The 52,068-nt window shown below is 40.1% G+C and overlaps 1 protein-coding gene and 1 long non-coding RNA gene across 2 annotated transcripts; both read left to right on the top strand.

Annotated features, from left to right (window-relative positions):
* Positions 1–6,687: 6,687 nt before the first annotated feature.
* Positions 6,688–41,777, top strand: N4BP2 (NEDD4 binding protein 2). The gene is made up of 18 exons (XM_088524766.1): positions 6,688–6,714; positions 16,443–16,777; positions 18,324–19,563; positions 20,430–20,554; positions 21,770–21,858; positions 24,095–24,171; positions 25,865–26,020; positions 27,199–27,605; positions 27,750–29,672; positions 30,777–30,862; positions 31,620–31,665; positions 32,610–32,854; positions 34,166–34,284; positions 35,609–35,747; positions 35,848–36,036; positions 38,903–39,071; positions 40,678–40,801; positions 41,571–41,777. The coding sequence occupies exons 2-18, from the start codon at positions 16,558–16,560 to the stop codon at positions 41,614–41,616; spliced, it is 5,400 nt and encodes a 1,799-aa protein (XP_088380892.1). The 5' UTR covers positions 6,688–6,714; positions 16,443–16,557; the 3' UTR covers positions 41,617–41,777.
* Positions 11,822–13,146, top strand: LOC148594707 (uncharacterized). Its single transcript, XR_015913377.1, has 3 exons — positions 11,822–11,928; positions 12,211–12,384; positions 13,054–13,146. It is a non-coding gene; the product is annotated as an uncharacterized LOC148594707 (long non-coding RNA).
* Positions 41,778–52,068: the final 10,291 nt, after the last annotated feature.

Raw genomic sequence — 52,068 nt, 5'->3', positions numbered from 1 at the left:
TTATCTGTATGCGTATCTGTTTGCTGTTTTAATGCTGCCATGGTTAGTAAAGGTCTTGCTGAGCCTGGCGAACAATATATATGTGATGGTGGCTACAGTCATATGCAGGAGTGATGCAATCTGCCAGCCACAAGAATCTATTTGGAGTGGGGACAGATACATTAAAGAAGCTTAAGCGTGTGGAAATGTTGTTTCTCACATATTCCAGTTCTAATAATAGATTTCATTATAATCCAGATAGGGATTTACTGCATGTGCCTGTGATCACTTCTGACTTTGGGAAGTAGAAGTACAACCACTACAGTTGTGAGAGTCCAAAACCATTCACCTGCAGGAGCCATCAGAGGCACCAACTGCTTAATGTTATTCAGGGAAGCTCAGTGTTCGACCGACTGCTTGAAGAAAGCTCAAACTTGTCTTCATGACTGTTGTATAAACTATTTTTTATGTAAGCTGTCTATTAAAGATGGGCCCAGATCCAAATTACAGCACCTCTCCTCTATCCTGAGTTGTGTGTGAGAGCTAAATGTGGTTACAGATATAAATCTGAATATCATCAGTAGGGTGGAGCAGAGCTTATCTGAGGATCTTACTCCCACTGTCCTCTTGACTTGGATTCGGATCTGAATTTGGCATGTCCAAGGTAACTAATTTTTACCTGCTCCTCAAACAAAGTGGAATCTATAGATTTCCTTATTGCTATGAGTAACTATCCATCATGTTTCTGCATCCATGAGGAGGTCTCTGGTGGCCTGCAGGGGTCTAAGTAAGTATTTCTTTTATTGCTCATGTTATTCATCGGGGAAGAATGTGGCCCCATTCCCAATCACAGAGAGGTGCATACTGTTAAAAAGTAAAAGCGATGGGTGGATTTTAAGGAAAAAGAAACAAACAAAAGAAAAAAAAAGAATTAACAGGAAAGCAAAGATGGCCCACATGCCTTTTCAGCAGTGTCCAAATAACTATAGAGCCAGTTTCATATTTAAATAATCCTATTCAAGTAAGGTTCCATCATGCGACAGTTGCAAAAAATCACATGCTGAACAAAGGATTTCTTTAAGAAAAGAAAAGTTGTAGTCTATGCAGCTGTTTTATGAAATGCACAGCATTCCCTGATCCCTTCTCCCCCACCTCATTCTGCTTGGCTTCTTGTTTCAGTGCAAGAAATACAGTGTACAAGTTATTCAAGTTTAGAAACTAGTTAGGAAAACTGAATTCATAAATGAGTGCTTGTGGTTTTAGGCCATAATAAGTTTCTTAATTTACTTTTATGAGGAGTTGGAATACTTCTTAGATGTTTGTGATACAGGTTAAGCTTTGCTATAGAGAGCCAGTTTTCACCTAAGAACCGCGAATTAAGGAGAACTGACATTACCCAGTGTTTCTATAGGGTAGCTATGCTTATATATTGTTTGTTTTCAGGTGTTTAGTTCTGCATCTCAGCATGACTGGTCTTAATCAGGTGAACTTGGGAGCTAATGCATTTGAGGAAATGAACCTGTTTTGCTCTAAGGAAAACAGTTATTTTGGGTGCTATGTAATACCTAAATACCATATTATACTACTGCTGGCAGAACATTCTTTGATTTTTAACATGCTATCAGAGCGAAAGTAAACAGGTAGGTACATAAGATTATTTTAAGTCTCTAATATGTATCATATTACATTGTTCCCACTAAAAGAAACAAGAATTTTTCCCTTTCTGCCTCCACCCCATTTTCTCCTTAATGAAGACAAGGTCCAAGCTAGGACAATTGGGATCACTCCTGTTAGCGGCCTGACCGTGAAGAAGATACCCCAGGTGCTCAGCTGGCCGCAGCTGCCTAAGGACACTTCCCTACATGCTGCAGACCTGAAGATTTTCCCTCCTGAGGCAGTTTTGTTCCTATGGCTCTGACTTCCCCCATGAATGGAGGCCATTAATGCCGTGTTGTTGCAAACTGGCCTCTTACTTGCTCAGCATAGGACAGAATTGTTTTCTAAGAACTGTAAGTAAACTTTCATATCCTGGTCAAATTCCACTTTGGATAACAGCATGCTACTTACGGAATTGCTGTGTTTTCATCTGGGGATTTATTCAACTTAACCTACCCTCTGGTACTGTACAGTGCAGTTAAACAGCTGTTGCACTTTAAGTGGTGGCCTTAGATGATTGATTCATGAATGGATCCCCGAGATGTATTCAGTTGCTTTTGGGATGATACATGTTATAGAAATGCCAAACAATACTCTTTTTTTTAAAACAAACAAACTGACTAACTAACTTTTGCCTAATTATTGCAGTAACATAAATGAAATGTTTTTTTTTCTAATATGCAAATATACTATTTTACTCCTAGATTTAACTTTCAGATAGCGATCCTTAAATACAGTGATTTCTAAGATCCCTAATATCAGTTTTTCTATGGGATAGGTCAAATGCCTTTTTTAAAAAATAAAAACAGTGATAATCAACAGATAAAAAACATATGGTAGTTACAATGAAAGTCTGCTTATTACTTTTGCCATGTGCAAGACAGAAATATTAAGCATATTTTGTTTTTTTCCTTTTCTGGACTCAACAGAGCAAGATGGATTTTTGATATCTATGAAATTTAACATATCGGATTGATAAAAACAGCTGAGCAGAGAACATCCAATACATGAATGAGATTCACCACAAATCAAAACTGAAGTGCAAACTTATTTCAAATTCAGTGCTTGTGGCAGTAGGACTTCTGTTACACATATATGCATGATCTCATTCCCTGCCTGCAGAGAAGACACAATTAAGTATAATTATTTACTACCTGCATTACATCATTTGTTGTCATCATCTCTCCTCTCTCCCCAACCTCTTTCCAAAAATCTGAGAATATACATATGTATATATGTGTATGTGTATATATATATATATGTATATATTGTATATATCCTCCCTTCTATCCCTCCTTTTCTGCATTCCGTTTTCACTTCTTTGCCTAAATAATGAAAGAATTTCTACTTCAAAAAGCAAATCCAGGCTGAGAGGAGAGTTATTTTTGTAGGAACACAAAGAACAATATCCTGGACAAAATAATGATGACTGGAGATACAGAGATTTCAACAAGCCAAGTAAGGTATCTTAAAACAGAATTTGGGTAAGCCTTTTTTTTCTTTTTCTTTTTTTTTTTTCCTAGATTGGATCAGTTAGCATACATTTATTTTCCATGAAAATAATAAATAAGTAAATAATAAAATAAAATAATAAATAAAAGCTAAGGTGGAGGAGGGAAATAAAAGCTCCATAGGAAGAGGAAGGGCTATGAGATGAAGGGGCTGAATCAACATTTTATTACCAAGTTTATTGTAGAAACTAGATGTGAGCACTTTTCACTTCTCATCTAGGGGGCTGGAAAATATCACTATAATTTAGAGCTCTGATTAGTTGCCCAAAGTCCAATTCTCAATAATGGTGAAAATTATGCATCAATTTTGCTGAAAAAAAAAAAATCTGTTTTAGATTTACTGAAGACAGATACGAATTTTTGAGGTGCGACAAATTTGTCAGGTAGCATTATTAATATTTTAATGCACCCTAATTTCTCAGAAATTTTCCTATGCTTTATATGCTTGCACATTCAATATGTTACTGCAGGTAGAAATAAAATTGTCTTTGAACATGACATAGTTATACCTATATAGACTATATCTATATACATAGATATATATATACATAGATATAGTCTACCTTACTACCATAACTTTAAGCTGCAAATTGTTTTTGCATAGAAAGAAAGCGGGCACAAATTTGCTGAGTAGACTTAGTAGGCTGTGTCCAACCAGAAACAAAAAACATTATTGTTATTCCCTTGCTTTTTATGGACCATCTTTGGTAATAATATTTTAATGTGAATTATAACATAAGCAAGAACATAGTGCGGTGTTTTTACTTTGAAGAGGCAGCATTGCAGAAACTGAAATGGAAAATCTGTCGTGAAAGCACTTGCTGAAGGCCAGACTAAATGCTTGTGCCAAGCAGCACAGATTACATGCTGTATGGTCAAGCCACTCCAAGTGAAAACAAGCCAACTGTAGGCATAAGGAGACACAAAGGAAAGAAAAAAAAAACATAATAGGTGATTACTATTTTGTTTGAAAAACAGTTGTATAAAAATTCAAAAAAAAAACCCACAGATAATTATAATCGCTGTACTAGAGGTTCTTTCAACTATCTAGATGCCAATATCCCTCCTGTTTAAAGTGTTAACTGTAGTAGTGAGAAATCTGCCAGTACCCAAATTAGTCTGGCATTTTCGTGGTGTCAAATACTGATATGTGTACAACTGGCAAAGAACAACATAGCTTCATGCATGAAGTGCCAGCAGCAACACCCCACTAGCAAAGCAGTTTAATGGAGGCTATCAGATTCAAGCATGCTGAAAACCTTTCTCTTCCTCTTTTTTTTTGGCAACCATAAAAATATAAAGACACAGTCATTAGAGTGGAATTTACATGACCTATTTTTTCCAAACGTATGATTACCACATTACTAGCATCACAGCCTTAAGGAGAAAAGATTTTGTTTCTGATACTTGTCCAGACACACAAAAAAAGCAAACCGTCCCTTGTACACGCATGAAACAACTACTTGGCATCACACACACACAGAGAGATGATTTTTTTTCCTTCATATATTTGGATATTTGCAATATAAGTATTTTGAAGATTTTCTTATTTTACTTCAGTGAGTCATAGCAGTCTTTAAAAAAAAAAAAAAAAAAAAAAAAAAAAAACTACCAGGACATTCTGTGGACTGAATGCTTTCACTATTGTATTAGAAATGTAAATGTTTAAATGTTTGGCCTTATTTATTTAAATATTGCATACCCTATAGCTACAAGATAAGCACCGAAATACCAATGCGACAGGCAAATTAACAATGCCGAAATCCATTTAGTTCTCCAGACATATTAAATGCTTTTAATACCATTTTCAGAGTTTAAACATTATTTGCATTGCAAGAATACACTCAGTCCTACACACACACACAAAATTACTAGCTTTTCACTTACTCTGCTATCAGACAGAGGGCACTTGGGGACTGCGATCCCCAAGAGCTACAGACCTTCCTGCAGCTCCCCAAAACAGCTACGGGGAGCTACCCCATAATTAGCTCATCAGAAAACTACACATTATTTTTTGGACTTTCTTGTTCTTTATTTGCATTAAAATTGTCGCATCTCCAGCGCAAACAGGGGAGGAGGGAAACCATAGCTTAGGCTGCAAAAGGAAGCAGCTGTGGGACTGCGACGGGCAGCGACTTTTCTTCATCTTTCTTGTGATGAAGGCTGTAAGACGAGGTGCTAAATAAGCAGTGCTTCAGCCTAAGTAGCCTGTGAAAGGCCACTTCTTGTTTCCCTCTTTGAAGGGAAATGAAAGAGAAACGAGGCCGGGGGAGTTCGCCGCCTTGTTCTCCGAACTGGATGAATCACAAAGCGGGCGAGGATGGTGCGGGGAGACAGCGGGGCTCCCTTCGGGGCAGGAACGCTGCGGGCACCGGAGATGGCGGCTGCGGATGGCGGGGAGGCCTCTCCTGGGCGCGGGCGGCCGGGGGCGAGTGGGAAGCAGGGGGATAAGGAGATGAGCCCCTGCCCCGCTATCCTGCGGGCACAGGCCACGGGACGGAGCTTACAAGGAAGCCTATGGCTGTACGTTTAAGTGCAGTTCTTGGAAACAAGGCATGGATAAACTTGATCAGGATTGTTTTAAAATTATATATTATGCATATATATATACACACACTACACACAGACATAAATAAAAGTGTATTTGCTCTGAGAGGTACTCAGAGCAGGGAATTTATATCCAAACACACGAATTTCCCTGTAGAGTCTGAGCTTCCAGGCCAGCTCTCCCACCGCAGGGGCACTAAAGCTCCAAGGCTTTTCCATCCCCCTTCCTCCATCCCCAAATTCAGATTATCGGGAAGCTTATATTTATATAAATGCTTATGTTCGCCTCAGAGTCCATAGTTTTGACTGTTTGTAGGATTTTTGCCCCTACGTGCTGGTGGAGCACCCAACTCTCGCTCAGGCGCTCAGCCTTCTTCGTAGTGGCTTCACAGCCCTTGCAGTTTCGGGCTCTTTATCACGCTGTTTATCACCACCACCTCCTCATCAGGAGCCCGTTTTTCCTCCTTTCTTCCCCCACCATCGTCCATCTCTGTCAAATGCTCCTTGCATAACCCGACCTCTTACCGACGACAGCCTGCCCTGACAAGTCCTCCCACCAGCCTCTGCTTCACGGATACTTTAGATCTCACCACAGCCTCTTACACACCGTTTTCTCCCCAGAACCAGCCCGCAGAACCACTCTCACGGGACAGCGGCACTACAATTCACACCGCCCTCCCTTTCACCGCTCGTTTACAGCCTGCCAGGGCCCTCGCGCAGCCTCCCGGCCGGGCGCCCCCCCGCCGGCCCAGCCTTCACGCGGCTCCTGCTGCGCGCAGGGCTGACCCGCCCCGTCGCAAGCCCTCTGCTCCGCCGAGCACTTCTGCCGTGGGGGCCGGCGGCGGCGCGGAGGCTCCTCGCGGGCTGCTCTTCCGCGGCCGGGCGGAGAGCGGCACTGTGTCCCCGCGGCGCACGCTCCGCCCGAGCCGCCCCCTCCGCAGCGCCCCGCGCCGGCCCTGCCTCTCGCCGAGCGGAGCCGGGGCAGCAGCGAGCGCGCCGCGGGCCTGTGGCACGGCGAGAGGTAACGGCCGTCCGCGCCCGGCGGGACGCGGCACGAGCCGGGGAGCAGCCTCCCCCGCGCCCCTTCCCCGTACGGCCGGGAGCGAGGCCGGGCCGGGCTGCCCGCCTGCGGCCTCCGCCATTGCTGCCGCGGCGGCCTCCCCGCTCCGCCCGCCGCGGCGGCGGGGCGCGGGCGGCCCGTAATGGCGGCGGCCGCTGCAGCTCGGCCGGCCGCGCCGCTGCCCTGCGCTCTCCCCGCAGCCCGGCCTGCTCTCCCCGCGCCTTCCCTGCCCTGGCGCGGCGCCCTCTGGCCTCCTCTTCCCCCTCCCCGGCTGCTTCCCGGCGGCGGCAACAGCCGCCCCGGGGCCACGGCTCCACTGCCTCTCCCAAAGAGCAGGGCCCAAAACGAGCGGCCCCTGAAGTGCTGCTCAAACAGAAGCCGGGACATAGGGAGCGCCCCAGAGTTTTTATTTTGAGCGCCCCAGAGCTGCTGGAAAACGACCACTTCTGCAGAGCGCTGGTCGAGCCCGCCTTTTGCGTAGCGTAGTAGTCGCGTACGCTTTGGGATGGGTCCTGCACTTGTGCTGGTGTCCAGTGCCGTGAGGCTGCCTGAGCTCCAGAGGGTCCTGGTTAAAATGACTATAACGACGTTCCCTGTCTTCCTTAGCGCCAGTCTGGGCTGGAGCCCAGGTAGAGCGGCTGGAATGCAGGCTCCTGGTTGTAGAGTCCTCACAGTTTCACATGTGCTTCTCCAATCTTGGGAGGCTTTCGCCGGGATCTTGTGATTAATCAACAAGAGTAATTCCTGCAGAAGTTGAGCACAAATCCTGCCCAGGCTGTTTGTTGAGAAGGTGTTGTGTGGAGCAGACGAACATAAATGATGGCAAAGCTGCTCTCATCCATTTCACTTAGCATCAGGATCTGCTGAAGTGAAAGCAAGTAAAACGACTTGGGGTGTGTTTTGAGAGCACAGGCTTAAAATATAAACCAGAAGTAAATTAAAGAATAGCCGAGAAGGCTAGTGTATCTGAAACAGTGGCAGTGTTGGTCCGTAGTGTGCTTGGGGCGCAGTCACCATTGCTACGGCAGGGTTGGTTTGTGTCACATGCTCCAAGTCCTGAGACTTGGAAACTGCAGTAGTCACTCTGTTGTATTAACACTAGTATTTTCACCTAAGGAAGGCACCAAGGTGGGAGAGAAGCCAATTTGTTGTGTTACAAAGTAGGTGACAAAAAATATTCGCCTTGGTACGGTTTTAGGGAACATCCATGGCATATTTATAGCTGTTCCACTGTGTGGTGTGGGTGAATCATTAGCTGTGACCTTGTCCACTTTACGAAAGAGAATTATGTTGTCTTGGGTGACTGCAGAAAGATGTCGAAATAGGGATGTAGGATTATTGTTGTTATGAGGTGGGTTGTGACCTGTTGTCTTTGGCTGTTGCCTGTGTGCTGATCTGGAGTCTGTTCTAGATGGCTGAAACAGTCATATTCCCATTTTAAATAGACTTCTGTATGTATTTATTTTTCGTAAAAATACTAGATTATTAGTCCTGAGTTGTAGAAACTTGCTGCCTTTGTCTAAGCAAGTAGGCCTTGCTACTGTGTTGTTACACACTGCCTCTCAAGTAAGGCCACATTTTCTCCTGAATCCAGCTGTACTTGAGAGAGAAGTCAAATTCTCCATCTGTTTCTTCTCATGACACCACTGGGGATTTGATCTACCAGCAGGATGGTTTCTATAACTTATCCATGTTCCACCTCAAAAAATCTGTTAGTTCAAACTTCCATTTACAGCTTTTTAACTTGACCTGACTGATCTTTTTTTCTTTCTTTTCAGTCCTGTGGGGTGAAGTCATGTTTAGAGGTAACTTGATAGGATTAAGTCTTATCAAGTCTTTATCGAGTATGTGTTTGCAGTGATTTGGAGGCAGTGCCCTTTTTCATTGATATACCTGGGTCTGGATGAGATCAATTACTTGTAGTTTGTATGCCTTTTTTTTTTTTTTTTTCATTTATTCATTTTTAACTAGCTAGTCTAGTGACCTCAGAAATTAGAGTGAATTTAAACATATGAAGCAATGTTAGACACATTTTCCAGCCTAGAATCCGGTCAAGTGGATTTATTTTTTTCCTTAAATATTGAGGATTATTTTGGGGCCGGTCTACATGAATAAGTTATCACTCCTGTTTTGGTTCCCCAATACAGCTGCATTCTTGTTTTGTTTGTTTTTTGTTTTGTTTCTTTAAGTTGCTTTGGTACGATGCAGCTTGAGTTAATGTAAGGTGGTAAGAGTATTAGGTTTCACTGTTGCATATTTTTGTTTAAGAAATTACTTCAGAGTAGTGTTGTGTGTTTGGACTATCAGGACAACTTACAAACTGTTTTATGTCCTTTTCCAAACTGGATCCTTGGCTTTCTGTTGTGTCTTCTATTGTAGGTCACTGATAAGTAGATATCACCTTGGTGAAAAAAACGGGTTTACATTGCAGCACATATTGTGCTCTGATGCTCTAGCAGTCATTTTCTTCTCGCCCGTGACTTATTCTAGCTTTCTGCAAACCTGAATATATCTTCTTTCTGTTTCTGTATTTGTCTCTGTGTAAAGGTTTCTCATGCTTCAGCTTTGTCCTAGTGTGCAACAAACCTTTATCTGTGGTTACCAGACCTGGGAATTAGCAGAGACTTGTCATGAAAGATATGGCAGCTGGGGATCTCCAGATTGCAGCCCTGTTGGCATAAAAGACTTCTGAAGGACAGGTAGGAAATGAGTATACAGCAAAAAGGTGTCTGGACAGTGCTAGCTTTGAATCGTTCTGTGGAGCAGAGAAGGCTTATGTAGAAGAGCCTGAACCAGGCCCTGGTCACATAGCAGAAGCCCTGCTGGGTGTGTGCCTACGTCTCTTGGCTCCTCTGATGCTGGAAAAAAATACTGCAGATACTGTGTCGTCATTTTTTCCTCTTTATTTTTTTTCCTTCTTCCTCTTTATTTTTTTTCCTTCTTCCTCTTTATTTTTTTCCTTCTTCCTCTTTATTTTTTTTCCTTCTTCCTCTCTATTTTTTTTCCTTCTTTCTTTTGGCTAAGCAAGTTTCTCTGGCTAAACATAACCAGATTAAAGCAGAGTGGAAGAATGAGGAAGGGCAGAGTACACCCACCAACAGGTAGCACATTCGATGGCCACAGGCTCTGCTTGTTAAGAACTGCTGCTCTTGAGCTGCTCTTTCACTCTTCTTGCTCCCATTGCTGGATTTCTTTAGGTGGTCCTAGATCTATAGCTGAGCATTCAGGGAGCCATATAAGTTTCTATGGGCTATCCCTATCCTTAAGGTATTCCCACCATGCATCTCTATGCCTCCCATGGCTTTCTAAATGCCTCCACAAAGACTCCAAACACCTTCCTTTTTGCTGTGTGCAGAAGGTGGGAGCTTGGGAGGTAGCAAGCACGGGTGGCCTTGGTGTTCTGGAGGCTGCAGATCTGTGGCCTGATAGGCTAGGAGGAACGCAGAGGCAGCTGGTTTGTTTAGATGGAGCAGCTCTTCTGCCGGTTGCATTTACTTTGTAATCTCCTGCTGCAGACCTGTTTGCGTTGGTTTTGCACTCTTGACCTTGTAGTTGATGGACAAAGCTTTTGTTTCCTACTTAAAGCATATATATTTTTTTCTTGTTATCACAAAGAATCCATTTATGGTTCAGGCCATGCACAAAGCTAAAAAAAAATCACAAAAGTTGAATCAGGAGAAAAAAACAAACAGAATAGATTTCATAAAACAAGTGTACTGAAATGAGTCAATGTCTTGCACTCTAAAATAATTTTATTTTAAAAACCCTAGGACCTTAGTTAAAACTGTTGAAATAGAAAAAGCCATCTGCACAATCAGCGAAAGTAACACTGAGTGGGAGAAGGAGAAGAGCAGAGAAATTGCTTTAGGTGTTTTTTAGAAGTGCTTTGTCTCTAGCTGGGTATAGGTTTTCACATTAAATAAGTAATTCTGTAAGTAACTTCTTCTGTTACTACTGCAAACAAATGGAAGAATGCCAAAGGGACCCACACTGTCGCCATTGCTACTCTTAGGCTTACTTTGAAAAACTGCTGGTAGACATTTCCTTTTTCTTCTTCCTTTCTCTACCTTGTGGCTTTTAGAGAAGGGGCTTGAACCAAGTGCAAACCTCCTTGTACGGCTGGAACTAGGCAATATCATGGTTGTGCCTGCATTTAGTTTTGTTAGCTGCTACTGTGTCTGTGCTTCTACTTAAGTACTTGCTTGTTTTGCTCCATTTGTAAGACTTACAAAATCAGGGGAGCAAATCTGGAAATAGCCTTTGTATTTTCATGCATTTGTTACACGGTTTGAGGCAGTAAACAGAAATTTAAGGAGAGGAAAGCATGTAGTGTTACACTGCTATCAGTTACACTTCTGCCTCATCTTCCCATCCTGGACTGAATTTATATTTCAGAGTTAAAACACTGTAAAATTGCTGAGTGGCTCTTCAGTCTCTCCTTTTGTGCAGCTTGGTGAAGGCCCGTGTTTGAGAGTGGGGTGAGCAGTGTTCTCTGCTGGCAGCCTTCCCTTCATTTTGTAAATTCACATCCTCTTTTTGAAGTTCCTGCGTGCCTTAAGCATTCTGCATGTTTTTATCACCATTATTTATGCTTTGGAGATTTGCAGTGTGATTAGATGCAGCACTGGAGATGGGCTTCTCTGTCTTGGGAAGATTCCTTAAAAAAAACACTGCGTCCTTAGCCAGCTGCTTTAGGAGCATGTCAGAATATTTGTTTAAATTCCCATTTCTTGCATGAATGTTATCTTGAACCTTCCTTTTCCCTCCTTCCTTTCCCCCCTTTCCCTTCCCTTCACGCCCCCCCGCCTCCCTTTTTTTCTTTCTCTTTAATTGATTTTAATGTGTTTCCAAGCATCAGTCTGCTATCAGGAAACTGAGCTCTAAGTTAGTATGTATGTGCACTGGCATGAAGTCAGTCTTGCAGTGGATCTCTAACTTATCTCCAGTGTGGACACAGTACTTTAGGACTTTTCAGCTGCTTTAATGAACATAAGTGCACTTTTCTAGAATAATTAGAACATTAAAAATTAATGATTTATCAATAAGTAATATATTTAATTCCAGGATTTCGTCTCTTCCCCATATGATGGAATGAATCTTTTTGTGACCAGTATGGATATGAGAACATTGTCAAGATGGTTAAGAATTGCAACAAGGAGCAAAGTGAAAGGACAAGTGAGAAAACTTATATTTACTACCAATTCATTCTATTTTATTTGTTTCTTTGGTTAGTATAAGTTAACTTTTTAACATAAGAAATCCATAGCTGAAATCAAGTAGCTATCCTTAGCAAAACTTAGATCTGAGTGCAACTTGGCACATTGGTAATTTGTTAAGTGTTCTTAACAAATTTATTTAAATGTATGTGTATTGCTCCGTGTTAAACTTTTCCTAAAATTATGCGATCCATGAACAAACTATACGTTTTGTTTCCTTTTCTGTTAATTTCTGTGTCAGGAGGGGGCATCCACTTCTACTGACATCTAATTTATATGTTGGACAGTATGGTTTCCTGACAGAAGGATGTGCTCTGTTTTCTAACTGCAAAATCTTTATTAAATGTGCCATCAGTGCTGGATTTTAAAAGATGAAAGGGGACCCACTGCAGAGCAAGTCAGTGAAGCTCAAAATGTAAGTTCTGTACCGTTATTATTTCATTTGAATTATATATACACATTTTTTTACAGTCTCCAAAATGTCAATTCGTTTCTAAAACCAAAAGATAGAAATAAACATTACATGATAAATATTTTATGTAGTTTGAAATTCAAAAAATGGCTAAAGATAATCTTTTATATGTATGCAGTTATCTTCTATAAATTGCTTAAAGAAATTTAAAATATATATGTCAGACAACATTGGTCATATTGCTTGAAAGTTGCATTAGGTGAGGGTTTGATTTTGATGACTTATATGTCATTTGAACTTGATCATGACCTGAATATTTTTAGTAAATCTTGAAGAGTGCTAGGATATGTTATATATTTCAATAAAAAGTTATCTTAATGACATATATTTGTTTGGAAGGCTATGGGGAGTTGTTTACTTAGATTTTTGTTTAAATGATCTTAATTGTTTTTAATTCTTTAGTTTGTGTGTCAAAGAAAAATTCCATTTCATTTTTTTTCTAGGGAAAAACTTAAAATTACTGTGCTTTGTCCATCCAGCTCCTTATGAGTAGCAGTGCTGGAAAACGCAATATCTTAAGCTGATAATCTACATATAAAACTAAATTCTATCTATCTAGGAAGTTTGCTGGAAGCATTCTGAGCTGATAGTCTTCTGCCTTCTCTTTTCTAGGGTGCTAACACTTGGAAGTAATTTTATAGAGGATGCCAGTTTCTCAATATCTCTTTCCTTCTTCAGACTGCTTGATTAAGGGCTGATTTACATGCAGGTAATTTTTTGTACCTATGTTTATTTTTGGTAGTTGAACTACATTGGGAGAAGATCCTTAGCATTAGGAGATGTGTAGCTTTGAAGAAGACTGGCGAGATGCTTGTGATTTCTCTGTTAATTTTCAGTTGTATTTTTTTAAAGGTGAAGTTGGGAGTGCCACAGGAGTATTCGTTTCATCAGTGCTGAAATGAAACAGCTGTTTGCTTTAATTGGCATGTGTAGAAGGTGATATTCAGAATTGAGTAGTGAACATCTGAGTATTTTGCAGCCTCTGGCTAATTGTCTAGAATTCCATTTCGGTGTGTTCAGTATAGCCTTGCTCTTCTAAATCATTATGGCATTGCAACTCCCTTTTAATCTTGGGGGAAAAAAAAAGTCTCATTTGTGGCTAGCTGCAGACTGATTTATATTATTTAGAAACTACAAACGAAACTACAAACCTTGCAAGTTTGACATCTGAAGCAGCATTGACTCCTAGATTGCTGAAAACAAAGGAAGATTTCTAAACTAAACTGATCGGTAAACTTGGAACAAAATATGCTCTGTAGCAAAATAATTTTGAATTTGATTTTTGAGTTTTGTTTTCTGAACTAAAGAGAAAAGAGATGATACGTGTTTTGAAGAACTGCTTGATCTGTAGAAGGAAGCTTTTGGAAAAGCAGAGGTAATATTTTAAGTAGAGCAGGGAGGAAAGACAGATGTGGATTTATTTCTTAAATTCCTTCTTGATCTAAATCTCCATGTTTATTTCAAGCTTTTTCTCAATAGTATATTTGATAATAGGTTAAGAAATATGGGACTGGCAATAATAAATTTAAAACCTTTTTACTTTTTACTATGATTTTTCTGTTGCATTTTTCTTACTTCTTTCTCTGTAATAATATTAAAGATTTGTAGTAATGAAATTAGTAGATTTTTAGGTCTCAGGACCACTTCAGCAGAAGTTTAGCTTGAAAACAAGAACTGTGCTCATTGCAACATTAAGTAGAATCTTTGTCTATAAAGCAAAGTATCTGTAGCATAAGGGAAGTAAAGTGTAGGTGGAGTTGGAATGGCGTATGATGATAAGGAAAGTGATAGTGAGTATGTGATTAATTCCAATAAACAGTTTAGGCCTCATTAATACTGAAATAACGCAGTGTAATTTATTGATTTGGATTCAGGCAGACCTAAGTGTGTGAATTTGATAGTTTATTATTAATATGTAATTGGATGTGCAGTCCAGTATATGTAGTACCTGGATAAGAAAAATACTTTAGTGGATAAAGAAAATCAGTTATTAGAAGACCTAGCTAAAGAGAATGTGTCTTAGCAGTGGTTCCTTATGGGACTGATTCATTTTAGGGGATTTGGATTGAAGTGTTAACAGTGCTAGGAATATTTTGGTTAAATGCAGTTTCTCTGCTCTGCAGAGAGGGACCTGGGTTTCATGGTGGGTGACAAGCTGACCATGAGGCAGCAGTGTGCCCTCGTGGCCAAGAAGGCGAATGGGATCCTGGGCTGCATTAAGAAGAGCGTCTCCAGCAGGTCGAGGGAGGTGATCCTGCCCCTCTACTCAGCCCTGGTGAGGCCGCATCTGGAGTATTGTGTCCAGTTCTGGGCTCCACAGTACAAGAGGGATGTGGAGCTGCTGGAGAGAGTCCAGCGCAGGGCCACAGGGATGATCAGGGGCCTGGAACATCTGCCCTATGAGGAGAGGCTGAGGGAGCTGGGCCTGTTCAGCCTGGAGAAGAGGAGGCTGGGAGGGGATCTGATCAGTGTCTATAAGTACCTCAAGGGAGGCAGTGAGGAGGATGGTGCTGGCCTCTTTTCACTGGTGGCCACCGACAGAACTAATGGCCACAAATTGAAGCACCAAAAATTCCATGGGAACTTAAGGAAAAATTTCTTAACAGTGAGGGTGACAGAGCACTGGAACAGGCTGCCCAGAGAGGTTGTGGAGTCTCCTTGTCTGGAGATCTTCAAAACCCGCTTGGACGCAGTCCTGTGCCACGTGCTCTAGGTGACCCTGCGTGTGCAGGGGGGTTGGACTAGATGACCTCTAGAGCTCCCTTCCAACCCTAAGCATTCTATGATTCTCTGAAAAATCTCTAGCTGTTTAGTAACATCAAGGTGTGTGAATAGCTTTTCCCTTCCAGGAGCTTTCCTTTCTCACTGAACCTGTTATAGTGAAGAAGAATCACATTTTTAAGCACTGAAACATTTTGCTTTAGGTTATGTCTCAACCTGTTTTATGGGCTGAAGGATGAATCAAATAGGAATACGACTTTGAAATTCATGACTTACTGTAGCCTTGTTTCTTTCTTTTTTGTTGTATTTTTTTTCTTTAAATGTTTTTTTGTGTGTGTGACAGTAAAGAATAGTGTAATTTGTTTCTTGGACTGCTGTTCCACAACAAAACATGCTGATGTTCATTCAATAACTGAAAGGTGGCTAAAAAATATATAATTAAAAGTATAGTTCTAGTCCCAAGTCATTCTGTATAGGTAGCTAGCAGCTTCCACTGTTGTCTCTCCTTCATTTTTAGAAGTCTGTCTCTTCCTGTGTGTTTTTTTCCTTCTCTCGTGTATTTCATTCTTCCCTGGGGACTTCATTGTTTGACATTCATCTCATCTACCTAAGGTCAAATTACGTGTGGCAGAAACTCCTGGGATCCTGGAGTTGTCTGTTTTTCTTATTAAGAAAAAATGCACGACCTGGGAGTGTAAGAGGCCACCTCTTTGTAAATGATACTTCTCATGGTTGCTGGAAGAAGTTGCTCGAGAATAGTGGAGAAATGCTGTCAGTATCTCACGTGGACCTGGCATTGCCATTTGTGTGCCAGAGATCCAAGGAGGGAAGAGCTGCCTGGTGCTGCCATGGATTTTTCTGTTCATGCTAAAGGGTTCATCTCTGGCAGAATAAACATCGTATGGAAGCAGGCATCATGTTTTGGAAGACTTACAGATGATTTGGAGATGTTTGTTATGTTTTCCAATACTTTTGTAAAAGGAGCAAAGGTTCTGAATTTTGAACAGAATATGAGGGGTTTGTTTGTTTATTTGTTTGTTTTCTTTTCCACTTTTCTGGACTTTTTAAACTCTTACTTTCCAGGCGTAAAGTGGTTATCAAATTAGGTGGAAAATAAGACTGCTGTTTGCTGCCAACCATTCAAGAAGTCAGCCAGCTCCTACGAAGTGCTTTTCTGGATACCTGTGGACTGTTTAGGATCTTTTCATTATCTAAAGAAGAGATGTGTGGAAAAGTGACCTATGTGTCTTGTAAAAGTTTTTCCATTCTTTTCATTCTAGGTCTCCCCCTTGCGATGTGCCCTTCCTGATTAAGACAGGTTTATTGTGATTTCTAAGCTTGGTACTGTCAAACTCAGGAGTGTAAACTAAAACAAGCTGATTTTTGGAAAACAAGATGCCACGGAAAAGGAAAACTGGTGGGAGTCCTTCTCGGAAAAGTGGAAATTTCGACAGAACTGCTGTTGCTGTGCCCCTTCACGGGAACCCAAGACTTTCAGTACCGCAAGCAATGTACAGTGTCAATAAGGAAGAGCTCTTCAACAGCATGTCAGAAATGTTTTCTGATCTGGATCCTAGTGTAGTTTATATGGTTTTGTCTGAATGTGATTTTAAAGGTAAATAAAACACAGTTGGCATTATAGTTTTGTTGCACAAATAGCTCTTAAACCTGACAACTCCAGCTTAGTGTGGGAGTTGCAAGTATGTTTGTCAGTTCAGCTTTTAACGAGTAGGTGAGTCATAATATTTTGAAATCTCATACCTCTTCCCAGGCAAGATTCTCCAAGTCAGATGACATCTCAGTGAGGTGCTGAGTCGCAGTAGCAGAGTGCTCTGGAAATGCAGGCACAGTTTACGTGGCCTGTTCTGTGACACGCAGCAGGCAGAGGCAGCGTGGGGAAGGGAATCCAGTTTTTCCAGTTACTTTCTGTGCCATATCAATTAGATGCGTAAACTTTCTTCTGGGAGGGTGTATTAAATCCTTCATCACAGTTTCTTAAGTCATAGCCACACAGTGTATGGTCCTGGCAGCTTTAGCTTAAATATTTGACTTTTGTTTTGTTTTACTTTGTTTTTCACCATCATCTTGTGATTCCACTGAGGATTAGTTTTTAGAGGATAAATTCTCTGCTTGAGCTGTGCTTTTCCGCCTACAGTCTGCCCAATTACTTACCTACTCCTAGTGATCTCTTCATTTATATTTAAGATTTGCCTTTACCAAAATAATAGCTTTATCTAGAACTTTTTTGGAGAATTCAGTGGATTCCTGCCTATGTGTCGAGAGGTATCCTGTTGTAACTTTAGCAAACATGTTTTTTCCTTTGCATTGTGGAAGCGTGTCCAAGTTTGTTACTGTGTTGTCCTTTTAAAAATGAAGAATATTTGAAAGATACTCGCTGTCTTCACATGAGTAATAATAGTTAGTCTTGTATAGACAGGGTGGAAAGATTTAAATTAAAGGAGCATAGATCGTCCTGTGCAGAGAGAGTTGTACTTCAAAGAACTTGTACTTTTTTGCTGAATTTTCCTTCAGAAAAGTAGAAACTTAGTTTTAGGACTCAGATGCCACATGTTCTGGGTTTTTGTTCTGTTCAGGCAGATCAGAGGCAACCTATATTTTGTATAGTGTCTTTACAAAGAATTAATGCAGACTTTTTTTAAAAAAAAATGTTAGTTATGACACTTTCAATTGGGTCTAGTCATAATGAAAGTAATTTTAATATTTTTATTTCTTTAATCCTTTTTTAACTGTCATGTCTTTCAGTTAATTTCACATGATTTCTCTTATATGATATGGGTTAGAAACAAGCATCCGCTTAAACATCCTGTTCTGTTTTTTGTTTTGTTTTATTTCCTCCCAGTGAAGCTTAATACTTCTTTTTTATGCTTACTATTTTTACTATTTTTATGCTTACTATGCTTGCATTTAGTTTCTTTATGCTTATTATTACTGCTTTGCAATAAGTCTATATTCAATTTTGTCTTTATCTCTAACGAGAAACAGTTCAAGTGGTTTGTGGGAGGTTTTTTGAAATGTGAATTGGTAAGGTGTTTAACATTCTTTTTAGTTTTTTTAGATGCTTCTTGATGTAAGAGTTGTATTTATAACAGCTTGTATTGCTTCAGTTGACCTTTTCTTTTTTTCTTTACCTTATTCAACAGTAGAAAGTGCTATGGATTATCTGCTAGAGTTGTCCACCCATGCAAAAGGAGTAGCATCTTCAAAGATCTCAAGTTTTGACCCAGTTGTGTCATCAATGGCTCTTATGAATCAGCAGAGATCTGTTACAAATGAAAGAGTGAAGGAAAGTACTGCACAAGAAAATAGTCCTGAAGGAACAGGAGAGGTCCTATCGCATGATACGCAGCTGACTGAGGACCTGGATTCCTTAATAGAGAATGCTTTTGTGAGGTACAGCTTGGGTGATGAATTGCCTGATTCTGCAGATGACCACATCACAAATAAATACACTGTGGGACATGACAGTTTTAGTGGATTTACTGATTTTTCTGAGTGGGAAAAACCTGATTCTGGTTGCAATGCCCTATCTCCACAGCAAGTGGAGATGAATAATGAGAGTTTAGAAAACTTTGGTTGTACTCAGCCGCCTATGCCTGTGAGTGAGCTGAGCAACCACGGAGAAGTTAGTTCACCAGCTGAATTGGATCCTTTTGCACAGACGCTGGGTGATCCTGGTTTATCAGAAATACCTGATGTGGCTCCAGAAGTCTATAAGCAATCCAGTGAAGACATGCCATGTGGAAATTCCCATCAGATAGAAAATACCGCTTCAGACCATGGAAGTGTGACTGCTGCTTTTGGTGAATCCTCCCAGAGACCTGTGGAACTGATAATAACTGTCCCTGAAAATCCTAATTCGAAGTGTCTGGAACAGCGCGAATTGGAAATGGATGCCTGCAGCAGCAGCCAAAACTCTTTTCTCCCGGAGGTGAATGCCTCTCTTGAAAAATCCCATTTGAAAACACCAGAACTTGCAGATTTTCAGCAATCTCAGCAGGGATATAATTTAAGTTTTTCTACACCATCACCTCAACCTCAGCAGCATTGGAATCCCATGGCTCCCCAGTTTTATCCGTCCAGTGGAAGTCATAGCTTTGTAACTCCTGTGGCTGCTAGTCCGGGCCAGTGGAGACCTTTTTCAGACTATAAGACTTTTGAAATGAAAGGACTTTATTTTTCCTCTCCAGTGGTTTCCAATGCCTGGGATAGCAATCCTTCCTTGAAGGTATGGGGAAATCAAGATAGAAACTCAAAACTGAACCACTCGCAAGCACTGCAGCCACCTGTTTGTCACATGATGAGAAAAAAGATGCACCTTATAGGTCAAGTGCTTGTTCTTCTCAGAGGTGTTCCAGGATCAGGAAAATCATTTTTGGCAAGGTAGAACATCTATATTGTGAGCTTATAAAATAAATTGCTTAATTGTTTCATGGGATTTAGTGGAGGCAGAGGCAATTTTCTGATGTGTAAATAGTTGTAAGTGCATAAACCCTGCTGGGCAATCATATGGTACATGCAATGTCTTGTGCAATAGTAGTTGCTGAGCTGCTTGCAGCAGCTCTAGCGGACACTGAAATAAGAGGGGTTAGCTCTAGCTTCTGCCACAGGCCTAAGGTCTGGAGTGGAGTTTATGCCAGCAGAGGATTAGCACAGTGCTATTTAGCTTTACCATATTCTTCCAGCCCTTCTCCATTTCAGGTGTTTCCTTCCAGTTAAACAAATGGAAACGTACCAAGTCTGCAGAGGTAGAAATTTCTTTTCCATGGTGGGAATTCTTTTAAGAGAATTGGTGCAAGCAGTGTATGTTGAAGTGACCAGATCAAACCTTTGTTTTATTTTTATTTTCCCTAACTCCCCAAAACTTTGATTGTAATTAGGTTTCCATGGGCATCTGAAACATCTGGTGCAATTAAGACTATATACATGTCTGTCAGTGTCAAACTATGTTGCTAGATATAGATAGAAAAACATTTATGGTTTCTTGAAATAAGGCTTTCAGGAAGCCTCTAGCAGCTGTTTCCCTTGGACATCTCCAACCTTTGGAGAAAAAGGAGGGGAAATGAATATAGATCATCTTTGCCCTGAGGGTTGCTCTTCCCACATGTGGAGTTGCTCCTTCTGTTCTTGGTAATCGGCCATGCCTTTTGGGTTCCATTTGTGCAAGAGTCCAACTACATGCATGGGACCCAGTATGTTGGGTGAGGAGGTGAAGAGAGAAACACTGTTTGCCTCTTGATCTTTTACAGGGCTTTGCTTGAGGATAATCCAGGTGGGATCATTCTTAGTACTGATGATTACTTCTATAAACACGGACAGTACCACTATGATGCGGGTTGCTTAGGGGAAGCCCATGACTGGAACAGGAAGCGAGGTGAGGAATGAAGCAGGGATTTCCTTGCCTGTTTACAGCTCAGTGTTTGGGTGCCGTTTAAAAAGCTGCCTGTCCTGTAATGCTTGTGTCACAGGATGAGTGTCTATCTTATTTTAGAATTGTTTTTAATAAGTAGAATACGGGCACAAACTCAGGGGTGACCTGTGTACAGTGTGTTTTACACACAAAATGCTTGTGTTTGTGTCCAAGGGTTGTTTTTCTCCCCACATTCTCTCATGGTACGTATTTTGGGCTGTGTCTCATTTTTGGAGTGCTGATCTTTACCATCTCCCAAGATTGCACCTTCTAAGATTAAGATGAGCAATTACATGTGCATATGCATTAAGTAATGAGGATGCTGATACAAATAACACCTACACAGTTTATTCATGCTCCTACTTTTTTTTTTTTTTCTCTTCAACAAGAGAGCTGTGATTGTCGGCAAATTTAAGACAAAGATTGTACGAATTGTAAGAACACGACAGAGGAAATGACGGTGTTTTTACTGTAATCAGTGTATTTTTTGATGTTGGTTTCCACTAGACTCTCCACAAAACAGCTATTTTCAAGCTTTTATTTGCTCAGTTTGAATTTTCCTGCTGTCAAATTTCTAACCAGAGAAAAATGGATTAGTAAGAAATGAGTGATTCAAGATAACTTTGATAGTACAGATGCTTTGTACCATAGCTATAGAATCAGAATGCTGTATCTCAAAGGTAGTGATTCTAAACATTTTATTACTGTGTACTTAAAAATTACAATAATTCTTTTGATTTTTTCATATTTTATGCAGTTTACAGAGTGGACTAATCTTAAGACTGTTAAAAAGCCAAGAATTTTGTATGCAACAAAGAAGTCCACTTTAAGGTGATCATGTAGTTTTTTTTTAGTTTAATTTACTGATTAGTCATCTTGGTACATTTTACATCTGCATTTTCATTCCTTGATTATCATACATATGTTAATTCAGAAGTATAATGCCATACCACAATAGTTTTCCACGTGAGGGTGGGGGATTTCTAAAATAAAAAAGCCCTTGGAACAAGGCTTGGAACAAGAAAAGATCAAGCTATGGCAAGAATTCCTTACACAGTGGTTAATCATTAGAGGTTATCTACTTTAAAAAATGATAATACAAATTTAGAGAATGTCTCTGTTTTATTAACCAAGAAGTTAACTGTATCACATTTTTTTTTGTACACGTGTGTCTTTCAGCCAAAGAAGCATTTGAAAAGAGAATGTCTCCTATAATAATAGACAACACAAACATACAGGCGTGGGAGATGAAGCCTTATGTTACTTTGGTTAGTATGATAACTTGAGCAATATGAAAGGGGATTGTTGACCAGCATGAGAACGTATGTTTTAAAATGCAGTTATTGTTTCTGTCCAGCTCTTGTTTCTCTTCCATAAGGGAGGATATAGCCTATAGCCTGGAGTCAGAATAGTATCATATCGTGTTATATTGCATCATGTCACACACGCCTTGCATGCCTGCTTATTGACCTGGCCTAGTTTCCAAGTAACAAATCGCAATGCTTTGTGCTTAGAAGCAGATATAACTTTTGTAGGGGAAACTGAATTCTATTCCTCTTTTTATATTATCAGCAAAATTGTAAGCTTGTTTCTGTTATTACTCATATCAATGAGTGCTGATTGTATGTTTTATGCTCTGTGAAATAATCTTGTTTACTTCCCTGTCAAATATAGGATGAGGCTAATAACCAAACAATGAGAGGGCTAATATTTTTGTTCATTTTGTGAAGATTAGACTGACGATCAAAATCGTGTTTGTTTAAGGATACATACAACCTATTATCAGAAATTATTTGCCTTTACATTGCAGTGTTGTAGTGAACTCTTAACAGTGGGAATTTTTAAAAGCAATTATGAAATGTTAATCTTGCCAGATATACTTAATGATTTATATAGAAGTGATGCAATCAAACTACATCATCTGCATATCTTAGTTGTGTAGTGAAAGGTGACCTGCTTTTATTTTGTACTAAGCATATGCAATCTCCATTTAACTTGCAGAGTTACATTTAATGATTTAAATAACATAGAGATCTCTGTTACAAGGTTCTCTTACTCCAGTTTCTGGAGTAAGAGAGTAATTTTTTCTTAATTTCAGCACATCTAGGATCTAACTCTTATTTTGATCATTGACCATTCATAAGACGCTAGAGGAAATGGTATCCTTTCAACATAAAATGTTACACCTTTCTGTAATGTTCTGACACCAAAATTTTGTTTTAAAGATGTACTGTGAGTGTGCTGGGAACGAGGGAGAGACAGACATAACATCTACTAATCATTATGCTGAAAACAGTGGGTAGGTTTCCAATTGGATTTAGCCTAGGAATGAACTGGGATGAGAAGTAAGAGTAACTTAGTAAGTGTTTTGCCCTCCTGTAATTTTGTCATACTCTAGCTTTAAACATATTTTTGAATAGTGTTCTAGCTTCTGCTTCTGCTGCTCACACTATATTGGTTTTGTTGATGAATGGTCTTCATTCAGCAATCTTGTACTTCTCAAGCCCTGATTGCTTTCTGAAAGTAGATCTTGTGGGATTTCTTTTGCACATATCCAGGAGCCTGTGCAGCAGCACCCAGAACAAAATGGGCAGCTTTTGAGCGATTACTTACGAGCTTTGCAGGATTGGTGAACAGTGAGACTTGAATCCACATCATTTCTGTTAATAAAATTTTTGATTATACTTGCTTAACATTTGATAAAGTAACAGATCTGTAAGAAAGACTCTGATTTTGCTGTATCTTGACTTGAAGGTATAAAAAAAAATCTTACAGGAATTGCAGGGCTTGAGTAGGGTGCTAAGAAGTTTATCCCAAAACAGGAACGGTGGGAAATGACACAATACTTGGAGTGTTTACCCTAATGGGGCTTTGGGCTGCTTTTTCCCTCGTGACGAGACTAGACCGTGTAAGGACCATACACAGGCATCGTCTTTACTTGTAGCTTCCCAGGCTTCAGGAAGGCTACCCCTTTCAGCTGCACTAGTGCGCTCGAATTGCTTCCGTTCCGGAATTGGTTTGCATCTGGTAAACTCTGAATAGAAGCAATGTGTTTGTCCCTGAGAGACGGTGTAAACGTGCCCGTAGCCTTCCTGGAAAAGGGAGATACTCTGCGCCCTGACCTGGGAAGAGGTTGAATATTTAAAGAGATGATATAAATTAATTAAGAAATCAATATAAATAGCATGTCTTGTGTGTGTGGCAGGGGTGAATGTTACCTAGAGACTTGGATCTGATACCTGTCTGCCTGTCTGTGAGCGATACTTTGCTGTGGTCATGGTACACATTTAAGATTACAGTAAGAGATGCATGTATATATATGTATATATATATATCATACTTGCAGTTTGAAAAGTCTCCAGGAATTAATATTGAACAAAAATTCCTTGTTCCAAATATTTTATTTGCTTTGTTAAAGCTACCTGTGATTTTTGTATGTTGTGTGCTTTTCTATAAATAAATGACTGATTTGTCTTTGCTTTATTTTATAACTGCTGTATTCAGGCTCAGCAGTTCAAATACAAAGTCATGTTCCGAGAGCCAGACACTTGGTGGAAGTTTAAACCAAAGGAACTTGAAAGGTAAGAATATAAAGGAAAAAGTCATATTAGATTTTATATCTTTCTTTTTCTGTAAGCTTGTATTTTTTTAAAAAAGTACCACTTAGTACAGTGGCTCATGAGGTAGTAAGAGATCGATGAGGATTTTTGTGTTAAAAATCCCCTAATTATATTTTGATTGTTTTGCATGCAGTCTTTTTCAGGATTTTATATACTATTATGAAAATTTTCTCCTGTCAATTTAGTTGTATACAAAAGAAACTGGTTATTAGCAATAGTGATTATGTAATGCTTCCATGTCTGCACTTCCTTTGTGTTTAAGGTTCAGTGACTGCCCCTTTGGAATCCCGAAATTGCAAAAATGATATTAGATGGTGTCTGTGTTTGCATCCAGTTGGTCTGCTGCCTTACTTGGAACATTTCTGCTGCTGCTTAGTGTAGGGCAATCAGTTCCTGAGTGACTGAGAGGAGCAAAACTTTGCTTGGGGTGGATCAACTTTGTTGTTTGCCTGTTCTTCAGCAGCGCCTTTTATATTGTCTTCCTTAGTAAACTTAGAACCAAATAGATGAGATATGAACCATTTAAGTGGATGCCAAGGCAGCCGGAAAACAGTCTGGGAGCTGAGTTCAGAGGGTTGTGATCAGCTATATAAAAAGCAGCTTAGCAGGGTACTGGCATCTCTCAGGGATGAATGCCTGGATGATATGACAGTGCAGTCTCCGCAGGTTTGCAGATGTTAGTGTTGAACAGAGTAGTTTGTTCACCGTGGAGGAGGAAAAGTTAAGGAAGGATCATATTGCTGTCTTCAGTTACCTGTTGAGAGGTTATAGTGAAGATTAAAAAGGTCTGTTCTGAGAAGCGTGCAGGGATAGGGCAAGAGGAAATGGACACAAATTGGAACATGGGAAATTTTGATTACATATAAGATTTTTTTTTTTCCCCTCATATGAGGGCAGTAAAGAGCTGAATCAGGTTGCCCAGAAAATGTATGGACTTTTCATCCTGAGGATATTCAGAACTTGATAGGATAAGGCCCTGTATAGCCTGAGCTAGTTCAGAGCTGCTCTGAATAGAACGTTGGGCAACGTGATCTCCAGAGGTCCATTTCAGTGTAACTTATTCTGTGATTTTCTCGTAAGCCCACATGATGTGTCTTCACCTGAATTTCCATGCGTAGATTAAAGTTGGCCAGCTTTCAAAGGTGCTATGGTGGACTATTTTCTTTCAAAAAAAATGGAACTCAGTAGAAAGTGGCTTCAGTAGGAGTCAAGGACTGCCTGCTTCCCACTGACTGGCAATATCTTGTTTCTTTAAGGAGCAGGAGCTCTTCACAGTCAAGTCTGGATGAGGCTTTCAGATATTTCAGAGAGTTGAGGGTAGCTTTGGATTATTCAGAATCCACCTGCTTGATACTTATTTGAAGAGAATGCATCATTGATGGCATTTTTAGATTTTTAGTATTTAGCAAAACATCCCCTTAAAGAAAAGGGCCACCAGATGTGAACTGAGGCAGCAGTTTGTTTGAGACTTCTGTTCTGAATGACCTAGTGCACTGATACAAAAAGAATTGCTGTTTCCGCTTTTGCCTTGGGCCCCTGTGTTCTCTGGTTAGTCTTGCTGTACACCTATTTTTTTTTTCTCTTCAGTCTTTTTAATATACAGATTTGGACTTTTTTTTTTTTTTTTTTAATCTCTTATTCTTTTTTAATCCAGGCGGAACATTCATGGTATCTCTAAAGAAAAGATCAAAAGAATGCTGGAACGGTATGAACGCTGCCTTTCGGTTAGCTCGGTTTTGAATTCTTCAGTCCCAGGAAAATCCGAAGCTGCTGTGTGGAGTGAAAATTCTTCTCAGGAAGAAAGCTCTAGGTTAGATATTTTTCTTGTCTTTGTATTCTCAAATAAAAGGATAAAGACTTAAACTTTGTAACAGTGGAGACTGGCTGATGTTCTTCAACTGTGAATGTGTTCCAAAAATTAGCTTTAAAAAATGCGCTACTTTTTTTCCCTTGATTTTTAAGAATTTGAAGAACCTGGGAAGGAATAATCAAGGAATCTAATCAACTTTCCACTTCTTTCTGGAAATCTCTTGGTCCAGTTGTATTACCTTTCAGTCTGCTTGCTCTTGTCTTGGAAATGTGCCGTTAGATCTATACTGCAATTAAATATACTTAAAATGTCTAACAAGCTTTTTAGAAAGAACCGAGTTCCATATGCAGTGAGGTTACTGATTCTGAGTCTGTATGTTATGTATGTATGGTATAATATGATGTCTTTGTCATTCTTAGTGTAATAGAAATGAATCATATGTTTGTCCATGTGGAATATATTTAATGTGAAATTGGGTAGATTTATGTTGTTGTATATGTGGGATTATTTTGTAGTGGCTAATCTGAATAATGCTGCACATGCATTATAAAAATGCACAGGAAAACAGATATTACAGTAGTTATGTTGGCCATGTTGTATGTTGATAATCTCATTTATTTTTACATACCTAGCGTATCTGAAATGATGTAGGCTCTGGTAATTAATGGAGTATAGCACATTGTGAAAGACATTACTACTTGTTGCTAAATTTCTAGACTTGTTTAGAATCTTGTGGTGATTGTTCGCTGACTGCACATAGTTACTAGATTGGATGATTTAAACGAAGAAATGGCAGGCAGTAGCCTGCCTCTATATAACCAAATGTTAGGAAAGGGGAAAGATAGACTACTGGGCAAGCCCCCTGCTGAATGAAGTAAGAGGGGTACTTACTAAGTAAAGCTCCCCTTTACTCTATTTCTTTTTTTCTTAATGAGTCCTGAGGTTTGTGCTAAGTCATCTTAAATTTGTTTCTTTCCTCTCGCAAGATTTCAGAGTGTGAGACTGTGAAGATTTCATACGTATTCTCCATCTGGATGATTACAGCGTGTTCTAACAGGCAGCTTTTGATCTGTATCTTGAATATGTTAAATATCCAATTCAGGATTAAAAGTATAAATAAGGACAGGTGCTTAAAATGTTTCAGATGGGTGTATTTTTCATTCCAAATTGTCTTTCAGAAAGAGAGAGATCCATTCTGACGTAAAGGAAGAAAGACCTTTTGTTTTTAAAGCGGAACCTCTTGCATTAGCTGAAGATAAAGAATCTTTGTCTGCTACTACTTTAACATTAGAAAATAATTCTGCTCCTGAAGGTTTTGAGAAAGAGGGCAAAGAACTGAAAAAGGACTCAGTGGAACACAGTTCTGAGAACAACACCCTTAAAGATGACTTGGATATCTATTTGTCAGATCGTGAAGAGAAAGTACTGCTTTTTGAGAAGGGAGAAGAAAAGGGAGAAAAAATGGAAGGAATTACTGAAACAAAAGTGGTTGAGGTAGATGTGACTAGCTCTGAAAGGACTGTATGCTTGCATGTGCCTCTTCCTGAAGGAGTCGAAGAACATAGTGATAACAGTGTTGTTGGAGGTGACACTGGAGTTGAACAATACAGTGAAATAACTGCAGAACCAGAATTAACACAAAGAAATAATGTTGGAGGTGACACTGGAGTTGAACAATACAGTGAAATAACTGCAGAACCAGAATTAACACAAAGAAATAATGTTGGAGGTGACACTGGAGTTGAACAATACAGTGAAATAACTGCAGAGCCAGAATTAACACAAAGAAATAATGTAGTTGAACCAAGCAGTTCAGTTTTGCATGTGTCAGGCAAGCCAGAGTTACTAAACTTTCTGGGGGATTGGCCTATAGAACAAACAATGGGACAGAGGGTCAAAAGACCTAGAAGATTAGAAAAATCTTTGAAGACTGATAAGGAAGGCGAAACTCCCAGTCAGCCTCCTCTTGAATTAGATAGGGAGCAGGTGGGCCTACCTGATTCCTGTACTGTTGAAAAAGGATTGGAGGAAGAAAATTTGTCCGTTAGTTCAGATAAAATTGCACCAGAATTACAAATGGTAGGTCATTGGCCTCTGTCAGGCTCTTTAGAACAGAGACAGCAAAGGTCAAGGAGAGTGAGGAAGACAAGTCTAAATCAATCAGATGATAGTATAAGTACTAAAGATCACATTAATAGAAATGCTCTTGACACAGTAGATGTGCTTCGTGGGACACCTGTGGACACCTTGGAGCTGCAGGATACAAAGAAATTGCATTTTCAGCAACCTGAAGCAGTAGCTAGTGAAACAACCACCGAGAAAAAAAATCAACAAAATAAAAGAACAAGGAAACATCACAAATTAGCTCTCACTTTTACAAACAATAATCTGCCTCCTCCCAGAGCAGAGGAGCAGTTGTCTGTGCTTAACACTGCAGAAGAGAAACATGACACATGCTCATGTAGACAAGTAAGTAGCCATTCACAGACTGAATCACAGGATTTTGCTCTTCTGTGGAGGCTAGAAAAGAACATGATTTTTCCTGAGACTACCAAGGTGTTGCATGGCAGACTAGATGGCTTCAGACCCAAAAATGTAGATAGTGCTTCTGATTTCCAGGAAAAAATACCCTATCGAGTTACGTATGATAAAAGTACATTTGTGGAGGAAAGTGAGCTTATCAATATTGATGAGTCTGAAAAGTTAAATATGCTCTGCAAGCTCTTTGAGTCTCTTTCAGTTGAAGCTCTGAAAGATTTGTATGAGAGATGCAACAAAGACATTGACTGGGTCACTGGTCTGCTGTTAGACTCTAACGAAAAGCTATGCAAGGATGTCAGTACAGAATGCTTGCAAGTAAAGGAAGCTGAGACTGTTGCCGCAGACCCTGATTTCAAGGCAAATGCAAGCTATGGTGAGAATCCCCAAAATCCTCAACAAACCCAGCAAATATTTGTGAAAGAAGCTACTTTTGAGGGTTCAGAGAACAAGAACTCATTGATCAGCATTGCAGAAGGTAGTACCACCACAGTAATTGTGACAGATGCTGATATATCTGACTCATTAACTACTGTCTCTATGAATGATTCAGCGGAACACAAAAATCCCAGTGATGCAGCTCCTGGAATTGATGCCGTTGCCTCAGCAGCAGATATCACTGAACAGTCTATGTCAGAAATGCAGAAAATAGATAGGCAGCCTATGAGTACTGCTGAGGAAACACAAAATAAGCAGTCAGCTTCTCAGCTTGATGTAGGTTTATGTCTACCTGTGACTTCACCTCATGGTCTTCATACAACTCCTACCAATTTAGAAATCAAATTAAATAATGAAAATTACAGTAACCCTTCAGAAAGTGGTGCAGAGAATATCGAAGGACATAATACAGCTACTTTGTTACTGAAAATGGATCAAACATCTTGGAAGGATCCTACAGATGATAAAGAACTGGAATCTGATAAAGAAACCCGAGAGAGATCCAGGGAGGTATTTGGTAAAGAAAAAAGTGAAACTCCAATTTGGGATGCCAAGATAGAAACCCCTTCACCAGTCCCATCTGTGGCCTTCAATATAGACTGTCTAGAGCTAACATTGCCTCCGGAACTGGCACTCCAATTGAAAGAGATATTTGGGCCCGTTGGCATTGATGCAGGTATGGAAAAAATGATAATCCTTATTTTTGTGAAAAGTTTAGCTAAGAAAAACCTTTTCTTCTTTCTGTTTTTCCTTCTTTCATAATTGGTTTTGGGAAATAGAATTGTGCAATTCCTTGGGATGCTGTTGTTTGCTTTTGTTAATTTAAAAATGAAACTGAGCTTGGTGTAAAATGTAGATGCAGTAGTGAAGATATCAACCTTCTGCCTGTATCTCTTCATCCATGCGCATCCTTTAAAAGCATGAGAAAACATATTAGCTTACTTTTCTTTTGAGCAGTAGGCCTTTGAGCTTATTTTCATCTGCAGGCTCCTGAAATGATGAGGCTGGTATAAATGTTGACTGTTTGGGGGGGGGAAGCATTGGCTAAAATGGGGTCAGAGAAGTCAAAGACTTGTTGAGATAGAGAATTAAGTAAGGCTGTAGCAAAGGGTGAAAACAAAACAAAAACACCACACCATTCTGCTGGGGGAGAATGGTGAAGAAAACCATAATCAGCTTGAACATGTATGAAAATACGAAATGAGAAGTAAAAACTAATAGAAGAAGGAAGAAGAGAAAATGCAGTAGCACATACTAGTTTTCTCATACTAGTTCTAGAGAACTAGTTTTCATGCTAGTTCTCTCTTGATGTGAAGCCTTCCATACATGATGGGTGGACCTGGCTGCTAGCCTTTCTGCCTTGCATCCCTACCCCTCCAGGAATAAATTTGCTTTTTGTTAGCAGAAAGGTGTTTTGATGTTTTAGATCTACATTATTTTTTATAATATATATGATTTTTCCCATTTTCTTTTTGAATCTTTGAGAAATGTAGCTATCAGCAAGGTATGTCAGGAGGAATATATATCACAACACCATGATGATTGCTGCTGTTTCTTTTGGAACAGGAAGGGATACTTGGAGTTTGGTTTTCAGTCATGTTAAAAGGAGAGATTTGGTTACTATTGGATATTGGCTAACACGTTGTGTTATGTAAAAACTGTTGCACATGGATTGCAGTTAAATAGGAGAAATTTGGAACTAATATTGATGCTGTACTTTAGTTGCTTGAATAACTCTGTGCAGAATGCCTTAATGAATATATTTTCTCCTTTCCATAAGGATCACTAACCGTTGAGGACTGTGTGGTTCATATTGATCTGAATTTGGCAAAAGTGATTCATGAGAAATGGAAAGAATCGATTCTGGTTAGTAACTTTCTTAGTTATAAAACATTACACTTATGCTTTGGCAGACCAATTGTCTCCTTTTTTGTTGGTATTAATGTGTTTGTAAGATGTAAGTATCTTTGTGAGAACTATAATAGAATATGGTTGTAATTTGTGAAATGTGTAGTTTATCAACATGCCATAGGGAATAATCATCAGAGCTGTTGAAAAAAAGTTTCAGAGATGAAGAGATTGCATGCTGTACATCCTAACAAATGAGAGGGGGCATCATCATACACAGTTTCAAAAGAAGATTGACAGAAAATCTTGTCTAATCATTACTGGCCTTTGGACTTGAAAGAGGAATTCTGAATATGAATGATTTTGTATGGAAAATGTCCCCATGTGTAATGATTGAGAATTTCCTACCCTCACAGTTTCATGTCAGTGTATGTTCTACCACAATCTTACAAAGCACAGCCAGGCTCTTTTTGGCTACATATATGTATATAGATAGCCAGATATATATTGCTTACAGTTACAAAGTCTTAACACTTTCTCTAGAGACACATTCCTCTAGTATGCTAAGCTTTTGGAAATATAGCTGTGCCTTTCAAATGTTACTTCTCAAATATTTTTCTTAAATATGGTTCTTTTAAAATATCCAATCTTGGAGAAATCCTGTGAAACATCATTTTAGTACTGGATTACCTAGAAGCAAAAATTTGCTGCATTTTCCTGGGAAATTCTATATTTATTGCTTTTTAACATTCATGGTTTTGCTATTTTTATTTAGAAGCGTCAGAGGAGAGAAGATGAATCACACAAGTTGTTTGCAGAAGGTACGCTGTGTATTTTCCTGTACTGTAAAAAATATTTAGTTCTTTAAAAATTCAGTAAGGCTGTAAATATTCTAGCTGTTGAAAAATGGTAGATTCATTTATTAAGTGACGTTTTGTTTATTGGCCTTGCTTACATTTACTGTTCTCTTAGAGATATAGAAAAAGAAAACCTGCTAATTGCAAGCCCTGTTGCTGATCCCAGCGAGGTGCAGCCAGGTGCATAGTACATCACTGTATACTCCAAGGGGAAGCCTCTGTGGGCAGAGCAGGCACCTCTCCAGGTTAGGATTACTACCAGGGTGAGACTTCTGCAGGTCAGGGAGGCAGGTCAGGATGTTCACAGCTTTTCTTGGAGGAGCTGATTACAGCAGGAAGATACAAGTCCTTGTTCAGGAAGCATTAGACTCTCTGGTCATCATAGTTCCTGGTCCCTCAGCTCTGAGGAAGAAATGTCTGTTTGCAGCACAGCCCGCTGCACGTGCATGGACCTGGGGGATGACTTGATCTCAGCACAGGTGCAACCTGTCCACTCATGTGGAGCTTATACCATTAGTTTGTGGAAAATGCAAGATACATCTAAGATACCCTTAGGTTGCGAAGGGAAGAAGGTAGATGTGAGTTTGAAGAAACTGTCTTTCAAAAGTGAGCAAACAAACTCCTGTCCTTACGTTTGTGCAAGGTAGTTTACAGCAGTAAGTCTTAGCGCTTGAAAATTCAGGTGGTATCTATAGTTCTGCTCTTGTTTTGGAAAATAGGTGAAGATCATTTAGTGTTGGGAAAATAGAAAAGAGTATGGTAAAAACAGTGTATTGCCCTCTGTGTTACTGATGACATTTTAACAAAAAAAAATTAGGGTGGAAAAAAAAACGTAATTGCTTTTTGGCTTTGCTTATATATAAATAAGTTAATAATTGTTTTGTTTCTCACCTCTGTTGCTTTTGAAGGTCCCACTCTGAGTCAGCAGACAGATACAGATGACTCAGAAGTGCAGTTATCACAGAACACAGACAGTAAAATGCAGAAGAAAAATTCGAGCTGGGTTTCAGAGTCATCTAATGACATTCAGACTAAAAAATTAGCAACCTCAGAAGTCTTCCCATTTATGGATCACTGGAATGCTCAGATTCAGAAAGTTTCTCTCAGACAAATAATATCCGAAGAAATAGCCATGCAGGAGAAACAGGATCTTGTATGTATATTTACCATTTTTTTAATGTGGTGTAACTTCGTTGTTGTTACTGAAGCAGAATATGGCTTATCTGGAGACTAATTTTCTGCTGCTGACGACAGTCTGAATTCACCAGAGAAGTGTGTGCCAGCTGGTATTATTGATTACTGTAATGCAAAAGTTTGCTTGTGGTTAATATGTCTGTTTTAAAAATATATATATGTAATGTTTTGATTTTCACAAACAGTTCATGCTGAATTTCACTGTAAAGGTTAGCATTTGTATTGGTTTGAACTGTGCTTTTTTTCGATTGCTCGCTTTAAAACAGAGAGAGATACGATCAGTGTGATTTTTTTTCCACACTTGATGGGAAAGCTGCATCAAAATAAAATAGCTCCATGTCCTGTTTGTTTAGATATTGCTTTTGACACTTTTTATAAGGAGAACCCACAACGTTCCTAACAGATGAGACATTAAAAAAAAATTCATCTGAGTCAGATGTTTTTTATACTGATTTTTGAGTGAACAGTATTTTTTTTTCTACATTTTTTTGTTAATTTGTGTTTTCTGTAGTTTCCGTACTCTAGCTGGTGCATGTGTACTATTGCCCTCTACTGGATGACAGTTCATAACATAAGTTTTAATTTTTGGTAGTTGTTTCTGATAAGTAGCTGCCCTAAAAAGAGCAGCTCTGTTTCTACTGACACATGAAGTTGGATGTCATTAGCTTGTACTTTAAAAGAATAACTTGTGGTTTCTTTCTTTGAACTGCATGTGTGTGGCTGACCGATAACTACAATGACTGCAGATTTATTTTCAGTTTGAATTTATGGAGTGTGACTTTTTGCCTTAGCTTTTTTTGTTGTTGTTTGATCTAAGTATTGAAATGATGAGTCCTATTTATTCTGGGTTATAATTTGGTTGTCTAGTCAGCATGACTTTACTGATGTGAGTATTTATAACAGTGTAGCTACAAATAACCTACACCAAAACAAAACTGTTTCCTGAAAAGAAACTTCAAAACAGAACCCCAAAACTGAAACACCTTCTGAAAATCCTTCTCATTTTACTCCTCTGAGTTGAGGAATCTCCAGCTTGGTGGCTTCAAGTGCCTGCAAAGTCCTGCAGCAGTGTATTATATTTGTTGTCTTTTCTTCTTGTCAAGTCAGTATAGTGGCTGATACTTGCATTTTGCTGCTGGGGGTACATGCCTATTGAATAGATATTTTTTGAAATTGTAGGAAATAACAGTGTAATTAGGTTAGATACATTGTTAATCTATTTTGTTCTAATGGTGAGCATGTAATACCACCTCCTTTGTCTTCTGGGTAGAAACGTGTTCCTTCCATGGCAAGAAAAGACTGTGCGGCCAAGCTAAAGGAAAAGCAGCTTTTTGAGATGTTTCCAACCATTAATCAAAATTTCTTAATGGATATCTTCAAGGATAACAAGTAAGAGAGCTTTAAAGTTCTTGCAAAACTGGTACTCAGCAGTGCTCTATGGTGCGCAATTACTGCCTTAAGAGCTAAGAAAGTGCAAAAGATTTTTTTTTTCAAACTCTTTCTTTGTAGACCTAATGAAAGGCAAAGCTAGTTGGTCTATAAAAGCTAAAGGGCTAAAGACTGCATGTGTATGTATGTATACACGTTTGTTCCTCAGGAGAGGAATGTCTCTGGCTGTCGGTGGAGCTGCTGCTTTGCTCCAGAACTGCAGTGAGAATGAAGTGGGAGAGATTAGTGGCGACTGCTGACAGTGTGCGAGCTCACCGCAAGTGGCATCCATCCAAGAGGAAAGCTGCCACAGCCTGATGTTAGCCACTGATATTCTCCAGACTGCTACAGTAGCTCCGGAAGATGAGCCATTGCTTCATCTCTTCCCTTTCTCTCTTCTGCCTTCCATTACCAGGGCCTGTGGCTATCTTCTTAAATCCAAGTTCCTGAGAATGGAGCTTTTTTTTAAAGAAACTTTCCTTCTTTCTTTCGTCTTTCACAGGTTGCCTTTCTTTCTACTCATGTGTGTTTGCGTGCTCACTTGTCAGGCTTTCTGCTTGTCTAGGTTGTTAGCAAAACTGTTTCTCATGAAATATATAAAATACTTATTAATCAATTTCGACGGCTCAGATTTTCGACTACCTCTTGTTTTTACACCTTCTGATTTCTCTTCCTAGTGAAGAGAATTTCCTTTCCCAAAATCTCTCTTTACTTTGGATCAGCCTTCTTGTCTATTTACTGAACAGCATGAAGAACAAAGAAAAAAGAGGACTTAATAGAAATCTGATGGTAACTGGTGTCCTCCTTTTATTGCATTAAATGTCATAACAAAGCTTGACTGAAGTTCAAGAGTTGGCTTGCACCACTATTTCAGAAAACTGAGGTAGCTTTAACCTATTTTTTACTATCTAACCCTAGCCAAAAGGAGATTTAAGATGAAATAATATATCCAGCACAAAAAGCTGTGCTTCTAAATCAATATCTGTTTGATTAAGGTATGACACAATTTACTTCACTTAGTTTTTGTGTGTCCTTGTAATATTCAAGTGCCCCTCAGTCACATGTCTGCCAATCAAGACTGCATGTGTGTTGATGCTACTAAATGCAACACAATGAGTCTTCAAGATTTTTTTTTGTGATAAATAGATGGAAAATACAGTTCCAGTGCTTTATTTTCATTGACGTCTATTTCTGTAACAGTATAAAGGTCCATAATGTGTATTCTAACAAATGTAGCAGCTATTAACGTATTTGTCAAGTTACAGATTTTATTTATCCTTTACAGCTATTCTTTAGAACAGACTGAACAGTTTCTGAACTGTGTTCTGGAGGCAGATCCTGTAAAAACAGTTATAGCTCAAGAAAGTGCTCATCAAAATGAAACTGTTCCTTTCTGCAATGCTGCAAAGAACCGTGAGAAGAAGGTATTTTTTTTAAAACAGTATATTACAAACTTGCCCAAAGTCTTGTCGGTGAAAGCGCTCTGCAATGCATACTTAGCTTCAACGTTCCTAATTCCTACAGGCAAAAAAAAGTAAGGAAGAGGACGATACTCTGAATGAAGTGATATTCCATGACTTTGAGTATCCACAATATGATGATTTCAGAGCAGAAGCTTTTCTTCACCAGCAAAAGAGACAGGAATATTTGAAAAAAGCTGGGGAGGCCTATCGCATGGGTATGAAACCTGTGGCAGCTTTTTATGCACAGCAGGTAAATGTAAATATTGTTCTTTTCTTCTCAATCTAGAGAGATTCTTAAATAGCATTCTGGAAGTCATCAGCACAAAATTTTCCCTACTGCAGCTGATAAATTTCCTCAATTACTGTTCCCTGCATATGGTTATATTGGAAAATCTCCTTATAATTAAACTCATCTTCATTAGTAATAATGCTACTGATGTAATCAAATTCTGTGGGAGACCTCAGGAAATATGATAATTAAGTGCTCAGTTACATATGTTCATTTTTTGTGTACATTTCACTTCCACTTACGCAGATACCCCCATACTTGCAAGTGCCAAGATTTGTGCCCATGTGATCTTGTACACAACATGGAGTAAGGAAACATCAGCTATCAGGTTCCTCTTGATTGAGGACAGTACAGTGTTTTTAGATTAATCTTTTTTTTTATTTTTCAGGAGTTAGATAGCATGAATGTATTGCCTCAGTGTCTTTCTTCTTCATCCTATATAAATCCTGGGCAAAGCTGCTGCCCGCTGGTGTCGTTTCCTCGTTTTGGGTAACCTCCTGGGCACAGGCTGCTTTCCTGCTGGCAAGTTACAATGCGGCATGCCACTTTTTTGTAGAATCATAGAATGCTTAAGGTTGGAAGGGACCTCTAGAGGTCACCTAGTCCAACCCCCCTGCACACGCAGGGTCACCTTAGAGCACGTGGCACAGGACTGCGTCCAAGCGGGTTTTGAAGATCTCCAGAGGAGGAGACTCCACAACCTCTCTGGGCAGCCTGTTCCAGTGCTCTGTCACCCTCACTGTTAAGAAATTTTTCCTTCAGTTCCTGTGGAACTTTTGGTGTTTCAGTTTGTGGCCATTTCCTCTAGTTCTATCGGTGGCCACCAGGGAAAAGAGGCCAGCACCATCCTCCTCACTGCCTCCCTTGAGGTACTTATAGACACTGATTAGATCCCCTCTCAGCCTTCTCTTCTCCAGGCTGAACAGGCCCAGCTCCCTCAGCCTCTCCTCACAGGGCAGATGTTCCAGGCCCCTGATCATCCTTGTAGCCCTGTGCTGGACTCTCTCAAGCAGCTCCACATCCCTCTTGTACTGTGGGGCCCAGAATTGGACACAATACTCCAGATGCGGCCTCACCAGGGCTGAGTAGAGGGGCAGGATCACCTCCCTCGACCTGCTGCTAATGCACCCCGTTTTACATTTTTACTGTCCTTCCATGCCTGGAGTGCAAGTCTTCTGCAGACGAGCCATTTACACACTGGCTGTGGAGCACCAGTCGTCTGGTGCTGATGTAGGCGTTTCTGGGTGTGTAGTAGTTTGATGGCTGTTTATCATATTTTTGATGATGAATACCAACTATTCTTGTAACCCTTGCAGTTCATGGTTTCTTCTGGTGCCTTCGCACACAAGACGTTTCTGTTTATACTTCATTTAAACCGCATTCAAAAAGTCTGTTACAGGTCTCTAAAAAGACTTTTCACTAATTGATGGCATATGTAGAATTAAAGGGGACTTTTTACTGAAAAAATTTAAAACTATTATTTGCATCGTGACAGGACAAAAATACACTTCTGAATTTGCTTATTATCTTTAAAAAGCTTTCATGCTACTTTTTTAGAATATTTTAGAATACACATTTGGATTATTATTATTATACATGTGTAAAACACTGAATATCTTTTTAATGAACAACTTTTTATATTCCTGGTCTGGGTATTCTTGAAGTTTAGGGAGATCCTTAACACAGGTCTGCATAATTCTTGGTTACAAATTTAACTTCAAGTCCTAACTTGCTGTTTGTCTTTAGATCTAAGGGCAATAATGCTCTGGAAATTAAAATATATTTTCTTTTAGATAATTAAAGGGATACTATTACCTTTATTTGTGAAAAATACTTTGATCTTTATACTTGGTGGTTACAGTCCGTCTTGGTAATCCTTTGCGAGTGAGAGTTATGAGGCTGATGTCTTTTGTTTGACGCTAAGGTGCTTCAGATGGTTATCCATTTTAAGAAAGTGTAAGACAGACTGGCACTTCTGTTCTCTTACGTGAGTTTTTGCCAGCCCTGTACCTAGACTTACGTGCTCCGTTTCTTTTCAACCTCTGGCTGCAGCTCTTCAAAGAGACAAACTGTTGCTTCAGTCTCTCGCATGCTATCGCTGCGAAGTTTGTAGGAAATAATTGGTACTGTTCATGCGCCTAGAGTGTGCAACGTGGATAGCTGCACTGCTCCTCACACCTAGTTCTGGTAGGGACTGTGTTGACCTTGTCAATCATAAAAGATAAGAAAAAAAAAGTAGAGACCAGACATCTATCAAAAAAGTGCTTGCCCTCCTTGGCTAGCCTGATTTCAAGGTGATGTGTTAGTAGAATCAACCTCAAATATAACATGTGGGCTGTTCATTGTTTTTTTTGACGTGATTTCATTATGTTTTTAGCTAAATATTTTCAAGAAGTAAAATATCATTTTTAGAATAATAAATTGAAAATTAACATGGACTTGCTTTAGTCTATGTAAGTATCTTATGGTTTGTGAATCATAGAATGCTTGAGGTTGGAAGGGACCTCTAGAGGTTATCTAGTCCAACCCCCCTGCACACACAGGGTCACCTAGAGCATGTGAAGATTTCTTTATAATTTCTTCTCTGTGTCAGCTTTGAGTAGTTTCTTAAGGAAAAAAAAAAAAAAAAAAAAAAAAAAAAAACACAACGTCTCCTTGTGTGGGGGTCTCACTGAGCCTCTTTGAAGTTCTGTTGTGATTGTAGCTCACAGTTTGAAGCAGTGAATCTAAAAGTGCCCTGCCAGTGTTGTCAGTATGAATCTGAACAAGCAGTGTGGAGCTTGGGTTGTGTCTCGGAGTGTAATGGTGGGTATGCTTGTGAATAAAGGGTCGTCTCCACGAGCAGAAGATGAAAGAGGCCAACCATGCAGCTGCCATGCAAATCTTTGAGAAAGCAAACACCTCCCTGCTGCCCATGAATGTGCTGGATCTGCATGGTCTCCATGTGGATGAGGCTGTGAATGAGTTGTCCAGAGTGCTGCAGGAAAAAAGCGAAGGTAGGATAAGCTAGTAATACATAACAAAACCAACCAACCAAAAACCACCCAAGTTACCCGATCACCTCATTTTCCTAATTTCCAAGAAATCACTATGTGTGGCAGTGTCAGAATATGTTCTGCTAAGTTACTCAATTGGCTTTTTGTGTTGCTTCATTTTTAAAGCTCCTACAATGAATTGTTTGTTTGGCATGACAGTGATTTTTCCTCTTCTCTCTGTGCTCTTTTTTCTGCCTCTTTTTTTTTTTTTAAAAAAAAAACTTCCTTTTCTTTCTGTTTTATTTTCTGTTTATTGAAGACTTGGATCTGTCCTTCCTCATTGATCCTCCTTCCTGACACTTGTAACAAAACCAGTAATGCAGGCATTCTTGCCACCTTTGTACTGCCTTGTCAGAATTGTTTCGCTTTTTTAATCTTTAAAGATAAATCATTATGTTGAGATTCTAATCACAGCTTTTCAGCTGAAGATTTCAGCTAAAGTGCACAGGTTGAGAAGTCTTTTAGTAACTTTTGTATGGGTTTGTCTTAGACATACCTTTTCTCAATGTAGCTTAGAACTTATAAAATTGCATTATCTTTTGCGCTACTCCTAAGGTAATGTGTGTATACTTTTAGCTGTACTATATTGCTTTTTAGAGTTTTAGTTTCCCAAAGATGTGCTTACATTGGGAGTCCTGGATATGGTGGCAGGGGTCCCTATTCCGTCCACTTTCCTAACATTAGAAAACATTTATTTCAGTCTATGTTATGTATAAATCAATGAGTCCATAGTGCTGGCAGGATTAACAATAAATTAATACAAAATCCAAATAAAGTTGGGCAAGAAAAGAGGATAGGTTAGGAGTGATATCACATGAAGTCATATCTTTAACTGGCAAATCTTGAGTTGTTGTGAGAATTCAGTTTCATTTATATTTTTCTCCTTTTTTCAAACAATTAATTTACACTGTTATGATATTGTTTAGGAAAAGTAGTATTTCCTTTTTTCATAGATAGATACCCTAATAAAATTCATATCATGTGTTGATATATTGATTCATGTGTTACAACATTGCAAAAGTTAGTATTCAAATAAGGGTAGGTCAAAAACTGTGTGAATTTGTATTTTCTTTCTTCCTCCTTTCTTTCTTTATCCAGTAAAGTCTGTTATATTTTATTCACATTATTTTAGTGTTAAAGAATTTAACTACCAATAGAAAGACTCTTACAAAATTAATCTAATGTGACACCCCCCCCCTTTAAATTTGCAATTTTAATTGTCATATTCATTTATGCTTTATAGGAGGTAAATTCGAAGATTAGGTGCTAGTAGACTAGTAAAACTACTCTGAAATTAAAATGATTTTGTGATGATCACAATGTGGCTGTTGCAAGCAATCGAAATAAATCTAGATGTTTTTTTTCTCTAAACTCTGAAGTCATATTATTTTTACTGCTAGAAGAGTGGGAAAATGGCAATATATACCTAAAAGATGCAGAGCCAGTGTGGGGAAAAAAGTAAATTACTGTGGTGAAAGTTTTCAGAAGTATGGATAAAAAAGTTATGCTGACTGCTAAGTCTCTAGAGAGAAAAAAAAATAAACCGTTACAATCCCTGCTGTTACAGAGTACCAGCGGACTGGTGGTAAACCTTATCTCTATGTGATCACGGGGAGAGGAAGCCATAGCCAGGGAGGAGTTGCTCGCATCAAACCAGCAGCTATCAGATACCTCACAAGCCACAACTTCAGGTGAGTATAGATTTTTGCTACTGATATTTTCTTTTCCTTTTTTTTTAACCCACACTTGACTAACTGAAAATTAAAGTCTGTTTTAAAGTACACAAAACTCATGACTGAAATCTCATAAATGGCATTTATTAAATCTTTTTCTGAGGTAGAAGAAAGTATTAAAATCATCTTAGCATAATTTAATTATGCATTTCCATTCAAGGTTGCTAACTTCAGTGTGAGAAGCCAACTTTTTTATTATTCTTATTCTTATTAGGCTGCAATATATGCTTTAGCTCTTGGCATCTTGTGTGGGAGAGCAATGTAGTGAGTTGGCGTTGGTGTCAGTGTGTTGCTTGCTTCCTTTTACAGGGGTATGAAGGTGACTGGAAAGCTGGGGCTCAGAATGAGTGTGCCAAAGATTGCTCTTACCATTTCCCTTTCATTTTCTACAGGAGAGGAGGGGGAAAATATACGGGGCGGGGTGGTGGGGAGAGAAAGGGAGAAGGAAAAGACAAAAGCAGAATTAATGTAACCAACAGTACTGAGCAGCTATTTTTTATTTTACTCTTTCTCTTGGTTTCTTTTGTTTACAGCTTTTGACCTCTCTAGACCTGATAAAATCCTCTCTCTCTGTCATATCCAGAGGATGTGATGCTGATTTTTCCCTCTTCTCACATGCATTCATACCTGAGCAATATCACTTTCTGTGTGTGTGTGTGTTGAGGGCTGAAGGAGAGGTATTGCACAAAGCTTTCATATTGAAGCTTCATCTTTTCTTGTTTTGCAGGTTCACAGAAATAAAATCCGGCTGCCTGAAAGTCATGCTGATTTGAAGGGTTATTGCGAATTAAAAAGGAATATGAAAACTGAGGTGTCAGGTTAAAGCTAAAAACTTTTTAAACAACTGCAATAGTATTTTGTATTCTGTTTTAAAGGACTATGTTCTATTAGAATTTGTTTCTATTTGCAGTAAGTGGTTTTGTTGGTGTGTTTTCGATTTTTATGTGGAATGGATCTTCTGCAAAAAGATGACACAGCATTTGAAGTCTCAGAAATGCAGATAAGAATTCTGCTGAGCAGTGTATAATGTTTTAAAGGGAAATTAAGGTACAGGTTTCAAATATAACTGTCTTCTCAGCGCACATGACCTATGACAGTCTCTTGACCCTCATGTATCCTAATGGTGGTAGATTCTATGCTTTTAAAACATAATACCTCGTAGGAAATATCTTGTGATTAGAAGCTTTGTGCTTAACTCTTCACAAGACATACAGGAGGCAGGAACTAAACAACTACTGATATGTGAAATCTAGTGACAGCTTAGTGCTAAATAACAATAATTAAAAGGGAAAATATAACACTGTAGTTTCATCTCTATTTACGCATAGCTAATACTCTAATAATTTTGCAGGAAATTCCCCATTTTTTCCATCATCTGTTTGATGAAAAGATTTCTTCTGTTCCCTTTTCAAACGGAGTAAAAAAATACCTTTCATTTTGCAGGTGTTTGCTACTAATGTTAGTTTTAGTCCATGTGTATTGTATTTCGTATTTGCCCTGTACCAATACAATTCCCATTTCCAATACAGTTGGTAAATAGGGTGTCTGTCACCTATGGCAAGACACTTTAAATGTATTTTTTAACATCAAAATGAGTGCCAACGCTACAGTAGTAACTAAACGGACAATCTGGGAATGTAGAAGTTATTCCCTGGTAATGGTGTCACATCAGCATCTGGAAACACCTATTCAGAAGAAGCAATTGATATGAAAAAACAGTACTTTGGCAAGTGTTTCTGGCAAGCAGTCAGAACATTTATTTCATAAAACTGCTTAGACGCATTATGTCTTTAATAATACCTTTGCTTATTGGAAGGCATAAGAATCCTCTGCTACAAACTATTTTATTTTTAAGGGTTTTGTTTTTTCAGAACAGATAATGAGTTGTGTATAAAGAATTATATTAATCGGCTAAGGATTAATGGGAGTGGTTTTAATTTTTAAAAAATATTTTCCAGTAAATTCCAGTAAATTTTATGCAGGAGCTACACAGAGAATTTGTGTATGAATCCATATGTGTATGCAAGTCCTTCTATTTGTGCGGATAGGTTGTAATAAGCAAGGAACTTCTGTGAGAAAAGCTGTGCAAAGAAATGGGCTTCTCAACTTCTCTTGAAAATATGTCCATATAAATTGCTGACAGACTGAAACACACGATGTTTCCTGAATATCCTTATTTACTGTAATATCAACAGTGAATGGAATGTATGGTAGACTAAAAATGAGTTTGTTGTGCTTTAACAGATAAAATAATCTTTCTAAGTGATTTTAAGTGGAAGAATAGCTTGAATAATATTTAATCAAAGGGACTTTTACTACAATAATAGACCTTTGTAATAACTTTTATACTTTTTGTGCATACTTATTTCATCCAAATTCTGTCCCTTCACTCTTTCTTTCTCTCTAGGCTGTCTGGGTAAGCAGTATTTAAAATATGAAAAGACCTGCTCCCCGAACAGTGCTAGCAGAGCTGTGTTTATGCCACTGCATGGTAACCTGTGTGACGAAGCCTATGCTCCATCCTCTGTGACAGTGCCTAAAATGGGCTGAGGTGTCCTTCAGGCATTTAGACTCAAGTCAGCAATTCAGACTGTCTGCTCTCCTGGGCTGCACAGGGCTAGGGCTGCAGTTCAAAAGACAAGCAGAAGTTGCCTTGCCCTCCTGTTCGTAATAACCTACTTGCAGACATGCTTGCCCCCGGAGAAATGCAGCTTTTTACCCCCTCCTGTCTTAGGAGGGGGAGGATGATTGCACTTTACTCTTGCTTCTGCAGAAAATGCCCTACCCAGTGGGCTCACGGCTGTTCTTGAGGATGCCGCTTTCTGAGCTTCTTTTGTAACTGTTACTGGAAGCTAAAAATGCAAGATTAAGGGATTAAGGAGATTAAAGAATGCAAACTACACAAGCAGTCTCTGGAACAGGGACTAGGACTTTTGGAGAAGAAGCTTTTCCCATTGAGCTTTAGATTCCCACCCTCATATTATTTCCTCTCTTTAGCCCCGTTTGTTCGCATAAATGTAGAAGTGTTGAGGGCAAAACCGTCATCTCCATCCCATACTGTGAGAGTTTTCTTCCATCTGTCAAAGTCAGTGGAAGAATATGTAGCTTAAGATCAGTTAAGAGTTTTTTTTCTCTCCTCTCCCTTCATCATCCTTTTGGGTACATGCTGATATTCACTGAAGTGCTCAGAATACCTGCTTATAGATTTATTAGTAAAGCCTTGCTAAATTGAGCAGTTAGAAATTGTGTGATTCCAGGCTGAATGTGCATGAAGGATTATGGCTTAAAATCATAATACAGGCAGAACCAATCCTGCCTTTCTTGAAACCAGAGTCAGAACATCCATCAACTTCAGCAGCTTGGGATGAGGCCCTGCAGTTCTCATTCAGAGCAAGTGTGGTGAGCTCAGCCTTTTTCTTCAGTAGCCCTTCAAGTGTGTGCTTAAAATTATGCTGAGCTAGTTACAGGATGGAGCAGATTAGGTCATACAGAGCAAGTTGGCTTTTATTACTAAGAATCTCCATGCCTTGAACTAATTGCCAAACTGTCCAAAAATAAAAAACAAACACTGAAATTTTTATACTACTTTTGGCTCTATTTATAATGTATAGTGGAATGAACTGTTTCAAATATAATTGTTTGAAATGTTATTTGAAGGTGTGTCGCATTTTAGAACTTACAACCTTTCTGATGTCTTTTGCAGTTGAATCAATGAGAATTCTGAGTTATCATGTAAATTCCATATTTTCTTGTACTATTAACTGAAAAGAGCAGATAGCAGTATTGCCACCAGCACTCTGAAATAATATGTGACTCTTGATATCTGTTCTTGTGTATCACTTTTTTTTTTTTTTTTTTCTTCAACAGCATGTGGTTGTGATGGCTGGTAGCCTCTAATACGTGACTTTCTGTTTTTTTTTTAAAACAATATGTATATACATTTTAACCTTTAGTCCAATTTTTAAATTACTAAAATTATCATTTTTCCCTAAAACTAATGCATTGATCAGTAGACCTAAAATAGAAAAAAGAAAAAAAGAGCAACCCCAAAAACAAAAACAACCCACAGGTGCAATGGAAAAAGATTATTCTCCAAAGAGATTTGTGTTATTTTTTTACGTATAACCATTTTTCTATTCATTATGAAAGTAGTGAGGCAAAAAGTGATTTTAAAAGATTTTAAGATACTTTTAAGGTAAAGAATAATACTTAAATATTTTTAGGTCTTGTTATAATAATATGTGGTTCAGTTTCTTTTACACTTAGTGTTTTTCTTGGCCTGTTCAAGGACATCTCAGGCAAAATGCACTTGTCATTTTCTCTGGCCATTGGAAACCAGTGTGACTTGGGAATCCCTATTAAGACAATGTCCAGATGCCTGGACAGAACCGTCTACCCTTCTAAGAACAGCGTTGCATAAGGTCAGGGGGTTTATTTGCATGCTCCACAGAACTTATATTCTACATAAAAGAATAGTTTTACTTGAAGATGTGAAATGTAACCAAGTTGTTATTTCATCTTGCCACAGAATTGCTGCAGAATATGGTGAGCAGTTAAGTAATTGTTGACAATAGCAAAGAAGAATCATCATAAATGTACTATGATAATTACACATAAACTTTACTGATGCATTTGCTTTCTAATGCAATTCACACTTCAGAATAATACTGCCGTATTTGCAGAAATGAAGAGAGGATATAGCATAAACACTGAAATACAAGAGCTCTTTGACTTGCCACAATTCCCAAGTATAACAATTACATTCTTGTTAAAAATAACCATCCTTAAAACCTCACTGTTTGTGCTATTTTGGCTAAATAAACAGTGCTGAGTATTAAATGACTATGCATGTGAACATGCATGTGAAAAAACACAGTATTGTATCTACCAGTTGTAAAAGCTGTTAGGACCAGTACCTTGGAGAATATCAATGTCTATTTTTAAATTAAAATGAAAATTGATTTTTTTATTTGTATAAAGTTGTAATTTTGCTGTTAACTATAACTTTTTTTTTACGGGAATACAATTTTGTAATTTGCATTTAGAGTTTCTAATGTCAAAAGGAATTTACTGAATTTAGTTTAATAAAGGAATTTTACCACAACTATAGCCTTCTGCCTTTCCTTGGAACACTACATTTCAGCATATATAAAATTTTGTCTTGGAGTTCTGCATGAAAGCCACTTATCTTGATTTGAGGATGCCATCTGTAGAGCGAGAAAGCAACCATCTGCAGGTGTAAGAAGGAACAGATTTGTGGTCTCATTCTAAGCGGTGCGGATGGGAGCCGAATGCTCACATTACTGAAAATGAGGGTCGTGGTTTCAAAATTAGTTTTGTGAGTTGCTGATGAGAAGCTGCTTGGAAGCAGCATGTTTTGTGGCAGGGTGAGGGCAGAGGTGTTTACATCAAGGAAGGAGTAACTGAGCACTATGAAGATGGGACGCGGCGGGAGAGAGGTGTTCTCAGGAGACCTCATTCAATGGATAGCTTGGTGTCACATGTGGGGATGAGGTCGGATCCTGAACAGGTACAGCTGCATTACATGTTGGTCCAGTGCAGGTATTTCCTGTGCCATACTCTTGAAACCATGGAAAGAGACCTGAGAACAAACTGCTGGCCAGAGTCTTGCACATTTTATTAGCTTAGGCTAAGAACAACTGGTTGAATCCAAGATAACTCCTGCACATTTCTGTGACTTTGAGTTACAGGCTGGACATGGTGTGGCAACCAGCCAGCTTTGTGCATTGGCACAGCAACACCCTAACTAAGCAAGCTGTCCAAGCAAGTAGGGAGATAGGATTTGGAAGCATGTTAAAGCTTGGCAGATGCTAGCTTAGATCTGGCATGGTCAGTGCTGAGCTACAAATACAAACTACAGAATTGGGGAATGTGTGGTTGGTTCCTATCTAGAGGACTCCCTGTTCTGGCTGTGTTCATGGTCCAGTCTAGGGATTATGTTCTCATGTTGCACTGTTATAAAGTGGGAATGCTGCTCCTAGACCTACTTTCTCCTCAGAGATGATAGAACAATATTAACAGAGAGCTCACCCTGGAGATCTGATTTGACTCTTATCTTTGCTAAAATAATCCAGTCCTGTGTTGCAGTTCATGTCCCTCATTAATACACCCATTTAACCTTTGCATTTCCTCTCTGCAGGGGACTAGCTCCTAACTCCTCTACACTGGCACCTGAGGGTTTCTACATGATAGTGCTCTGGAGATTAACAAAAAAATAAATATTTGCAAGACAAATTCTGTGTGTTGCTTAAATGCTTGCATGTGGGTGACTAAAGCTGTAGCTGCAGGAAGGCTTTCTGAGTTCTGGGGTGTCACTTGTCCAGCATTGAAGGAGTCTGAGAAATGCATCTGCTGAAGCAGAAGAGGTCTCCACAAAGACCAAATAACCACAGTTTGCTCTTCAGAGCTCTGAACAACTTAGCTTTGGCAGAGAAACCATCTCTTTTCTCTGCCAAAGGGCAAATTCTGGCACTGAAGTGTGGCTGTGCTACGGCTTTTCAAAGCAAGAAGTCTCCGACGCCCTTTTCACGTAGGGCAAATTACTGGTATTTTAACGTGTCCTTACTTGTGCAAATGATATGCACCTTATGGCCGAAAATTGAAACGCAGCAAAGGAGACCGCGGCCTGAGGCGAGCGCGGGGCAGGGGAGGTTGCGCGCGGTGACGGTGGCGTCTCCGGCGGAGGGTCCGTGTGTGGCCAATAGGTGGTGCCGTCGGCAGCAGGATGGAGCCGCGGCGCGAGGAGCCCCGCCCGCCTCACAGCCGCTCCGCCTGTGAACGAGGGGCCTGAGCAGTGCTATGACACATCGCACGTGCTTCATTTCTTCCTCGGGGGAGAATACTGTTCTCAGGGTACAGCCGTTTCTACAGATGGGTGGGGTAGGGTTTGTTTTCGAAAAGTACTCCTTGCTCTTGTACTAGTGGTAAGAGGGGCAAGATAAGGGCGTGCTCTTGGCACTCTTATTGCTGGAGTTTCTGCTGTAGCTGCTGCGTGCTGTTCCTCACAGTGGTCCAGAAGCCTGGGCAAACAGTGATCGGTTCAGGGTGTGATGGGAAAAGAGTTTGTGTGGTTTGGTAATGCCCTGTGTCTCTGTGGACGTTGCCATCTCTTGAGGATGGCTCTAAGACCCTTTATCTTACACAGGATAGTAGTTGTCCTGTAGTTGTTGTCCTGAATGAGAGTTGCCTGAATGAGAGTTACGAGCTTTGACTTATTAACGATTGTGGCATTTGATAGCGCTCTTGCCCTCAGGAAGGCCTTAATCTCAAATTCATGGTGCCCTTCTCCACTCTTCTGCTAAATCCAACAGTCTTTCCTGCCATCAGAGGTGACCTGTCCTGTGTTCCTGGGTGCTGGTGAGCCCTTAGGGACACTGAACAGGGGCACAGGGGCATCTGTACCCTCTCGTGGGGGAAAAAGCGGGTCTTTTGGCATCCACTCAGAGGACAACAGTCGGGGTAATCTCTGCAGCTTTGGGGTTGGATACAAGCAGCTCTATTTCCCAAAGCCACCAGAGGTCCCCATGGGCCAAGACCCTTGTGCTGTCGCATGATGTGAACTTTTATCTCAAGCTGCAGAAAGAGAAAGAACTGAAGGAGGTCAGAGGGTAAAAGCCACTGCCTTGCTTTGCACTTCATTGGCCTTAGCTGTTTTCCATTCTGCATCATGGTGCTGGGTCTGAACTTAGATTTGTACACTCCTTCTGAATAGAAGCAGTTTTCATATGGCTTAGAAGGTATTTAACATGACTTGGAGTGTGCTAAAATAATAGTAAAATATTAAATGCTGACACATTTCCTCTGTCAGATCGGGATCTGATATCGGCTACATTCTCTGGGCTGTAGACATTTGAGCAGGGCACTGTTTCTACAGTGATTGCTGTCTCTATGAGCAAGCATTTTTGTAAGCAGATGGATGGGGCATTATTACTAGTCTTGTGTTATCTTGAGAAACGAAACCCTCCCTCATACTCTCCATGAAGCACACCCACAAGTGGTAGTGGACACTAGGCAGAATCTTGTGCAATGGCATTCCTCAGTGTGTGCTCCAAACTTGGTCCATTTGCCCAGTCTGTAAGTGGAAGGAGTGCTGCTCTCATCAGGTCAGGCTGTGGGAGCTCTGTGTTGCAAATGCTTGCTTTGCTTAGGTTAACTCGCAAGACACTGCTTCGGATCCCACCTCCAAATCAGGCTAAAAGTAGTCATCCTCTTTCAGAGGCTGGTGAAGGGGGGAGCCTCAGCCTAGACAGCATGACTATCTCCTTTTCCTCATGTACAAGGCTTTCTTCAATATAGGAGGAAATGAGGAAAAGCATATTTAAAATATGGCTACTACCGTTATATACTCTTACTTCTCCCAAGGGAACACCAGTGGCTTCAGACTTTGCTGAGGCAGGAGGCCTATTTTGTGCTAGCATTTCTTCTTTTTCTGACAAGTCAAAAGCACAGATTGTAAAAAATACCAGTTTCAGGTTTGAGATATTTTGTAGTTTCTCCATTAACAGTTTCTATGGTTCCTATGTTTCCTGGGAGAGGGCATGAATATGTACAAGGTGCTATGACCACACTTGCAGTGCTTTTTAGATGCCTGTGAAGACTCACTGTGTTCACGTCGATAGTAGTGCTCCCACCACACTACCATGGGGTTCATCCCTTCCACTTTCCCTCTTGGCTTTCAGGGCATACCTAGAAGAGCCCTTTTGGCATCTGTTCTGCACCATGTACTTCCTGTTATGCCATGATACAGCCCCATGAAACACTATTATTGATTGCAAATCTTAGTCTGTGCACGGATCTGACTGCATTAGCATATTCTTACATGATTTGGGAGATGAGAACAAAAGATACACTGGACACCCCAGAGATCCCTCTTAAGGGAGTGGTAGGGTGCTAATCCCTAACCTGCAAAGCAGTCCGGCACTCCCCTCTTCTGTGCCACGTTACCTCCTCATTTAGCATGGATGACACATTAGCTGGTGTTGGCCAAAGTCCAATGAGCAGCTACCCACTTCACCACCATCACTTCTCCTTTCTCTCCTTCCAGATCTGCCACTGGCCTTTCTGTCCTTCAGCTCTCCTCTCAAGCTCACGAGGAGGGAGGGGAAAGCACCCAAAGTCAAGAGTAGTGAACAGCCTGCACCAAAATAACTGGAGGTCCTCTTCACCCAAGAACATGGTGGCCCATGAGAGGGCAGGATAGGAAAGAGGAAGAGAGATGAGAGCTTTCCAAATGCGTCCAGAGAACAGAAATTCAATGCTAAAGTGAGGAGTTGCTGAAAATCAGCTCACTGCTCTGCTGTCCCTCAGAGAACATAGTTTGCATTGGTGGCGAACATGTAGGATCGCAGCATTGCAGTCGCCACCCAAAAGAGCCGTGTTTCTGCAGATGGCAGGCTGAGCGCCCGATGGGGCACACCCTGACAGGAGGGCACTCTGGGCTGAAGGTGAAAAAGGGGAACATGCCCATGGCGGAAATAGCCTCTTGGAAGAAGCGAGAGAGGAATGAGTGGGTGATGGGGCCATGCACCTAGTCCTGGTGTGATATGACAAGAGGGTGCTGGAGAGCCCATGCAGGAGTGCTGTAGCTGAATAAACGGGAGAGCTGCGTGTTTTTCCTGTGTGAGGAAATGTGGGGGTTGACCGGGGGAGACCTGTGGGCAGTTGGTGCAGTGATGTGTGGTAGGGGTCTCAGGGCTTTGGGGATGTTGGGCTGGGGTGCCCAGGAGGAGCTTTGCCCCAGCAGGGAGGAGATCCTGGCAGGCTCTCCTCAGGGTAACGGAGGTGCCGACCCTGCGCTTGCGGCTCCCACGTGTGAGGCAGGGCTGCTCCAGCCATGTTCCCCGACGCGTGGGGCCATCGCTGCCTTTTTCACAGCTCTCCTCGGTGTGTGGGAGCCGAGCTGCCCAGCTCGGAGGTGCTGCGGTTTCCTGGTGCGTGGTAACACGGCCGCTGCGCTGGCTGTGGTGGAGACAGGAAAAGGGGGGAGCCTTGAGAGTGCTCGGGGGTCAACGCACACCATTGACCCTTCTCCAGGTCCCAGGAGAAACATGCTGCTTCCTTATCGCTCCTCTCTGGCCTGGAGCAGGGCCACGAGGGCCCTACAGAATGGGAGCTGCCATGATGCTCCCAACTGCTAGGGCAGCTGCCCTGCAGGGATCAGGGATCTGCTGGCGAGAGAGGCCCAGCGTCAGCCATTGGGGCATCAGCCAGGAGGCTGAAGTGGGCTTTGCTAGCAACTCCTCTCCCAGGAAGAAGGGCTCTTCCTCCTGCCACATACTTACGGGTAGAGCTCTGTTCTTTCTTTCCTGCTTTTTCCCTAAGAGAGTAAAAGAAAGGAGGGGGAACCAGGGAGAACCCTCAACACTGCTGTGAGGTAGTGAAGTGAAGGGGCTGGCTTGTCTCTCATACGAGCAGGGGTTGCAAGACATGGAACTGTTCAGCCTGGAGAAGAGCAGGCTCAGAGACATCTTAGCAATATGTATTAGGACCTGACAGGAAGAGGAGCAAAGAAGATAGAGCCAGACGCTTCTCAGTGGTATCCAGGGACAGGATAAGAGGCAATGGGCACAAACAGAAACATGGGTAATTCCATCTGAACATAAGAAAATACTTCTTTACTGAAGAGGGGTTGAACACTGGAAGATGTTGCCCAGAGAGGCTGTAAAGTCTTCATCCTTGGAGGTACTCAAAAACCTAAGTGTTCTGAGTAACCTGCTCTAGGTGACCCCGTTTGAGCATGGGGTTGGACTAGAAGATCAGAGGTTTCTGCCAACCCCAGCTGTCCTGTGGTTCTCAGTCAGCATTTTCTTCCTCCCTGCTTCTGCCTCAGGCAGCAGCAGTGGGAAATACCTTTGCTGCCCTGACGCTTTGGGCAATTCCAGGGCAGTACATACAGGAAGTTAATGTGGCCCCGGGGGCATAAAGTAGTCTCAGGTTAGACACATGTTCACAGAAAAAAAGAAAAAAACAATACCAGAATCTTCTCCGTGTTTTCAGCAAGTCCACTCTAACTATTGTCATGTTAAATCCAGACTGGAAAGGATGTATAAATGTATAAATATCCTTGAGGAGAGAAAAAATATATAAAATTCAGATAATTTGCGGAAACAGATCCAGATTTATATTCACGCTGCTTTGTTTGTGGAGGTGTTATAGGAGAGGGCTGCCTGCGAGACCAGTGGGCTGGACGATGAGGTCTGTCCATC

Source organism: Tinamus guttatus, unplaced genomic scaffold (genome assembly GCF_059628265.1).
Source record: "Tinamus guttatus ecotype Peru unplaced genomic scaffold, ASM5962826v1 Tinamus_guttatus_pri_ptg000213l, whole genome shotgun sequence".
In the NCBI taxonomy this organism is placed as follows: domain Eukaryota; kingdom Metazoa; phylum Chordata; class Aves; order Tinamiformes; family Tinamidae; genus Tinamus; species Tinamus guttatus.
Note: the sequence above shows the minus strand (reverse complement) of the source record. Positions and strands in the feature narration are given on the sequence as shown.

Excerpts from the sequence above, each read along its gene's own strand:
- N4BP2 (XM_088524766.1), top strand. The coding sequence starts at position 16,558 with ATGCCACGGAAAAGGAAAACTGGTGGGAGTCCTTCTCGGAAAAGTGGA. Across the intron at positions 19,564-20,429 it reads GGAAAATCATTTTTGGCAAG|GGCTTTGCTTGAGGATAATC; the intron begins GTAGAACATCTA and ends GATCTTTTACAG. Across the intron at positions 34,285-35,608 it reads GATATCTTCAAGGATAACAA|CTATTCTTTAGAACAGACTG; the intron begins GTAAGAGAGCTT and ends TATCCTTTACAG.